The 60,948-nt window shown below is 44.6% G+C and overlaps 2 protein-coding genes across 4 annotated transcripts; one reads left to right on the plus strand and one right to left on the minus strand.

Moving 5' to 3' along the window:
* The first annotated feature begins 24,204 nt into the window (after positions 1-24,204).
* On the plus strand, positions 24,205-52,518 carry MRPS5 (mitochondrial ribosomal protein S5). Of its 3 annotated transcripts, none has more exons than XM_042036692.1 (11): positions 24,205-24,304; positions 26,016-26,153; positions 36,248-36,373; positions 36,651-36,884; positions 39,293-39,327; positions 46,840-46,930; positions 47,629-47,675; positions 48,314-48,371; positions 49,191-49,253; positions 50,385-50,521; positions 51,938-52,518. In XM_042036692.1, the coding sequence occupies exons 1-11, from the start codon at positions 24,238-24,240 to the stop codon at positions 52,160-52,162; spliced, it is 1,221 nt and encodes a 406-aa protein (XP_041892626.1). In that variant the 5' UTR covers positions 24,205-24,237; the 3' UTR covers positions 52,163-52,518. The 3 variants fall into 3 exon arrangements, with proteins under 3 accessions (XP_041892626.1, XP_041892628.1, XP_041892627.1); XM_042036693.1 differs by lacking the exon at positions 24,205-24,304 and adding an exon at positions 24,740-24,869; XM_042036694.1 differs by lacking the exons at positions 46,840-46,930; positions 47,629-47,675.
* A 3,091-nt stretch (positions 52,519-55,609) lies between these two features.
* MAL (mal, T cell differentiation protein) lies at positions 55,610-60,700 on the minus strand. Its single transcript, XM_042036770.1, has 4 exons — positions 60,438-60,700; positions 56,923-57,093; positions 56,643-56,771; positions 55,610-56,422 (listed from the first exon to the last, which is right to left on the minus strand). Exons 1-4 carry the CDS (start codon positions 60,522-60,524, stop codon positions 56,348-56,350), a joined length of 462 nt encoding a protein of 153 aa, XP_041892704.1. The 5' UTR covers positions 60,525-60,700; the 3' UTR covers positions 55,610-56,347.
* Between the last annotated feature and the right edge of the window lie 248 nt (positions 60,701-60,948).

The following is a 60,948-nucleotide window of genomic DNA, read 5'->3' on the forward strand; positions in this document are numbered from 1 at the left end:
GCAAAGCTAGACCAACACCTGTCTGCTTTTTGAATCAGATCCCCAGTTACAAGGTCTTTGCTCAGTGCAGTCAATAAATCCCTTCAGGACAAGACACCTGCATTCTGCTCAACGCAACATGGGGTCTGTGGCCAGAGCAGCAGTCCACAATCTGTGGGGTGAAGAAAGTGCAATTGATTCACAAAAATGGGAAAGCAGCAAAGCAGATTTAGCTGACACCAAAATGTCCTACAGAGTCTATGCTGTTTCACCAGATTGCTCACGGCAGCTCAGAAAATCTTACTCTTGCCTTTTTTAATGCACTATGTTGGACTGTTAATGCAAATTTATATTCTTGTCAACATCCATCTTTTAGTCATTTTTCAGCTAAACTTCATTGGCCAATGTGAAATGTATTTTTAACTTATAGAGACCTCAGTTAAAAACAAAAATAGCAATGGAAATTGTTTCATTTTCTTAACAGCCAGGGAAATAAACATCAATTAGTTGCACCACTCTGCACAGAAGCAATGGGAGAATAAAGAGACATGAGTCCTGCAGCTGAGTGGAAAGCATTTCTTGAAGCAATTTGTAAGGTGAAGTTCATCATAAGTGCTCAGAGGCCAACACTGTGTGTTCCTTAGAAAAATATATGTTGGGCTTTTTCAGTATCGATTGCTATCACTTATTCAGAAGGAAGTTTTTAGTACTTTTAAGGTAAATGCTGATTTTAGACTAATTCCATTTAATTAACCAAATCTGAAATGATGTTTACATTAGCAACTAGCAAAAGAGAGACTCAAATCACTGCCATCATTCCCTGAACTCTCACACAAAGGGCACTTAATAACATATCACTTCCTGAGACAGAAAAGAAAAAAGCATGAAAGGAAAGAAAACCAAAGAAAACCAAGAGGCATCCTGCTGAGATAAGCATCATTCCTCTCAGGCTTGCTTCCTTCTTTCTAGAACAGCAATTCTAATGGTGACCATTAGAATAACCTCCAGTGGTGGTTTAGTTGCCCAGCCTGTTAACAGCAGGGATCAGATCTGCTTCACATCTACATACATGGCAAAGTGGGGAAAATGCTCTGTAAAACACTGCTTACAGCTACTGGTAAAACACAGCCATCATTTTGTGCTGCCAGCACAGGGCTCGTTCAAGAAATAGCTGAGATTTTGTCTGCAAAGTATCTGCTCCCAACAGCTTTAGGAAAAGGAAGGTTCCAAAAGGTATCACTGTGTTCTCTCAAATGTCAGAAGTGCCCAACATAAGCAACTGATATGGAAATAAGAAGTGGAGGGCTAAGCTAAAATAAGGAGGAGGTCAGGGTGCATCCTCAAGCTCTCATGGGATTTAGAAATATTATCAGCTGTTAAGAAGCATCCAGTCCACGCAGCTTTCACAAATGCAAACTAGGTTTTGCAGCCAAGAGCACTTGTGAACACAGCAGCAAGATGACCAGGCAGATGTCAAACTGGAATTGCACCAAGTAAAAGTGAGGCAGGGAACAGTCTCCCTGTATTGGGCAGGCTGAGTAAGCAACTGGGGTTTTCATTTTTCTCATGGACCAAAGTTCTCTTGCAAGGGAGCTCCTGTGGTTGTGCATGTGGGCTGGTGCATGTTTGGGCAGATATTGGAAAGAAGGCAGAAGTGGAAGCACTGAAATCCACATCAAGAGGTGGAAGTAGTTTTGGAGCTGGGTCAAAGTGAATGAAAAGGAAAAAGAGAAAGGCTCTGTGATTGCTGGAGAAGTTGAGAGTAGAGAATGTCGAGAATTAGGCTGTTCTCCTAAATCTCACTGAGATACCCTTTTCCCTGTGGGAAGCCACTGTGATACTTTTAAACAGAGATAAGAGGGCAGGGCCATGGAAACTTGGTGACTTGCAAAGAGATGCCTGGTGGTGGCAGCTGTTTCCTGGGCCTCCTCCTCTCATGATGGCTCTGCTGAATTTAAATTGAGTACAAGCCTGCACCAGGGTCAGGCAAATGAGCAAGGGAACAGATCCCACCATCCTCTCAGAGGCGCCTGGTGTCAGGCACACATTAAAATCAGGAGGTCATTTGCTTTAACATCTGCAGAAGTCTTAACTGGCACTGCTAATTGAATCTGAAGGGGTTTTTTAATTCAGCTAAGCAGATTAGCACAGAGGTTTGCAGGAGAAAGCTGTTGCTTGGCCTTAGCAAGTGAGAGGTGCAGTAAGAACTGGGGTGCAGGTGAGACTGGTGAGTTAGTGGGTGTCCCAAGAACCTCACAGGTTCCCTTGCAGGATTTGAGGTCCAGCATTTGGCTCCTCAGCATTTGTAATTCTCCGTGTGAAGTCTATATCCACATCTGATTCAAACTGCCCATCAGGTTTGTGCCCTGCTACAATTAAAGTGGAAGTTTTAAATCATAGTTCAGACAGGATTTCCAGCCATTTCCAACCTCTCCTAGGGGAAATAACCACAGGAGGTGGCATCCGTAGGGATTTTTGCCCGGGATGAATTGTGGCTCAATAAAATGCATAACAGGAAAAAGCATTAAAAGAAAATGTTTGCCACTGTAAAAATCAAGTACCCATGATTTAGCAGGTAACAGATTTAATGCTGCCTGTGTGAATTTTATTGTACTCTCCCCCACCCCACAGGAGTGGTTGATTGCAATGTCATAAACTGCTTTTCTCTACAGTGCTTATGTCTCTCTTATGGAGGAAATTCGATTTTCTAAGTGCATCATATTTAACTAGAATATGTTGTTAATGTGAATTCCTTCTAAGCAGCCTGGATGGCAAACGCTGAGAATTTGAGAGTGGCTGTGTAGCGTTATTTGGGACACTTGAACTGCAAAGGTTTGTGTGCTGCCTAATTTTCTTTCCATGTAGCAGAACACAGTAATAAGTATTTGCAGTATAGAGGACAGAGTGTTATTGAGAGAGAGAGAGAGAGAGAGGACTAATTCTAGACTGGGGTCCGTTGAAATCAGTGCCTTCAGCAAGGGAATCTGCAAAGGGTAGCCAAAATGTGGCACTGCATCAGGATATTCCATGCACATTTCATGCAGAGCCCACCGCAGGATGGGTGCCCACGAGAGAGGAGGGTCGGGCAGCTGCCAGAGGGGCAGTGCCAGTGCAGGCAGCTGCTTCCATCTCCTGCTCCAAGCCCTGGGGGCACCTGTGCTCCCAAGCCACCAGCACTGGGGTCTCAGAGAGGTGTGGGATGTCAAGGTCAGTGTACTGAAGCACTGAGTAAAGAGGAAATAGAAACTGCTTGAGGGTTACTAAATCTGAAGTTAAAGAATGGCAGCAGGGGCAGCCACAGTCACGAATCTCTCTTTGGACTGGGCCAAAGCACTTAGATCCAAAGCAGTCCCTCTACGTGGGGTGCACTATAAATATCCACTAATTGCCTCTGACATGAAAGAATGGGAACTTGGGATGATCCGTTTGCAAAGGCAAAGAATCCTGTTTGGCTCTGTGGAGAAAGCAGCTGAAAACGCAGAGGAAGGGAAGCTGGTGCTGTTGTCAGTCCCTGCTGTGTGCCTTCCACCCAGCACTGTGAAGTTCCAGGATGGATTGCATCGTCACACCACTGCAAGAGTAGGCCAGGTCCAAGGAGGGCAAATCCTTCAGGTCCCACTTCAAACTGGAGCTGTTTGATGTTAAACTGAAAAGAAAAAAATTTGTGTTAAAAGGAAGATCAAATGACCCCACCACTCTTCTGACAGAGGAGGCAGCACTGTGGAATATTTTTAGGTTTTTGAAATTTAATGGTTTGCACTTCATGATTTTCTGTGGAGAAGAGAGTGAAATGGGGAAAAAAATCTTCCTTAGGCTTTCATTCCCCTGTGTCGTAGCAGGCCTCTTCCCGTCCTTTACATCCCAGAATACAGAATAACATAGGCTGGCTTGGAGAAGCTCAAGTCTGACTCCCTGCTCTGAGCAGGCCCAATCACATGGGTTTGCTCAGGGCCATGCTCAGCTGAGGTTTGAGTATCTGCAGGGATGGCAATCCCACAGTCAGCCTGGTCCCTGTTCCAGCATGTATCATGAAAAATCCATTGCCCTATTAAATAGAGAGTCACAGAAATAAAGATTTTCAACCATGGCATTTTCCCATTAAAATATTGAATCCATATTTTCTCCCATGATGTCAGAATATTAAAAACAAAATGGGGAAATAATAGCAGATGCAATAAAATATTCCAAAATGAAGTGTAAAACATTTTCATTGTGTGCTTTTTGTCAGAACCACACAGTTCTCACAAGGTTTTTCCAGCTTTGACAGAAAAGCATGTTCTTGGGGGTTGTTGCCTGGTCTAAATCTTTCCATTCTGCTCTAACTAGAATTCTGGATAATGTTGCTGTGTGATGGGGTCCTGGCATACAGCCCAGAGCCATCCTCCTCACTTGGGCTCTGGAATAAGAGCTGATGACATGTTTGATTCTTTAACCCCTGTAGTGGCTTCTCTGCCATTGAAAAGTCTCTAACCCAAACACACTGCTCTGGGAATGCCAGGTCTGGGAGACTGCTCCATGAACTCTGGTTTTCTTTGTTTTGGCAGGCACACTTTAATGTGCAGTGCTGCTGTTTGCAGCTCGATATGTCCGTCTGGCACTGCTCTCTTCTTTCATTGTTACACACTTTGATTTTAGTGACTGGAATGAAGTTTTCTGGTTTGCTTTCATTATTTCCAGGTCTTTCAAAAGGTCTTGGTATTGATTAAAAGATGGGTAAACTACTTCAAAGGCTTCTTAAGGACCTAAGCACAGGTTTTAAGCACTCATCTCCTGTCAGCACTGGGGAGTCCTGTGGTGAAACCGCTGTGGTACATCTGAGCCCAATTGTGCAGAGAACTCCTCAGAGGCTGAGGGGAAGGAAGACGCCTCACCCAGGCATTTCGCAGGTTGTTCCTCTATGGGAATGGTTTTTTGATTACATGAAGAGCAAACCACTTGATGTCAAGGACTTTGACCTTCCTTGGGTCACTGATGTGAGCCTGCCCAAAGGTTCTCTTATGCAGGGCAGAAGTATAAATACCATATGAATACAACCATATAAATTCTATATCTCACCATTTATCTTCCCCTAATTTGGCAACCTTCAATACAGCAAGGTGTCAGCTGGAGGAACCCACAGGAAGGGCAGCCTGAGAACTGCTTCTAGAGGCAGGGCAATCTACCAGCCCTCTGCATTCAAAACTCCTGAGCCTTGCCCCTGAAAGCTGGGTTATTTAAATCCTCACACGGATAGAGAGTCCTTCTGTTCTGCCTCCTGGCACTCATTTCACAGTTTCAAGCCTTTTCACTCCATTTCATTAAAGAAGAAGAAAAAGGAGGAGAAGGAGAAAGTGAAGGAGAAGGAGAAGTGAGAAGGAGAATAGCACAAGCTGAGACTCTGGTCCTGCACAGAATCAGTTTATTTCTGCATGTGAATATGTGTACATGTCTGTATGTATACATGCACATATATAAACAAATACGGACATATTGTACATTTGTACATAAATATAGGTACATAAATACATATTTATATAGGCAAATAAATATAGGTAGGTATAAATAAATGAAAATACACACATACACACACACACACATATATATATATGACTTATTTCCAAGAACAACTGTCTATTTTTAAAGCTGGTCTGTTTCCCCAGAGCAGCTCCTGTACAATTCCAGCACCTGACTTTCTGAGCACAGATGTCTGCTTTATAGATGAAGGAGCTGGCTCGACCACAAGTTTTGTCCTGGAGCTGAGAATAAACCTACTTTTCCCAAGTTGCCTTCCAGGGCATTTTTCTGCCACTCAGCTCTGCCTCCTGATGTGCTCTTGCTCTGACTTGAATGAACAATATGATACCAGCATTCCTCTAGCTGGGAAATAGCCATGCTGAGGGCTATCAGACCCTAGATAGTGCAGATAGAGCCACAAGAGCAAACAGATCAAATTTTCCCATCTTTTCTCCTTCATGGCATTGGCATTTGGTCAGGACACAGCATCCTAGGCCATTCCTGTGCACAAGTGTAGTAGAAATATGATGCACACCTTTTACCCACATGGATTTTTCTACCAACAATAAAACAAATGCATCACTCAATGGCTTCACCATTTATTATTGGCCTTTGCAGTTGTTAGTGTTTTTTTCTAATATATGAAAAATAGGTGATCTCTTCAGGTGAGTTGGTCTTTAACTGCTTTCAGCATTTGTTAGACACAAGTCCCTGGAGAGAAAGAGCTCACAAGTGCCAGACTCAGCTGTTCATGCGGTTGGTAACCACGGAAGCTGCAGGTCACCTCCTGTAAACATTTATGTGGCTACACAAATGAGGAGAGTACAAAGTACCAGAAGTCCCGAGTATCTCTAGGAATAAAGGTCACGCCATAGCTATCCTATATTATTCATACAATTTACACCTGAGGTTGAGCTGGTAAAGAAACCTGGTCTGACTGTGAGTGTGGGGGGTGCAGCTGAGAAGGGGCTTCAGTCCCAGCTCAGGTGGTGTGAGAGTGACTCCAGAGTGGCTCCTGGATGGTCAGACAGGGAAGTTTCCTCAACATGAGAATGGCTCCATGGAGCATCCAGCCTCTGACCCACAGCTGGGCTGATGCCAACACTAGATCATGGCTTTGCCTGTGTGTTGGCAGCCTCCATGGCTGGCAGCCCCCATCTCTGTGGAGATCTGGGGCTTGGCTACGCCACCCTCCCAGGAAGGTGCCAAACTAATCATCCCAAATGTAAGAGCTGGCACTTTGGTCAGCTCCTGGTGTCAGAAGAGGTATTTCTCCCCAGCACCTAAGTGGGCAGAGACACTGGAGAGCACACAGGACTGTGGCAAAACTCAGGGTGAGGCTGTGCAAAAGAGGAGGACAAAGCTGATTTTAAACCAGACACATTTCTGTTGCTCTCCCATTCCTCAACACTCGCAAGCATCTAGACATGGCTGTCCAGCATTCCTTGTGGTGCCACAGAAGACTTGAAACAACAGATTCCAAGTCTCCTGAGAGCACCCATGATACTGTGTGACTGTTACTTTTACAACCCAACCCAGACCTCAGTCGGCTTCAGCAACCGAGGGAGAAGTCACACCACTGGTGTTCCAGCACCAGCGTGCACCCAGCAGTCCTCACAGTTCCACCTGCTGCCAGTTCCCAGGAATGATCTGTGTTCCATTCTGGATGGCACAGCTGCTCTCTTGACTTGCTGCATATCTGCCATTCCTTGACTTGTGCTCTGCTGCTTCTTCTGGCACTTCCACATATGTTCTCTCTTACAAGAAACTGTCGAGTTCCCTTTGCAAACCTCTTCAGGCCTGGAACATTTTACTTACTTGGACAAGACAGCTCTTCTCTTACTAAAAAATAAAAAAACCAAACCCAGGAGAGTCAGAGACAGTTAAATTAGCTCATGAATCCAACTGGCCTGCAGAAATCTACATGAATGATGTTCCTACACACTGTCACTAGCCAGCTCCTCTCTGCTGTGACACTTGTTGGTGTCTGTTGCATACCTGGAGGAAAATTTCTATGAGTCACAGGCAGAGCAAAGGAAACAAGACTTCTGCACTGGGCATGAGAGGTGAGAACAACTTGCTGTTCCTTTCTGGAGCTGCTGTGCTCTTTGTCACTTCAGGAGTGCCATGGAAATCCAAGTCCTGGACTTGTACCGGTTGGTGGTCAGGGGGAAATCCAGACTTCTCTTGGTTTTTCTCTGTGCTCTTGCCTGCTGTAGTAACAGTGCTGGAAGAAAGCAGAAGATGAAGAACTCCCAGACGAGATGAAGCTCTCCCAGCACCACTTCAAAGGTGTCTGTTGTGAACTTTGGAGCCCTGCACTGTGCAGGTAGCTGCTGGTTCACACTGCACTAAGGGATGCACAGCCACTCTGCCTGTCCCTGGCTCTTCTGCTCTCCATAGGACTGATCAGGGACACATTCTCATTCTTAATCTTCTTTCAGGTCATAAGGTTAGTTCTGCCCTGACAAAGATTCGGCTGGCCTCAGTTTTTGCCGGTTTGTTTCTTTCTCCAATCCATCTCTCCTTTTTTGAAAAAAAAAGACAAGTAAAATCAGGTTGTTATGGAGGGAAACTGTTCCCAGAAGGCGAAATGCTTCAATAAGAGAAAAAAGGGAGAGAAAAATACTGTTCTCATTAGCCTGGCAGTAGCCAGGAAGAGCTGCAAGTCTCCTGGGAGTTCTTGTTACTGAAGATCAAAGAGGCTCAGAGAAGAATTGCCTGGTTTGGAAAAAATGCCCAGAAAGCTCTTAGCTCCATCCACAAGCCACTTCCCATCCAGCAACTCAGCCAGTTAAATATCTTGTGAGCCTCCTTCAAAGCAGTACTCTAAAAACTGCAGAGTGTAAAGTGTGATTTTATGGCCCCATGTATATTCACAAATATGTTTATGCCCTGAGCGGGTTGTAATTCTGAGGGCTCTTGCAAGGCAGGGACAGAAGCATCCAGGGAAACAACGAAGTAGGCTGGGAGCATCCGCAGCATTTACCCACACGAGAGCTGTAGAAACCTGAGCAGAGAGTCATTAAGCAGAATGACCCCATAACAAGAACGTTCATCAAGAGAAGGAGCCAATGGGCCTGGCCACTATTGCTGAGCAAGTTAAGGCAAGGTCTCCCCGGCACACAGGTGCTTATTTCTTTTCCAGCATAATTCTGCAATAAAAGCTCTCTTTCCCCTAGGCATTAGTGGCAGATGACAAGCCATAAGCGTAATTGCACAGCTAAGATATTGCTCTTGCTGCAGCTAATGGTTTCTTTCCTCAAAAAATGATACTGGCAAGAATGTTTGCACTCGGTCCTTGAAGTACTCTGAAAATCGGAAAAGACTGAAGCGTTTCCTGAGCTCAAAATAGAATAATTTATTCACAAATTATATTCAGAACATTGGTACTTTATTCTGAATGAGGCAACAAATAGAAGGCAGACCAAGTACCCACCAGCCTGATCAAGTGCTTAGCAGAAAGTGCTTCTGACTGTATTTGTAATGCATGGCAGTCACTACATCGCTACAGTCAAAATATTTGACTTTGTTTATAGATGTCAAAAACATCGCTGAAATTTATCTTTCCCAAGTGACTGTGCTTCTTCCAAGCAAAGATAAACAAATGCTCCTCGCAGTGCTCTCAGATCTCTAAGTGCTTCAGTCTGTCTCAACTCATCACGATACCGAAAGTCACTTTGAGGCAGCAGGAGACTCCTGGGGCAAGTTCTCAGAAAAGTACTGCCAGCATGCTGCCCTTTTCCACCTGACAGCCAGACCCACAAATGAGATGCAGCTCACTGCAGGTTGTACTTGGGTAGGAGTTACAACTCTTGGCTTGGAGAGCTGCTGAAGTGACCCGAGGCACAGACAGGAGACACCTGTGCTGTCTCAGGGAAGGTGTGCCTCGCACTGGGATGTACCACAGGCTGCTGTCTTCCTTGGACCTGAGTAATCAACTGGTTGTTTGCTAATTGCAGTAGGTCAGCTGGGGGCTGGGGAGCTGTGTCTTAACTGGGGCATTCCTCATGGAAGGGATGTAGGCCTGCTGGAGAGAGTCCCAGGGAAAGTGTGAGGTGGTTCCAGGTCTGAGACCTGGGAAGTGTAAGCTGTGACAGGAAGTGAAAAGAAGAGGTTGGATTTATTTAACCTGTCCTGGAAATTGCCTTCTCTGTCACCAGAAGAACTGGGCTTGCAGCCTGCCCAGGCGGCTGCACACTGGTGATAAGCATAAATATTTAACATTTCATATTAATGAAACAGACTCCCGTGTGCTCTAAAGATAATAGTTGGCGAGCTGTCACTCGGAACATTTTAGGTGTGAACAGCTGCATTTTCCCCTGCAGCAATTTTCCTCAGTGAGAATTGTGATATTATTAAAGTTTGCCCAGAAAGCCTTTCAGCAGCTCATTAAACACAGCTGTGTATTCTATGTAGCATTAAAGCAATTCACTTAGTAATTAACTAAATGTATGATAAGACATTTTAACTAATATTGCTTTCCTCATGCGAGTGGTTTTCATTCATCTCAATCCAGTCCCCTCCCAGCTGATAGCATGGCAGGGGGGGATTGGGGGGGATTGACTTCCAGACAAGGTGGGGGCATGTTGCCTGTGAAGCCTCTGCATGGCCCTGGCAGACTTCTCCATCTGAGCATGTCAGGTCCTTCTCCAAAGCAACCATCTGCTCTGGACTTGCCAGCCTTCTCCCTCCTGTCTCCATCCTACTCCTCCCAAACAGCAATCTTGGGATTTCTCCACTTTTTGCTCTCCCCTTTTGGACTTCTGTGTTTCTCCTCCTGTGTCCATAGGTACCACACAGTTTCTCACTTTGTGCTGATGCTGCTTCTCTCCTCATCAAGGGCCGTTTGCAGCACTGTGGGTTGACCCTTGTTCCACAGTGGCTCTTCCAGGTACCTTTATTCCCTGGAGCTGTTGGATGGCAGAGCCAGAGCTGCTCTCAGCTGCACAAAGGCCTCAGGTTCAGGGCAGTTTTGTTTTGCCAAGGCTTCTACATACTGGCCACCCTGGGACCTGTTGTTCCCCTGAGCTTCAGCAGTGGGGAGCAGCAGGTCTGCTGCAAGGAGGTAGCTCTGGGATGGTCTCTGACCAGTCCAGCAGCTGGCAGGTGGTCCACAAGGATGTGAAGCCATGGACTGTGGGATAGGCAAGGCCATTTCTGCAGCTAGGTTTTTGTTGTGCAGCCAGACCTCAGGTGATCCCTCTGCTCAGTACATGGGAAAATACGGGGTAAATTCAGGAACATGATGTATACACAGAGTTTGAATCCTTGTCCTAGACGAGGAAAAAAAATAGGATTCAGCATTATCTGCAGAGCACTAAAGCCATAATTTCATTTCTGTTATTCATAAATGGTGATATGATTTTGTTTTCCGTAACAATTAATTTACCATAGGGCATCCACTGAAAAAATGAGGTACTTTGTTACACCACAATGTCCAACATTCCTAAAGATATATGGGACACTCCCTAAATTTAAAATGGACTCACACCCCAACCTCAAGACACATTGCTTTGTAACCAGAGAATGGAAGTTAATTGGCATAAATCTTATTTTGGAATACTTTGGCCTTGTCCCAGAGCCACTCAGACAGTTTTGTTTTGTTCACTTCCACCAGTGCATGATGTTTGTAAGGGAGATGGAAAACTCCTGGATCAATCCACTTTTCCTTACAAATAGTTTGCCAGAGACTGGAACCTCTTTGCCTTGTTAGTACGACACAACCTGCAAAGCTCAGTGTTAGACAGAAAACAGAGCAAGATGAGGAACTTGCCTTATCTTCTGAGCATTTACTGTAAATTCCCTTCCAGGCTTCCCTCCCCGGGTTACAGAATAGTTTTTCGTGTTGGTGATGAGCTGTAATGGGACCCCACAAGAGGTCCCCATTGTCACTACTTAACGTGCTGCTGAGCAGGAAGCTGGGAAAATGCTGGTCATTTTCTGTTCAGGCACTCACAGCACCAGGCTGGCAGAGAAGTACCAGAGACATCACACTCTGAGTCGAAGTCTGACACCCACAAGTGAACAGGGCATTCACAGGATTCTCACTAGCAGCCTTCTTCTGTGACACAGCTTATTTAATTTTGATGATGTCAGCTGGGAGCAGTTAAACTGGACATATTAATAAACATATTTTTTCTTTTTCTTGCATGGTCCCCAAGGTATTGTTTTTCCCTCTTGCTTAATGGTGCTGTGTAACTATGGAAACCTCCAAACTCTCTTCATTCAAGTTTGCAGGGGGCAGGGGAAAGCAGGGGCAGAGAAAATGAAGAAGAGATATTTCTTTGGCAGATTTCTTACAGCTCCTAGACCCCACAAAAACAAGACACGGGTTCTTTTAGGGGAAGGTATTGCTCTTGTTCTGTGAAATCTAATGATAATTTGAACAGAGAGAAATTTTCCATCTCGGTCTTTATGTCCTGGATTTTTCCACTTATCTGGCTAAACTCCGGGTTCAATTGCCTGGATGCTTCCTAACTCACCATCCAGGCAGGAAGGAAACAGAGGGAAGAGAATCAGGAAAGCCATGGAGAATTGTAGAGGCTCCTACAGCCTCACAGGTAGACTCAATGCAGAGAAACAGGAATCAGTTTCCTGCTCATCCTCTTAGCCAGTGCATCCCTTTGCACATTCCTGTCTTCATCCCAAGGTTAGAGCTTTTGGTCTTGCCCCGCCCTGGGAGAGTGCCAACAGTGGGGACTGTGCAGTCCCTGCCTGCTCCTGGGGCAAAGGGGGTGGTGGGAGAAGGTGAGGGCAGGGGGAGTTTGCCCCTGAAGGACTTACCAGTGGTGCATGGAGAAAAGCCTCCTTTGGTTCAGGAGTCAAATGCTGCAGGTGTTGGTGAGACCAGAAGTAAAGCATCCTGAGAGTACCCCAGAGTGCAGGACATTAACACTTCGCACCCTGGTGAGTGTCATCAGATGTAGCAAAAATAATGGAGCCACACAGAGGAGATGAGGGAACGTGGATGAGATTAATAATTGAGGTTTTCTTTTGCTGAGGGGTGAGAGGCTTGCATGGCAAGTGCAGGCTCTCTGGGAGCACAGGGAAGGCCTGTACAGCCCTTGTGCCAGACGTGAGTCAGCTCAGCTGCACACCCTGAGTGGGCGAAGTGACACAAAAAAGCCCCAAGGCAGGCTCAGTGAGGGTGTTACTCCCTGCTTACCCTGAAGCATTTACATCCCTCAGCAGCTGGTCCAAGTCAGTCTCACGTAGTTGCTGAGACATCCACAGCTTAAAAAAAAACCCCTGAAGCAAAATGGGGAACCTCTGGAGGCTGACAAGGATCTTACACTGAGTATTTGCTGGTTTGGGGCAGGAACCTGTTCCCATTTGTTAAGGCAGGGATCACTCCAGGAGCTTTCCGAGCTGTATGAGGACAGGTCTAGGCAGATGGATGCCCTGGAGATCCTCTAGTAAGGAGGGATTAAACTCCAGCGAAGGGGCTGATGTTACCATTGGACTTGTTCAGAATTCTATGATTCTATGTTGATTTCAAAACATCATAATGAGATGCAGTATCTGAAATCCTCACAAAACCACAGAGATGCCCTTACCTTTTGCTGGCTTTGGCTGCAGTTTCTTCCTGTGGCAATAGCCTCCATTTCATCGGCTAGTTCAAAGGATTTCGGGAGTGGAACAGGATGGTCTGTTTTCCTTACGATGCTTGCACTGCCCATCCCTTCCAGTTCATGCGTCTCCTCGTGTTTTTCTGGGCTTTCATCAGCATTACAAGTGCTCTGCAGTTCTGCATGAGAGGCCTACAGTTCAGGAACTTCTTGTGAACCTGTTACAGGTCAACACTTGCCTTTCTCACAATGCCTGCAGCAGGTTTTTGCTAGTAGCTTGGATAACTCAGTTTTCTACTCCTCATTGTTCGTGGCTGGCCTGATGACTAAACCAGTCTTTAAAATGTATTCTTTTCAGGATTTAAACAGAGCAATGGTTTGCTTTATCAGCAGCGTTTGGGTTTTTTTTATTTCACTCTGATGATACAGCAGAAAGTCCACTAGGTTTGAAGCTAGCAATACATCTAAGTAACCCTTGGAGTCTTTAAGTTTCTAAGTCTCCAGCATTAACATATTTTTGTGTGTTACTTTCTGTGGAGCAATGGATGTCTATGACTGCCTCATTCAGAGGAAGAAAAAGAAGATTCTTGAAGCAATTTTCAATATACATTTTTTATTGATGACCAATAGGGTTGGGACACCTGGTTCCTTATAAGACCTTTGAAACCTCCATAATCAATCCTGATCTTCACCTTCTGGTAATATTTGCCAGGGAAAAGCTCAGTCTAAGGGTTTATCCTCTCCCACCCTGATAGGGAACAGATATTTCTCTGTGTGCCTTTCATTCACATGCTGAAGACAACGTATCAGACAAAGAAAAAAAGAGAAGAAAAAAACCCCCACGTTGCTCTTGGCTTCTAAAAAGCAAAAGACCCTCAGCTCATTTCCCTTGACACAGAATTGCTGTTTTCTGAAGTCAGGTGTTTAGCTTCATGCCCTTGCAAGGATATATACAAAAACCAGTATTTTTGCAATGGCCATCCAGAGGGAAAGAACAGAACCCCAGTTTGCTTTTGTAGCATGACCCTGTAATGACAAGAACTTTTTTTGCATGGAGGTGGTTTCTTCTGGGGGTCTTTTCAAATGGCCTGAAGATAAAGACTCAACAGATTTCTCTGCATGGATTTGCTATTGCTTGGAAATGGGATCTTTGAGGACACAATGTGCCTTCACCAAGAAAGACCTCTGTTCTTTGCTAAATGACATTGTCACCCCATGGGTCAGCTGGCCTAAAGACCAAACTTTCTTGTCAGGGTTTGTGCTGCCCTTCACACCCTGAAGCTCCCAAAATGTTAGCTTCAGTTAATGGTCTTGAACTACTCCATGGCACTCAGGGATTCTTTCCTTGTGAAATGGAGGGGTTTGCACACCCTGAGTGGTTTCGAAGGCCTGCACAGACTGGATATATTGCATTTGATTCAGTTATTAGTAACTGAGTTCTTCTCTCTGAGGCTGAAGTATCCTTTGTTGGCAAACCTGGTTTTTCCCAAGGCAGGAGGAGGAAGGGGAAGCAGTGTGGTCAGTGTAACCTGTGGGGTTAATGAGGCCATGCCATTTCTCACCAGTGCTAGTAACATTCCATAGGGTGTGTTCTGGAGCAGAACACCCCAAACACAGTGCTAAAAATAATCTCTTTCAATTGCTTACAAGTGCTCAAGCAACTTTCTATGCAGTATTTTAACAACTATTCACTGCACGTAATTTAAGTTTCATTGCTTCACTGGGGGGGGGGGAGGGGGGACAGGGAGAAGATACTGTAAGTAGTTATTTTATTACTGGCTATAAACACTGGCAAAACCCAGTAACTGAAGTTGGAGTTCCAGTGAAATTTCTCAGCATAGAAACTAAATCTCCTTTTTAGGAGACCATCTTTCTTTGGGCTTCCAAAAATTCTTGTTTTAATTTTTTCCCAAAGCCCAGTAAAAATGAAAGGTTTCTGCCTTGTTCTTTGCTTCTTTTATGGGCAAGAGAACATTGGCCTCAGTAATGATGTGCTCCTATGGGCATCCTTCCAGATGTGCCCTTGGGAGTTGCTACTGTTGTTCATGCAGCTGCCTGGACATCATTGTCCACTACAGGGCTGGACATCAGCCTGACCTTTGGGCCCTCAACAGTGGGTTGGACTGTTCATAGGTCAGGATCTGTCACATGAATGCTAAGGAGCAGAAGAGGACTTGACTTCAGGAAAATCTAGTGTCTCAGTTTGCTTTGGTTTCCTTTCCTTCAGCATGTTACCTCAGGCTTCTGCTGAGATCTTCATTTGCTGATGAAATATTTCAACAGCTTCTTTAGAAGGATGCCAAGCAAGCAGAAAATCAAAGCATGCATTATGTATGTGAAGATACTAGTTCTCAATTTTTGTACAATTGCTTAGATCAAATCTTGACAGGATGTGGCTGTGAAGTTGTTCCACTGATTTCCAGTCAACCTGTAATTGCCTGGAGATCTCAGCCTGTGAAAACACATCACAGCATCAGCCAGGGTCCCTCCAGGGGTAGCCTCGTGGTGTGGGTAAACCAGTATTGGAGATAAAAAGTGGAAAACACAGATAAGTAGGGAGCAATAAAAAGAAGGAGGAATGTACCAGCAGACTGTGTTAGAAATGATGCAGCTTTCTGTCCCTGCTGTGAATCCTCCCCAGCCCCTTTCAGGTGCCTCATGGAAGCCTGCTCTCACCAGCCTCCCCTCCCAGAGCCTGCTGCCAGGCTTTTTGACAGCCCTCATAGAATCATTTGAGTTGATAAGCACCTTTTAAAGGTCACCTAGTCCAATCCCCCTGCAATCAGCAGGGACCTCTTCAAATAGACCAGTTTGCTGAGAGCCCCATCCAACCTGGCCTTGAATGGTTCCAGGGGCAGGGCATCTACCACCTCTCTGGGCAAGCTGTTCCAGTGTTTGACCACCATCGTTGTAAAATACTTCTTCCTTATATCTAATTCAAATCGACCCTTCTTCAGCTTGGAGCCATCATCCATGGTTGCATTTGATTGTGGAGATGTAAGTGCGCCTTGTGCACCCCTGGGCTGTGACTAAAATCCCTGGGGACATGAGTTCAGTTCACTGCCAATTAATAACAGAGTAGGACAATGAGGAACAAAGACAAAGTTAATAAACACCTTGCCCCACACCTCTTCCTTCTTCCATGGGCTGAATTTCATTCCCAATTTTTTACCTTCTTTCCTGCAAATAATGCCAGGGGATGGAAATGGGGGTTGTGGTCAGTTCATAACACAGAGCTGTACTTAGACCTTGCGCTACCTTAACACAACTAACTGTGATACCTGGCAGAAGCAGAGTGACTCAGGAGCTGCAAGTTGCCCTGAACCTGCAGCAGGGGATGCTCAGTTTCATGTAGAAGTTACCACTGAACTGGTGCCCACTGCTGTATTGTGGGCACAGGTCATCATCTAACTTTGAATTCTGTACAGAGCAAGCTGGGCTTTCAATAGGACTGCAAACAGCAGATTTTACACGAGTGTTTCATGAGGACAATAATCACAGCTTCCTCAGTAAACCACATGTCTTAGGAAGTTTGAAAGCACCTAACACAACACACTGAGTGATTATGATTACAGAGATCACTGAATTACAGAATCACAGAATAGTTTGAGTTGGAAGTGACATTTAAAGGCCACCTAGTCTGCAATAATCAGGGACATCTTCAACTAGATCAGGTTGCTGAGAGCCCCATCCAACCTGACCTTGAATGTTTCCAGGGATGGGGGACCTCTCTGGGCAACCTGTTACAGCATTTTATCATTCTCATTTAAAAAAATTGTATCTTATATCTGGCCTAAATCTACCGTCTTTTAGTTTTAAACCATTATCCCCTGCTCTATTTCAAGAGGCTCCACTAAAAAGTTTGCCCCTGTCTTTCTTCTAAGACTCCTTTAAGTGTTGAAAGGCCAAAATAAAGTCTCCTTGGAGCCCATTCCCTGCTCCAGGCTGAACAACCCCAGCTCTCCCAGCCTTTCCTCACAGACAGAGTAGCTTTTCACATCCTCTTTGGCAGTGTGCTCATGCTTACCTACCACACCGAAGAGAGAAAGGGCTGAGATTCCCCCTCAGTATGCTGGGATATCTGAGGCAGAGAGTTCAGACCTGTCTGACAGCTACCCTGCCTTTGTTCGTTCTGTATTTCAAACCCTGACATAAAATAGCTTAGCTGCCCTGGCCCAGGTCACCTCCACCAGCTCATAGGATTGGCAGACAGGGAATTTCTCTTTTTTTTTTTAAGTTTTTTTGAATGTTGCATTAATTTTAAATTTCTTTAATCTCCGATTTGTTAGGGAGGGAAAAAAGAAAATCTCATCACCTCTCTTCTAGAGATGTAGTTTAAAGAGATGACAGTATGCTTTAATTTTTTTAAAGTCCTCTCAAGCAAAATGGACATTCATTGTGTGCCTGAAAGCATCTATTTTCTGAGCCATAACTTCTAACCTCTGTTATTCACAATGTACCCTTTGACTTCTTGACATTCTCTAGAGATGTCCCAGTCCCTGGTAACACGTCACCCTTATTAGGACTGATTTCTACGGACCTTGAGTGACTTCTGGGAAAACACTGGGTTCCTCCTTAGGAAGACAAGGCAGGCTGGTTCTTACTGTTGCTGGGAGAGAAGCAGTCCCCCAGCACTCCAGCCTCTTAATTTTGTGCTACTACTGTGGGCAACCAACACAAGACTTGACTTTTTGCTTGGTTCTTCACTACATTTGCTATCTCATTGATAAGCCTTTGGTCCATAAATGGAGCTGGGTGTTGCTCAGACATCATACAGATAGGAAGCAAGTGAATGTAAGGTGCTGGGCTGCCAGGACAGTCCTGGACAGCAGTCCAAAAGATGGTGAACTTTGTGGCAGGATCATCCTTGCCACCAGCACAGGAAAGAGGCAAACCCGAGTAAGTGCAGAACTCTTTAAACTCTCTTTTCCTGCCAGTTCTGACTCACCTGAGTTCCCAGCACTGACTGCTGGAGCTTGTTTAACAACCTAAGAATATGCAAGAGAGAGGTGTCCTGAGGGTCCTGTCGTCATTGCAAAAACTGAGATACTGCAGGTCAATAAATAACCTGTTGGTCTGGCAGCATTAAACCACATAAAAGATCCTTATGGGGTGACTCCGTGACAAACACTGCTCTTACTTCTCCCAGTACAGTGCTTCTAGAGAAGGAAGACAAAGACCCCGAGTAGTCAAAGGAGAAATTCCAATTTAGACCCTATAGGTTTAGTGGTGGTAGTGAGTGCCTTGGTCCGGTACAGAGTTTCTGCCTTCCTCTGGGGTAACTGGTATCTTTCAGGGTGACCAGTATCAAAATTGCCTGTTCTGTTCTTTGTTTTCTACACTCATGCTTCAGACAGAGGCAGGGATCTGAGCCCACCAGCAACAGCTTGCAGCTTTATTTCCTGCTGCCATGTGACAGTGGCCCTGGCAAGAAGCCTTTGGAAGAGGAGGTTTGCAGATATAAGTGTCCAGCTTAACTGCAGCAGCTGCTCCTGTAGGATTCCTCCCTGCACCCTCTATTTCACATCAGATTTGGGGAAGTCCAGTGTAGAATACCTGTAGTGAAGCCTGGTGTGACAGACCCCCTCTGATTTCCTGCTCTTGGAATGTGCTCATGCCAGCACAATAGTGATAATAGGACCTGTGCTGACACCCTGGATTGGTCTGTTGTGCTATCACTGCCACAGCAAGTGTCTGTGTCTCCCAGCCATGCTGCCAGTGTGGAGCTCAGCAGGAGCTTTTGGAGCCAGTGTCCACCTAAGTGCCAGCAGCTGCTTTTTGGGGACAGCAGCCTTCTGCTTAGCAAATGATGTGTGTGAGACAGGTGGAGTATGGTTGGTTCCTGCCAGCAATGTGAAGGAGAACAACATGAATAATGTGCAGAGCAGATCAGTTCCTTTTTTAACTACTCCTGTGTCTCTGGCTGCTGCCGTACAGAAACCAACTATGATGCATTTGGTGCCAGGTAACAATAATATTTAGATCTCAGAGGAAATGTGCAGCAGAGCAGGAGTCAGATGAATGTTATCCTGGCTGGGCCTGACAGATCTTGCTTTGTTTATTGCTCTGTATAACTGATTGACTTTTCCTGATTGCACAGCCTTCAAACCAGGTTAACTGTTACGAATGACTTATTTTCCTGTGTGACTCTCAGCACAAGCAGCAGTTGCAAGGCCCAAGCTGACCAGCTGTGTATCAAAAGTGGAGGAGTGACCAGGCAGAGCACCCAGCACGTGCTTTACATGTGAATGTTGGTATCATTTTTATTGGGAAGAAGCAGCAAGGGTTTCACCTGGTGCCACATCACACGGTGTTGTTAAGTGCAGCATCACTACAGCAGCTACAACTCTGTCGTGCATATCCCTGATAATGGAGACACCTGGGATTCACGTGTCACTGCCACCTCCATGAAATTGATGCTTATGCCCAAATAATAAGAAAAATCAGGTACCCAGAACTCCTGAAGAAAACAAGCGATCAGACAAATGTGAGACAAATGGACTGAAAATAGAGGGGAAGATACAGAGAGGAGGAGAAACCATACTGACCAGGGCAGGAATCTTTCTGACCTCAAATCAATGAGCAGGTGTATTATTAAACACCCTGAAGATTTCAAATTCCTGAAAGCTGCCTGGTTTCAGCAGTTGCACAGCACCTCTAGATTAGCAAAGATTTGTACTGTCTTTCCCACTCGCCGTGGCATCTGATCTTTGGTCCCAGAGATACACTCCATAGCAACTCTTGTTGGCTGGGGTTAAACCATGACACAAACACAGGCAGGAACAGCAAGGGTAGCATTTGCAAAGGGAATTTTCATTTTGCTGCCACAAAACAAAGGAGTGACCACCTGAGAGATGGTGTGTCAGTCACTGCTGCCTGGCTGAGGAGAAGCAGGTTTTTGGCAGAAACCCTAAAAACACTGGTAGTAAAGGCATCTGCACCCTGGCAAGTGTAATGCATGGCCTCATGGATACTGTTGATGGCCTTGGTCTGGCATCTTTCATGACACCTTGTTGAAACAGGATTCTTGACGGTGCTCATCAGTCCCCAAGATGTACAAAAGCAAACTGTTAAAGTGCAGGTTTCCATGGAGAACCTATTATGCTCTTTCCCTGCATAGCTGAAGTTGCTACCAAGGAGGAGCCAAAGCAGTGCAATGCATTTGTTTGATATTGCTTTTGCAATGGGAAAACGTACACCGGGGAGTGACTTTAAAACATTCGAGATTTACAGGCAATAAGCCAGGCAAAAAACCCCCAGTGTTTTATGTTATCAGTTGTTAAAAATTATCAGTCTTGCAGAAACAAATTAACTAGATTGAGACTTTGCTATTATTCAGAGATGGGAAAACCCTGATCAAAATCACATCTCCTCTGAAATTTTTGTCTGCTGGCATTAGAGTGCACAATTCTTCCTTTATTGGAGCAGGAAGCCTGCCCTTGTATGGTCCTTTATCAGCCTGCATTGTGTCCCTCCCTGTGGCAGCACTGTGCACAAATCTATGACTAATCCTGATCTAAATCAGTTATAAGATATGATGGATTTTTTTCTCTGCCCTGAGACAGCAAAGAAATAGCTGTTAACATCACTTTGCTGAAAGTATTCCAGTGCAGGACAAACCTGATAGGTGTCTCACAGGAGTGCAGTGGGATACAAAAAGCAGGTTTTGCTCCAAGATGATTTAGCCTTTTGGAAAGTCTTTTCTTAAAACGTAGCTCCATTTGTTTAGAGGGGGTGGGAGGAAAATAAGTGTAATAACTCTAAAGAAGGAGGAAATTCATCCTCTTTGAGTTGAATCTTTAAGCTGAACTTCAGGAACCGGCTTTCAGGACTGTACATTTAATCTGTGCAGCATTCTGAGAGGCTGGTTAGCACACAAAGCAATTCCCATTGGCACAAGGCAAGAAAACTCAGCCCTGCTCACACTGCTGGCACTGAGCAGCTGTCCCGGTGTAACAAGGTACAGTCACTAAACAGTCACTTCACTGCCTGGGTGACAAAATTGTACAAGGCAAATTCCTTCTCTTCGGTAAATGGTGCGCAGAAAGCGGCATTTCCATTACATCACCCAGTGCATAAATATAAAAGAGGGTTTAATTCTCTACATGACACAATTACTTCCAAAAGGAAGAGCTGGAAATAAATACCTCAGTGAACAAATCTGCAGGAATTTATGAGAGACTAATTGGTTTTCTCCTCGGTGACACTGTCAGGGTCACGTCCTGACACATGCGATACCTAAACGCTGTGAGAATGGGCATATTTAAAGTGCCAGAGGATAAGATAAAAACCCTGTTTAAAAGATTATGTCTTGCATCAATTTTCTGCCAGCAGCTGGTCTGCCAGAACACTACAGGAAATTCTTCTTTACAGCTTCTGGGTGTATTTTTGTTCCATAAGGTACAAAGCAATCATTGTGTTGCATGCTGAATGTATGACAAATACTGAAGACGTTGTAGGTTGTGTGCTTCTGCTCACTAATGCAAATGAGGCAATTTGTTATTGCTGTAGGCTTTAATACTGAAACCAGTGCATCAGGAAGGAGATTGCTAATGCAGGACACAAACACGCCTGTGTTGTACAAGACAGTATTTAGACCAACAACTCCACTGCCTTTGCTGCACAGAAAGGAGGAAAATAAGAAGGAAAAAAGTTGCTGTGAAGCCTCTCCAGGAAAATTTTCCCTGTCCTAGACACTGTTCTGAAAGAGCAAGACTTCATTCCCTAGCATTCTGCCTTCTCATCCTTGGTAGGGCAATGGCTCACAGCCACAGTGGCAGGCACTGTGCAGAGACAGCTCCCAGCCCAGGGGGACTGCACCCAAGGGGACAAGGTGTGTGCAGCAGGCTGAACTGCCAGGCCGCCTTCCTTCCCCTGCTGGGAGTGACTTTAGGGTCCTGAGCAGCTTCTAAAGCATGTTTAGACTCTCACAGGTCTAGGGGACTGGATGAGATCCATCCTAGGATGATGAGGGAGCTGGTGGAAGGGCTCACTCTCCATCATTTACCATCAGTCCTGGCTGACCACGGACTGGAGGAGGCTGGAGGTTGGACAATGTGTCACCCATCCACAGGAAAGGTTGGAAGCAGGATGTGGGGAACTCCAGGCCTGTCAGCCTGACCTCAGTGCCCAGAAAGGTTATGCAGTAGAGCTTGAGTGTGATCACAGCACCCATACAGGACAGCCAGGGGATCAGACCCAGCCAGGATGGGTTTGGGAAAGGCAGGTCCTGCCTGACCAACCTGGTCTCCTTTTATGACCAGGTGACCCACCTAGTGGATGAGGAAAAGACTTCGATGTGTCCACCTGGATTTCAGCAAAGCCTTTGGCACCATCTCCCACAGAATTCTCTGGGAAAAGCTGCAGCCCACGGCTTGGACAGGTTCACTCTTTGCTGGGTTAAGACCTGGCTGGATGGCTGGGCCCAGAGAGTGGTGCACAATGGTGCTGCATCCAGCAGATCACCTGTGGTGTCCCCCAGGATCAATGCTGGCCCCAGTCCTGTTTAATGTCTTTGCTGATGATCTGGATGAAGGGATCGAGTGCACCCTCAGTAAACTCATGGATGATACCAAGTCAGGTGGGAGTGTTGATCTGCTGCAGGGCAGGAAGGCTCTGCAGAGGGACCTGGACAGGCTGGGTCCATGGACCAAGGCCATCTCTATGAGGTTCAAGAAGGGGAAGTGCTGGGTCCTGCACTTTGGCCACAACAACCCCAGGCAGTGCTGCAGGCTGGAGACAGAATGGCTGGAAGGTGGCCCAGCAGAAAAGGAGCTGGGGGTGTTGGTTGACAGCAGCTGAACATGAGCCAGCTGTGCCCAGGGGGCCAAGAAGGCCAATGGCACCTGGCCTGTATCAGCAGTAGTGTGGCCAGCAGGACCAGGGCAGTGATTCTTCCTCTGTACTCGGCACTGCTGAGGCCTCACCTCGAGTGCTGTGTCCAGTTCTGGGCCCCTCAGTTCAGGCAGGACACCGAGGTGCTGGAATGGGTCCAGAGAAGGGCAATGGAGCTGGTGAAGGGTCTGGAGCACAAGTCCTGTGAGGAGCAGCTCAGGGAGCTGGGGGTGTTTAACCTGGAGAAAGGAGGCTCAGGGGAGACCTTATCACTCTCTACAACTCCCTGACAGCAGGGTGTGTCCAGGTGCGGGTCAGGCTCTTCTCCCAGTGCTGGTTACTGGTGGGTAAATTGTCTCCTTAAGGTTTAGGGCTGGGCATGTTTCAGAGATCTGACCCAGGGGGAGGTTAACCAGGCTTGGGAAGAAGGATGTACCACTGATGGTGAACACAGAGAATGCAGAATTTATGGGCCCCAAGGACATTCAGCAGAAGTCCCAAGATAAGGCAGAGGCTAATAAAGACCGCCCAGTGACTGTGCTGAGTCAGCTCTGCCTGGGTAAAAGGTAATTCTGGCAGGGGCAGATCACAACCTCCAGCTGAGAACCCACCTCAGACCAAGAGAAAGCCTGAGCATGCAGACTAACAGCGTGAGAAGAGAGAGAACCATTAGGCAATAGTAGAATACTAATTAGTAAGAGAACTACGTAACTTGTAGCCAATGAGCACGAATTCCTTTGTTTGCTGAAATGTATAAATAGTAAAAAGTTTTGGTAGTTGGTGTTCTTGATTGGTGGAATACCACAGAGGACCCAAGCTTGCGCAACTCTGAAATAAATAATCAATGTCTCTCTCGGGTGTGTACTTACTGGCTTGTTCACCTACTTTTGTGGATAAAAGTAGCACTGTAATCAGAGCAAAACCCTAAACACTTCCCTAATGCCAATATTTATTCCAAGCATCGCAGGATGAAGCACTAACAACTTTAATAGTGTAATTCAAACTATGAGACACCAATGGTGCTGGAAAAGAAGTACCTAAAAAGAGTCTCTCCTAGAAGAGAGACTTCAGCGTCCACAGAACACAGCCCCGGACCGAGCCCGGCCCTGCAGGGTGCTGGGGACCTGCCAAGGGCTTTCCCCTTGCGGCTGTTCACCTCCTGCCTGCCTGTGGGATTGTTAATGGTGCAGGAAGCAGCCGGGGCAGGAAGGGTCAGCAAAGGCTTCAGCTGCGTGCCAGCCGCAGCTTTTGCCTCTCGGCCTTAGTTTATCCCGAGCCATTCCCTCGCTAAGTGCGCTTTGGCATCAGGCAGCGCGCGGGGCACCTCAGTACGGTGGCCGGGAGGGGGCGCGGGCCCGTCATGGCGGCGGCGGTGGTGGCGGCCGGCCGGGCGTGTGCCCGCGGTGCGCTCCGAGCGGCCTGGCGAGGTGATGGGGCAGCGCGGGGGGGCCGGGGGAGCCTCCGCGGGGAGGGCGGCGGTCACCGGCCCGGGCAGGAGCCGCGGGAGGCGGGGGGTTTCCCCGCAGGGCGAGGGGAGCGCGCTGAGTGTGCACACCCGGACATCCATCCATGTGCGCATCCATACATCCATGTGCGCATCCATACGTCCGCGTGTGCGTGCACGGCAGCACGGGCGAGGAGTTTGCAGTGTCTCTGCTGCCTTCCTATGGATCTGAGGTGTGACCTGGTGAGAGCAGCCCCTGGTGCTCCCTTGCTCCGGGGTTTCACCGTAGGGTTGCTGCGGGATCAGGGAAATGAGGAGCATTGCCGTGATCCCCAGGCGGCTGGTCCTTGGCAGAGTGGGGGTCTGTACATCCGTGAATTTGAGTTTTATGAGCCCTTGCAGTGATTTTCCCTCCATTTTGTTAATTCCAGCGTAGGAAAAGTGCTTTGGGGTGTGTTGAACTCAGCTGCACCTGTGACACTTTGCAGTGGCTGCTGTGGCACAGCATTAAATGGCCAGTGGTGAACTCCAGACCAGCACACAGCCAGGTGGGGGCTGCTTGTGCGTGGATCAGAACATTCCACAGCTGCACACATTCCCGTGGCAGTTCTATCACTCTGGCTCCTACAAGAGCCGCATAACAATTCAGTTTTGTATCTCAGCAATGCCAACGGGACTTTCTAAACGAGTGTCAGGTTTTCTGAAAGCTTGCATTTTGCCAAGTAGTGTCACCCTAGTTGCTCTTGCATGTGTTATTCTTCTCCAGGACAGGAAATGTGATAAATACTGGATAAAATAAACATGTGCTTCAGATCATAAGTGGAGTTTAGGTGTGCAGATCTTACTCATCCTTACAGGGTGGTGGGCAGGGCAGCTGTGCCTTTGGATCAGTCGCCCTTATCCCATCAGAGTAACTTAAGTAACATCTGCCTTGAGATGATGAAGTGGCATCGTTACTCAAATTATAGTTTTCTTCCCATTCTTTCTCCTCGTTGTGAACATTTTTTAGTCAATAGGAATCCAAGTTTGTTTTCTCTAATTTTTCTGTAATTTTTCTTAAATTAAAATTTTCTGGTTTTTAATCCTCTTCAGTCACTTTTCAAAACTCAGCTGTATTATTTTTTTCCCAGCAGAGGTCAAAGTATACTTATAAGGAAGGGAAAACATTTTTGTCTTCTACAGTCCTCTAAAAGCTTTCTTGCCTTTCTTTCTTAAACAAAATCTAAGTAGTTAATGAATTTTGGGTCTCTTCTCATCCTCAGGGCAATCTATAATGAAGTGATGCCAAACTGTGATTAAAGCCTGAACATTAAGAGGGGCTTGAAAACAGGCCAGTGGAGTTTCCTTAGTGGAGGGAAGCATTTTCGCACTCTAGTCACAAATATATCCCAAAAAAACCCCAACCATTTCTTGCAGGTAAACCAGGAAAAATCAAAGGCTGCAACAGCTTCTTAATAATTAATAATTAAAATCACTCTATCAGCAATATGCTCGAAGCCTTCTAGCCTTCTTCTCTTTGTGGCATTTTCTGTTGCAGTGTTTTCCCTCCCACGTTCTGCTTTGCACTTCAAGACAAAAGGTTCTGATTCCCTTTGAAAATCACTGGTTTTTCTCCTGGTGTGTATATTTGCAGGGAATACCGTGTTAAGAAGGATTTGTGCAGTATATAAACACCTGTCTGTCTTTGTTCCCAGGGTTTGCTTCTGTGCCAGTGAAAGGGGGTTGCAGTTCCTACTCTAGCCTGGCATGGGCTTTCCAGACACGGTGTTCCCTCTCTGCCCCCTGGACTGGGACAGTCGAGCAGTGCAGGAAAAGCAGTTTCTTCAATACATGTAAGTCTTGAGTTGGATAAAAATTATTAACTGTAGTAAACAGAAGAGGAAAGGAAAATACTGCTTTGGAGAGATACAGTCTTGAAAATCAGTGTATCCTGACTTTTTTGTATCTCCTGAGATTTCAGTTGCAGCTATAGGTGTTGACAGAAGTGCATGCACAAAACCAGTTTATTATCTTGTAATAGCAAACAAGGGTTTGCTTTTTGTCACAGTGAATCCATCTAATATATGTCACTGGATGGGAGGGGGAAGCATCTTCCCCCTCTGTTTCCTTTCTCCTTTATTGAGAGTATAAATTGTGTGTTTATCATCTGAATTATTTCTGAGCCACAGGCAAGGCGTGCTGTTCAAGCTGTGCTGCCTCAGAAATGAAATTACTGAAATGCAAGAACGTGTTACACAGAAGCTGCTGGTGGCATCCTGCAGATTGTCTGGTCGGGTGCAGTGTTTTCCTCCAGTCCTCAAAGGAATTATACCCGTGCTTAACATAACTGAGGAATGATGGCTGCTTAAATGCACACTCAGGACTGTGAGCTGAGGTAACTGAGGGGCTTTTTCACCTGCTTTGTGGTTCCTTATCCTATCCCACAGGGGAAGAGAAGACATGGTAAGGACAAAATCTCTGGCAGGGATAACTGCAGCAATGGGAGAGTCAAAGTTTGATTGTTTGTAATCCATAGAATTTAAGAGCTCTGCAAAATCAGGTTTTCAGAACTGGTGGTCTGTTCCTATTCTCAACATCTGAGTGACAGAATGTGTTTGTTTTCTCTACATCTGCTAAAGACGGGGTTAAACAGTCAGGCTGCGCTTGCTTCTCATCTTATCCAGTAAATTTTGACCATTGACTGATTCCAAGTAATTGAGGGTAGAGCGGTCTCCAAAGACTAGGCAAAGGCTGCAGTGTGAACTGCAGGCTCTGCATGGAAAAGGCTTTCTAAGGACGCCACCTGCAGGAAAAACTCATTTAGGGAAGCAGCAACAGGATCAGAATATGTAAGAAGCCACGCACTGTTGTTATTTTGTTTATCTTAAATTTAACGTGTAGCACCACAAGTGATTGCAATGTGATTGCAATTTGTAGGTTAGATTGTTTCATTAATTAGGTTTGTATTCATATTCTCAAGCTCTAGATGAGCTCTGTTTTACCAGGAACTTTCCCAGATGTCTGATTAAATGACTGAATTAAAAATATTTGCTGGGATGGCATCTGTGTTGTTTAGTAAAATGTTATATATTTAGGCAAACTACCTAAAACTATGGGCTTATTTAATAAGATGTAACAACCTGGAAAAAATAAAGTGTACCTCCTTTATGTCTTCAGCAGAGACAGTAGCCGTGAGATTCAGAAGACTCAGGGTTTTGTGTATCAAAGTACAATTATTCTAAGAACAGTTTCTCTTACAGAAATAAAAAGTAAAATCTTCAGAATTCAGATGAAGTGGATACAAACAGTATAAATCACTCAAATCCTTAGCAGGACAGTTGCTTGAGAAGTGGTAACATTTAAAATGCAGATATGACCATTTAATGTGAAATAGTTGTCAAGTGAGATGTCAGCCAAGTGACGGGGTTTGTGACTGAGAAAGGTGACTGGATTTTTCTAGCTCGTTTGTGAATGCTTAATTATCTTCCATCATACCTTGGATAATATTACTATGCCCTTGTTAGTAGGGTCATCTATACCTTCAACATCTTTTTAATCGTTTAACTGGTTTAAATAGAAGGAATTAATTTAAATCAGAGGAATTGCAATTATCCTAGGCAGTCTCTGATCCTTACCCAGATAGTTGTCTCCTGCAACTCTGACACAAAAGCATACACAGGGATTTATTCTTGTCCTATGACATATTTCAGTGAGTTTTTAATGAAGTAATGTAAAATTATCTTCTCATTCCAGGCTAATTCTTTCCCCTTTCCACCCTCCTGACCATGGGAAGCAGTTCAGGTTTCATTTACTGGTTTGGCTGTCTCCCAGCCTTAGGAGTTGTCTTTGACCCCAAAGGCGTCCAAATCAGCATGGTTTTCTCAACATCTGTTATGTATCCAAGTGCACGTGAGAATGAAGAGTTTTTATTTGATACTGGGACTATATAAAAATTACACTGTCCTACTCACACTGTGAATTCCATTAGCTACCCTTGGGAGCCAGTCATGGAATCATGGAATGGCTTGGCTAGGAAGGGACCTTAAAGAGCATCTCGTTCCAAAGCCACTTCTGTGGCCAGGGACACCTTCCACTGCTCCTTGAGGCTGCTCTTTAATTACATTTTATATCATGGTTTTGTAGACTTATGTGAGTTTTCTTTGGGTTAAACTGTTCATTTTGACAGCCATGTCTAACTCGATGATCAGAATTAAAAAACACTTGTTTCAATTTACAAAGAATTTTTCTTGAAGTATGAACGCTCCAGATAAATAATGACAGAGTTGTCTCTTGTCATTACCAGTGGTATCACAAGAAGAGTTTTGATGTTTCAGCATTAAGGATGTAAAGAGTCAAAACTGTTCAACTGCTGTTTTAAATTTTTTTTCCTTTTCCAAGAGAGTTGTCTGTGTATTGAAGAATAGTTGGTTAATTGTGTTTAGTCAGGAAAAAGGGGAGTGAATATAAAATGTCATATAGTTAATTGTACTTAGAGGGGCATTCTGTTGGGTTTTGATTTGTTATGATGCAGTATTACTTTTCAAAGGCATTCAGCCCCTGATTTTCATTTTGTTTTGAGGAACTGAACTGAGCCAAAGGTGTTTAGTTTGCAGACCTCACTGGAATCTCCCTTCTCCATATCCATCTGGTGACACTGAGGCATGATAGTTATTAAAAATTAAAGCTTTAATAATCAAAGCAACCTTCAAAAGATAGTAGCATTTACAACAACATATATTAGCTACATTTAAGGTCCTTGGTTTTTAATAAAACATTATAAAGAAAACAAAATACAGTTTCTCAGATGCTGGGCTTGTAGCTGGATTTATTCAGGGTTTGAATTGGGACTGACAATCAACCTGACAGTCCCACATCCTCAGCTTCTGCTGACACTGTGACAAATTGCCAGTTTTAGAAAATGTGAAATTCTAATCTAAGTGCACTGTGAAAGTGTGCTCAGGGTTTGCAGTTAAGTAGAGTTATTCCCTGTGTGTGTATAGCAGTATGAATGCATCTTTTGGAATATTTTCCAGGTCTGAGGTTTTGTTGTACTATCAAGATGCAACAGATTTGTTTCTGGATTTTGAGGAAAATGCCCAAAACTTCCCCATGCTGCTATCTTGTGGGAAAAAATAATTAGACTATAGATGTCTTTTTCTGCCAACAAATTTGCAGACACACCTAAACAAAATTTTTATGCTATCCACATAATGGGAGCTTTTGCGTTTTTTAACAATGTTATTAAATTGCTATGAATAGGTAGTAGCTCCAAGAGCTTCAGACTTGTATTAACATAACCGGAGGGCAGAAAATTTGGCAGTTGATGAGGGTTTTTTCCTGTTTCACTCCTGTGGAAACCCATCTAGCAGTGAGAAGTAGAACTGAGCTTAAATTTTCAGTGGAAACATTTCAGATATGTGCAGTTTTAACTTTCAGTCTGTGAACTTTTACCTAAAACTGTTTTATATCTGTCCTGAGGTACTAATCTCTTAAATGGCCTCATGTTCATTTTTATGGTGTTGCAGTAGTCCTTGTCTTAGTGAGACGTTTTCAGTGTCCAGATTCTTGCAGTTCTGCTGCTGGATACCCCAGTTAATGCTGTGTGACTCAGTAGTGGCTGTCTAGACTGAATGCTTCACAGTCTTCAGTACTTCCCAGGTTTCTATAAAGGCCCTGCAGAGCTCACAGATAATAAATACCCTTGGAAGATGGCATCTGAAGAGGGTGAAGGCAGAATTGCAAACAGGAGCATGCATTTTGCTTAAGCAGCCCCTTTTTTTTAAGGCCTCACTGGGAAGGTGGAGGTTTTTGTCTTCTTGTTATCTTTCAGCAGAGCTCAGTATCAGATATGCATCATACACTTCTATTTAAAAAGGCTGAGAGGGCTCTTTTGAGAAAGGGTCTCTTTCTTCGAAGAAAACAATGTTTTCAGTGTGGTGACTTAAGACACTTGAGAATAATCTGGCACTATATGTCATTTCTTATGGATCCTATAGATCCATGCTTTTCTGCTTGTGGACCAGGGTTAGATGGGGAGTCAAGACACTGATGTCACATGGTGGCAGACAGTTGAATTTCAGAGGTGAAGTGGCAAGAGCAGTTCTCATTTGGGATGAACACACTGATTTTGATGAGGCTGCTGTAGAATCTCACGTGTTATAAGTAATCCCTCTGGTATTAGCATGCCATTATTCCACTTTTCTCTCATTAATAAATCTCTTTGTATTATCATCTGCAGAATATTCCCTTTTGAATCGTGGAGGAGAGGATTCAACCTAGAGGAGTTAAACATTTTCCATAAGTAACTTTAAAAAGCCTGAGTAGGTCTTGGAATTAAAGACTTCCACTTTTAAAACTAAGGGGAAAATATATTAGAAGCATAACTTGTCAAGGATAACAGATGGTATGAACTGAGTTGACAGTTTTTGAACATTATATGAGTTCAGCTGAAGATGACGAAGGTGTATAAAGTCAAACTCCATCTTTGTTTTGGATGGTTCACTGCTGTTGTTTTGGAAGTAGGTTTTTAATATAATTGTGAGAATTACTCCAGCCACTCAAAAGAACTGAGCTTGAAGTTGAATGTTAATGCATGCAATTGGAAGTGACATCTAAATGATTTGAGTCATGTTCAGCCACTGCAATGAGTTGTGGGTTTTGCTCTTAAGGCAGCTGCTCTGTGTGTGGTTTTTCCTAGGACCTTTACCCTAAATGCCTTGTAGTTAAGGATACGGTTATTAGGCACATTTTGTAACATGGTGGAGAGAGAATATAAGACGTCATAAGGCCTAGATTTAAAAATACAGCTGAGCACTCCTTTTCCTGACCTAAGCTACTTAAATAGCAGTTCTTTGCCAAATCCTGGTTGGAGTGGTTCATGTAGCCTGTTCTGTGCCAGCCTCTGTCCTAGGAATCTTTTAAGTATGGATGCAAAAGGAGCTAGAAGCAGAATGTTGTTTTTTTGGAATGGTTTTTGTGAAAAAACAGAGAGATGTATATTCATGCAGAAAATGGGAGACCAAGGTTGAAATCCTTCAAATCAGGAAGTGTATGGGTCTCCAGTTTCCAGATGAGTGTGTTAAACTTCTGGATTAAGTTATTTAAGTTAAAGACCTGCATCCAAGAAGAAATGTCTCATTGTGGTCATTAAGCAGCTGTGTAGGGTCTGTGTAATTTATCATTAAATTTGTAATAGAATATGTAAGCAGCACATTCTCTGCTCTTTCATATTTCATATGCATGAAGCATTTTTTTCTAAATGCTGTTTTTGTTTGGAGATGGTGGCAAGTCCATTGGTGTCTGGAGAAGGAATGGGGTTGAAATACACCTTGTAAGATTTCATCTCTTAATAAAAGTGTGTATTCCAAGCTGAAACCTGGAAGAGAATGTTAGTGATTGAAAAGACCTTACCTTAAGGTAATACAGCTGCACAAATGTGATGGTATTAGTGGACGACAGAGCACTGAAAGAAGCATGTTTATTATAACAAGTTCTTTAGTGTTTTTATTGTGTCAATAGTAATGTTTTGTATCTCTGCTGCTGTGCTGCTACAGGCTGTTTGTCACCAAAAACCTTAGGAAAAGATTCCTTGTATTTGAAAGAAGTGAGCCTGCTTAGCTGTTTTACAAAATTGATTCTTTCTTCTCCTTTTACTCCCTTCAGTTTTCCAACTTACTGCTCTTTGTCTTTCTTTGTGTGCTCAGCAAGCTGTGAACTCATCTTGCAGGAGACAGAGAAATCTGATTTTAATCTCAGTTAATGAGTATCTAGGGTACTGTTTTCTGATGGGGGTTACAGGAAGTCTTTTAATACTTGTGGTTTACTGAGGTGTGGCCTAATATTCGTCTTATAAATACCTGTCTCATTTCTGATACTCAGGGATAATATAAAAAGACACAATCCCAAATCCTTTCCAGAATATTAAAAAATATCTTTTGTGTAGATTCAGCAAAATGGAGTGATGTCACACAGATGTACCTCTGGTGGTTGTTAGTGATCAGCTTGCATAAAGCATGCTTTCAGCTCAATTCAGTAGTGGATCTTTTCCTAGTCTATAAAATAAAATCTTATAGATGACACTTTCCCCCCCACTCAGTAGCTATGTGCTTTTTGGTAACTTACTAAAAATGTGTAGTGGCTTTATTTTAAGTGGTTCTATTTTAGCTCTTGAGGAATGCATGCAACACCCCATTTTACAAAGGCAAAGTAAAATAAGCCCGTAAATCACGAAGAGACTACATATCTGCTGTAGTGCCTTCATTCCATAATATCTCTACAAGTGTGAAAAGCAGTACAGTGATCCTCCTTTCTGTTTGGAGTTACTTCCTCCAATTCAAGACGTTTCTCCTGCCTGTGTATGTGCTCATTAATCACTTTGGTGCTTTGCTGCCAAGTCAGATTGACCTTTCTTACATGCAGATTTTTATTTTCTCCAGTGGTGTGTTGTCTGTCTGTCATAAGCAATGTCCCCACCACTGTAATCTTCCTGATGACAGCCTATCCCTTTCATATTCCATTCTTGTCACTTCATCTTAAAATCAGCGTGATACCTCCATCTTATAAAGAACTCAGCTCTGCAGCTTGCAGGCTTCTGATGTGTTTCATTAAATGCAGCTGCTTTCCAAACACATGATGCTATTATTATAGGCTGATTAGATGAACTGCACTTTGGGACCAAATGTGATGTTTTCATCTGGTTCTAATTTTGTCAGAATTTGTGCAGTGCTTGAGGCCAAAGCTTGACTCGGCCTGACCTCTTCTTCATGGATCTGTTGGCATTGAATGGTCTCCTTTGGTGCAAGACAATGTCCTTACTCTGTGACCTTTGCTACTTTCCTCTATTGGAATTAAAGTGATCTGATTGTAGATATATTTGGAGTGCAGCTCAAAGTGCAGGATTTTTTTGGAGTGTATTACAAGCTCCAGATCTGCTCTTAACTGCTTGTTGCTGCCCCTCTACAGCCTCCTTTGTAGCTGTTAGGACCCTTTGTGAGGTCACCCAAACTGCAGATTCAGGGACTGTTCCAGCTAAAAAATAGCCTTGCAGAAAAAAATGTAAGTACCTTTATTGTAATTCCATGTTTCCAGGCTAGCAGGATTATAATCTGTAAAAAGGAATTGCTAGTTACACAGTGTTTTCTGAATAAGCTAAGAAGCTTAACAGGATTGATGATCAGCCTTGCACCTAATGGAGCAGCCACATAGTTCACTTAAGAGCATGAATTTACTGAATCATGCATTACCTACTTACTTTAATTTTTTTTTTCCCCTGAAAAAAATTTTGGTAAGGAGGTAATGCATTTTTATGTAAGTTTTTATTGGTTTTGGTGGGGTTTTTTGTTGTTTTTTTCCCCGCCCCCACATTTAGCTCACAGCTACATGCATCAGTGTGTTGTAATCAGCTGGAAGGTATTTTAGTGGATGACAGTTCAGACACTGGTTTCAAGCCATTTGATACAGCTGCTGTTTGTGGGATTTTTTTTTTTTAAACTCCTAAATCTCTGGACATTGGGGTTCACTTTAATGTCTAGAAAAAAGCATGTAATTTCAGACAAAAATTTCTTTTTTACAGGGACTAAAGCCTACCCAGGAGCAACTTCAGTTCTTGCCTCACAGCATATAAGAAGTGTGATAAACTTTGCTGTTATCCATGGGGATTTCTACTTGTCTATAGTACAGAGATTTCCACTTGTCTGCAAAAGAACCAAAATTCCTGTTACGTGTTTTGCTTTGTTGTAGTGTTCATATACCTTGTTTTTTGGGTATGTAGTGACTTTGGAGGCCACTCTGCTCTTGGCTGTCTTAAGGTAATACTATTTTGTACTCCCTGGACTTGCAGAGTTGTGTGTCCTTGCTTTCCAGTGTGCTGAGCTTTGATTGCTGGATTCAGGATTCTCAAAAAGGAATCAGTTAAGCTTCCTGCTTTGGGAAAGATATTTGTGTGAATAGGTGTATGTGTCAAACTCTTGGAAGAACCACCTTGGCGCCTTAAACAAAGAATACAAAAATAAACCTGGGCACTAAGTGGTACCTCTGGGCATCCTGGATAGTTTCTGTCCCTCGCTGTGTTGTCAGCATGGCAGAGCTGCCCCAGTTCCAAAGCATTTGCCAGTCTGTGCGGCAGGATCTCTCATGTGCATTAATCTGAAAAGAATGGATTGCTGATGGGAAGTGGTAGTGATTCTATGGTTATTTTAATTCCCTTGGTTAAAAGTGTTTACTGACTTTTTTTGTCTATTTTAAATAAACAAAATTTTCAGTTTCTAGTCAGAGAACACAAGATTTACACTGCCATAGTAACATTGCCCCTGGGTCAAGCACATAATAACATTAATCTGCAAGCAGAACAATGGTGATGCTTCTGTATTCTGGCCAGAGAGATGGGCAGGGAAGAACCTCCTGAAGTTCAGCAAGGGCAAGTGCAGGGTCCTGCACCTGGGGAGGAACAGCCCCAGGCACCGGCACAGGCTGGGGGTGACCTGCTGGGAAGCAGCTCTGGGAAGGAGGACCTGGGGGTGCTGGTGCACAACAAGCTGTCCATGGGCCAGCAGTGCCCTTGTGGCCCAGTCCCAATGGCATCCTGGGCTGCATTAGGAAGAGCACTGCCAGCTGGTCAGGGAGGTGATCCTGCCCCTCTACCCAGCCCTGGTGAGGCACATCTGGAGTGCTGTGTCCAGTTCTGGGCTCCTCAGGACAAGAGAGACAAGGAGCTCCTGGAGAGGGTCCAGCAGAGGGTGGCAAACGATGAAGGGACTGGAGCCCCTCCCTTCTGAGGAAAGGCTGAGGGAGCTGGGCCTGTTCAGGCTGGAGAAGAGACACTGAGAGGGAACCTCATCCGTGTGTGTCAGTGTCTGCAGGGAGGGCTCAGAGGATGGACCAGGCTCTGCTCGGCGGTGCCGGGCAATGGGACAAGAGGCAGCGGGCAGGAACTGAGGCACGGGAAGTTCCACCTGACCATGAGGAAGAGGTTCCTCACTGAGCAGTGCCCGAGCACTGGGACAGATTGCCCAGAGAGGCTGTGGAGCCTCCCTCACTGGGGTTATTCAAGAGCCATTTGGACACCATCCTGTGCCATGTGCTCTGCGATGACTCTGCTTGAGCAGGGAGGTTGGACCAGATGACCCACGGTGGTCTCTTCCAACCTGACCCACCCTGGGATTCTGGGAAATATTGTCTATGGTGTCTTTTCACATAATCACTTTCTTTTTGGTGTAGGTTTTTTTTGCCTAAGCTGCCGTGGTATCCTCTATTGCCGTCAGTGGTTTGCAGTGAATGGTGGTTTGCAGTTAACTATTGAATAGGTGTTTCCTATGTCTTGCTCTCCTGTGCTGGGTGAGGCACCAAGGCAATGCTTGAAGCACCACAGCCACTGCCTGAGGAGGCCTGACAGAGCCAGAGCTCTGATGATGCTGTTAAAAGTGTTTTGCATTCCTTCCTCCTTACATTCCTTCCCACTTACACAAGCAGTAAGGGGGACGTATTTTCAGAACATGTGAACAGCAGCAGGTTTATGTTTTGGTTAACATTTTGTGTTTTGTGGCCTTTTAAAGCAGGCCTTTTTAGGGGTGATTCAAGTTGACTGCCACTGATCAGTGTCCTTGGATAAGTGCTTCAAGGTATTGCTGCTCTGAGTTACGAAATTAATGCCTTACTTGTTAGGAATATTTATCTTTAAATCGATTTTGAAAAACCGTGTTAAAAACAGGCACTTGGCTGTGTGCCTCTCTCAGTGCAGTAATGAGGAGTAGAGGCACATCTTTGCACCAAATACATATGCACAGAGTAGGAAATTACTTTCTTGGCAAGGCAGTAATCCTACAGTTTAAATTCCAGCAAAGCAAAGATCAAGCAAGTTTCAAGTTTGGGGTTATTTTTTGTTCAGCTTCAGTTTCCAGTGTAATCTGTACTTGAACATTACTTATGGGAGTTGGGTTTTTTTTTATTTCAGTGACAGCTGATCAGCTGTGGAAAGGAGCTTTGGCAGAGACTGGCGTGGGAGTAAAGAAAGGAAGAGGAAAGAAAAGGAAGAAAAAGCTAAGGAAGAATCTCAATAGAGGCCAGGAGATTGGTGAAGGTAGATTCACATATAGAAAGCTGATGGTTTTGTGTATAGTGTTTCTTGATTTCATAAGTGGACAATTTTTTTTTCCTTTCTGTGATGTCAGAACTGCTTGTGATATTTTTGTCTTTAAACAAAAAAATCTTGACATGATTATTTAATGTTGGTTTTGCTTTTTCAGATATAAATTCTGCATCATACAGTGCATTTGAAATATAAGAGAATTTTCCATTTTGTTGCATTTTGCGTCCTAATTTGGAACAAAGCATAATTTTTCTCTGTTATTTTTAAGGACCTTCTGGTTTCCTCTGGCCTGGTCTTAATGCTCCTGTGTTGCAAACTGGGAAAGTCCAGGAAGTTGCCCAGCGAAAAAAAGAAGAACGAGAGAGAATTCAATCTGAAATTATTCATCAGAGAGATACATGGGAGAAGAAAAGGAAAATAAAAATTAAGAGGGAGGGAGGATGGAGTGGAAAGTGTTGGGGAGGTATCCTTCTGGATCCTCCTGACCCTGGTCCTAATGGAGGTAAGAAAACCAGTTATCTTCTTCCTCTCCCTTAGCTTTTCTGAGGGCGGGCTTGGAGAAAGCGAGATCCAGACTTTTTCTGTGACTGAAAATTGGTTTTATACTTCTCTGTTCCATGCCCACACACAAGCCAGCTAAATCAAAGAGCAGGTACTGCTAACAACAGTGAAATTTGTTAAAACATTGCTTAATTTCCTGTAGCTGTTAGACTGTTCTGTTACAGACTGTATGATTTTATGTGATATTACAGAGTACTGTGTTATGTCACAGACTGTTCCAGGAGTCTTGAAGGATGGAAATGTTTTTCTGTGTCCAGCATCAATTGTCTTGAGTATGAAATATAGTCATGGCTTTTTTATAGTTTCTTAAAGGATTCTGTGGGATAAATCAGTCTTGTTTTTAATTCTAGTTCAAATAATGAAATAGGGTTAAAGATTATGTAGTTTGAATGTAGATTTTAGAAGCTGCAATAAATACCATAGTAATGATAATAACTATAAAATTACTTATTTATTTCCTAAGTAGTTCAGTATAGTGAAACCAGAGGTCCTATATGTAGAGCAGAGAGGTGACTTCTTTTACAATGCTGTTATTCAGACCACTAGAAATTCTATAGTAGCTTTTATATTTAGAAGCCTAATCTTTTTCAACTAGTTAAACATGAAAAAGACATGTCAACTCCTGTTGGGCTGAGTTTTTATTGTGAAACTCTGCTTATTGGCATCTTTCAGTACACTTCTGTAGTAAGAGGGGCTATGAAAGACAGGTGGTATTTTCTAGCACTGCTTGCATTTCATTTTATTACCTTAAGAGCAAATATTCCATGGAAGGCAGTGATGCGACAGTGCACTTGGCCAGCTATCATTGAATCTGTCAAGGTAAAACCAGGAGATTTGAGAGATTAATTGTTCCAAATTCCCCATAAGTCAGTGGTGGAACGTGGAGCAAGTCAAGAAAATGCCATGGTTCTAGTTCCATGCTGTGGACACAAGACTGTGTTGAGTTTATACCACTAAAAGAAGTGACAGCTGTTGTAAACAATGTTTATGCATTTGTTAACTTTACCTTCTGGTGTTTTCCTTGATTATGCTTTTGGCTGGTGCTGTTGATGTAGATTACTTGCATTAAAGTTGGCTGTGTGGAGGCTGTTCTAGTAAGGTCAAGTTCTGCCAAAAAGAGGAAAGGGCACTGCAATCAAAATAGGAAAATGAAGCTGTCAGCTTGTATTATGAATGTGTTTGAGAAAAAGCAGCTTCTGATTAGCATGCACTGATTTCCTTTTAATCTGTTAAAAATGTTGGGGATTTTCAGGCCCCCGTAGTTCTTCCAGCATCTTTTTATTCAGAGGATTAATGATTTTGCAGGGGAATGGGGACATTCACTGTATGCAAAGTCAAGGTGATAGGAAGAACAGACCTGAAACTGCCAAACCCAATGAATCCTTTTGGCCTGAGACTGTGGCATGACTGGATTCCCTGGTGTCACTTACTGTGCTAGCTAGGAGTAGAGAAAGAGCAGTATTTTCCACTTATAGAATTCCTTTTCTCCCGAGTTTACAGTGTTTCTTTAGCAACTGAAGAGCTTCAGAGGGAGCAGAGGGTGCCTGTTGGGATTTGTATCCTTGCTGTGAGCTAGAAATCTGCTTTGTGTAGACTGACAGATCTCTAAACTGTGCCAAGATGATTGTGTTTATAACCATCTTGGAGGTTGTGTGTAAATGATAAAGCAATGCTTGGTGAAGGACTGAGGCCCCAGTTCTACACCATTCCATGGTTTTAAGCTTTTCTCCAGAATCTCACTGTAACTACACCAAATAATGGTCTTCTGTGTTACACTGAAATGCTTGTGTTCATGGAATACGTTGGAAAAGCAAGAGTTTGTAAGGGCTAAATGATGCATAGTTATTTGAAGTGGTTGTGTATTGTTTTGTTTCATGCTCCCCCTCCCCTTTCTGGAATTTCACAAAAGTGTGGATCAAGAAGTACTTGCAGTATCATAGAATCAAAGAACAGGTTGAGTCGGAAGGGACTTTTTACAGGTCATCTAGTCCAAACCCCAAATTTCTTGGAATCCCTGTTGGTTGTACAATATTCTGAAGAATATTGGATAATACTTTAGTCATAATGGAAGTTGACCCATCTGGTGATTTTAATGATTTACAGCTTTTGCTTTGTATGTATGAAATTTGAGGTTTATTTGCAATTTTAGAGCAGTGTTTAGGGAAGAACACAGTTCACATTGCTGATTCAAATTGTTCTTGTCTTACCTTTTCTATGTGTTGCTGAGACTGCTTTATAAATTACAGTTCCATAGAGGTTGTGTCCTTCTTAAGTGGCACCCACTACAGGAGGATGTGCTGGTAAAGAAGTAACACAAGGAAATGTAACATCCTGTTCTTCTCCCAACAGAAACTTACGAAGATTTTGAAGCAAGAGTCATCGAGGTAAGCATTGCAAACCTTCTCAGGGACTTAAAAAAATTATCACTACTTTATATTGACCATGCAATTATTTAGCAAGTCTTTACTAAGTCAGTATTACAGCAGCAGGAATGAGTCTGGTTTTCTATTTCAGCTGCATGACTTGTACAAGCATAACCTGTGAGAAAGTGAATTACTTTGTCTATTTAATCGAGAGAGGAGGGTTATAAGAAACATTTTTCTTAACAAAATAGCCTGATTCACAACAGCTCCTTGTCTGAAGGTTAAAAGAATAATCAGGCAAGTCAGAGGCTGAGCTACCTGACAGCTCTACTCCAGAAAAGCATCTGAGGCTTCTCTCCTGTCCTGATAAATGTGCAAATGGGTTCCTTTGCCCTTGATTATCTTTCTGCATTTTGCTGAGATGACCATCAGCTGGAATTCTATCCAGTGGCTTGAATGTTTTCTAGGTTAATCCAGATCTTTGCTCATGGCAGTGGGTTTTAGTATCTTCTGAGACATGGAAAATGATGCTGTATTGTAATCTCAGTCTGGGTAATTAAAAGTCATGAGTTGGTTTCTATATTTTTTTTTAAGTCGTGCAGAGTGGAAAGATATAAACTGTTTTAGATGTCTGCTGTAAAAAGGATAAAAAGCAATGGATATAAATAAAAAGCAAGGTAAATTTAGACATAAAAAATGACTTGCAAATGGAAATTTGAATACTGGAATGGATTGGGAGTATATGGGATGTCTGTCATTGGAGCTTTTTAAAAACAAGTTAGATAATCTGTCAGAAGGGATGGGGAGACAAAATCTGTGACCTGTTAACCCATTTTCTTATCTCAGTGGGTTTTTGGAGTGAACTGGGCCACACTCTGGGCTTTGACTGATACAGCAAAGACCCTTTGGAACACTTGGCCTTTAGCTGAGTCTGTGTCTGAAGGCCATTTGCAACGATTGAATTGCACGGGAACTGCTCCTAAAAGAAGTGATTTTTGTTGCCCAGCCCTGCAGATGGCAGTGCCTTCTGTCACCTGAAGGGGCACATTGCAGAGCAGTGAATGTTGGTCTGCTGCTGTGCCGTGTCACAGCTGACTGTCACTTTGGATGCTACAGCAGGGGAGCTTGTCCTTCTGTGCTGGCAGAATTATTTACAAACAGCAAAGTTGAGTTGCTCTGCGGCGGTTCTGTGTGCTGTAGAAATCTGTCTCAATGATTTACTACATTTGATCAATAAAAAAGCTTTTAGAAGCAGGCTGGGGCCCTGCTGGTATGTGAGATTGCCACACATGTGAACAGAGAAAGCGGAATGCTTTTACAGAAAAATAGCAGCAGCAGCAGCAAAACATTCTATATTCAAAGTCAGCAGTGAGCTCAAGATAATTGAGTCTTAAAAGTTTCTGATAACAAGTATGAGTTTTGAAGTAAATAGATCATTTTAGCATTTCTGGCTTAAATAGGTGAGAGACATGCTGCTATTTCTGTGTGTGCTTTCCATTATCTTTAGCTTCACCACAGTACAGGAGATTAAAATAATGTTTGCTGGGAAGTTGTGCTTCACAGCAAGAAACTCCGAGCCATTTTTAAAGGACTGCCTTATGAACAGAGGTACAATAGGTCCTTTCTGGTGTGATTATGCTACTGAAAAGGCTGCACTCTCTTGCTAAAAAAAAGGGCTTATTAAAGTGTTTTCTTATAATGGAAAAACAGAAAAGCTGGAATTTGATTTCTCCTGACTGTAAAATAGAGTATAGGCAAGCTCAGATTTTCATGTAAACTAGAACTAAAATTGTCATAGAGAACTTGGGTTACCTGTTTCTTATTTTCCCTGCCAGCCTAAGGCACATTTCCTGTTCTGCTCATATCTTGCACATAAGAACAATCTCTTTAAATAGAGCTGGTGGTAATGCTTAACTGGTGTCTAACATAATATAATCACAGTGGTAATTAACATTTACAGGTGTAGCTGATGTGTGCCATTATTATTTTCACTGGAAGGCTTTCTTTCATGTGTCATCCACCCTGAGATGAATTTTTCTGTCATGTTTCTCCAAAATGAACATGGTAACAGCAAAAAAAAGTAGCCTACATGACATCCTGTGCTGTGATAGTAATTGCCTTGTAGTGCAATTACAATTAGGAAGTGAGACCTAGTGCTCAGTAAGGCCTGAAGGCACAGAACATGAGGTCAGTGGCCCTTTGAGCCTCTAATGTAGGGGAGCTTTCCAAGGGAGAAGATAAAGTTATAAATAATGCCCTTTTCAAAAAACAGATCTCCAAGGGGTTTTGTCCAACACTGAAATTGCCTGCTACCAGCTGTGAAAACTGGGCTTGGTGATCACTTACTGGTTTGTTCATGCTTTTTTGTTTCCATTGCCTGTTTCTGCTGAAGGCAACTTGAAGAATTTTGTGCAAGCACAGCTCCATTTTAGGAGGGTCAATGCAACCTTTCCAGTGTCAGAATAGCTCTCTTTTTAAGCCAGATAGTGAAAGTATGGTACTATCATTTTTTAAAAAACAAAGAAACAGAAAAACTCAGTGATTTGTGTCTGAGTGTTAAACTACAGAATGCAAAATAGCACTAGGTGTGTTTCTCTCAGTCCATTTGGATCACTCAGATTTGCAGATCAACATAACCTGTAAATTAAAGTTCATTTTGTGAGCTTGCTAAGCAGGAAAACAAGCACTCAGTCCTTTTATGTACTTTTTTGTACTCAGTCCTTTTGTACTAATCTAGCACAGAAATTCACTAGTTCATCATTTAATTAATGAGGTTTCTAACTCAAAAGTTCTCTAGTTCATAACGTGTAGCTCTCACACCTGTGAGGAAAATAGGTGCTGAACCAACAGAGTGTTCATCCTTCCTCCTCTGTCGTGGTGCAGGTGTGGTACTGGGAAACACCTCTGTCATTTATGTCATCCAGCTTGGAAGTGTGGTCTGTGCCACTGCCATGAGTTAGGGGACTCTGAAGAACTGCCAGAAACAGAATATAAAAGGATGGTGGCTGCAGGGGACAGAAAGCTCTGGGTGGCAGTGGCTGCATAATGGCTTTTATTCCTTCCTGGACATCTTGTTTGCCCTGTTGCTCTCACTTTGACATGAGGAAGCTGCTCCCAGCCTCTTCTTCTTGACTCATCTTGGTAGACTTGCTACTTGTGACAAAAAGAATATTCTTTAATGCACAGCCTAAACCCTTCGTTTCTTTTTATAAGTCCTTGGAAATTGTTTCCTAGCTATTGTTTCTGCAAAGGGTGCAATAAAAAAAGGCTTGTGAAAAAGAAATGCTGCATGAAATGAGAGTGTCTGAGATTCATCGTTCGACAGCCTTGACTGAAAAATTATGTGGTATAAAGGATACTCTCTGAGTAACAATTTACTTCTAATGAGATGTTGCCTCAAAAGTACTTTAAGGGTATTTGTAGGCTCTAGATTTTGCTTTTAGAACTACAGGGAAGTTTTCTGTTCCCTGGATGATACTGACGGTGTCTTTAGACTGACAATGAAAATTTCGGATAGTTTTTAAGATGGCACCTGAAGTCACCTCTCAAAGGAAAAAATGAGAGGTCAGAGCTGTGCACTGTTTCTGATACTCTTGGAGTTCTCAAAGATTTTGGCCTGCCCTAAAAGTAGAGTATAGGAATGCTACCTTCAACTGGTTCCATTTAATGAATAGTTAATGATTTTTATCTCTTACCTGTCAGCCTGTATGGAAGAAATAACTGGCATTTGGAACACCCAGAAGCTTTTAAGTGATTTTTAATTGGGCATAATTACCCATCATCCTTTGAAAAGGAAACAAAGCCATTTCAGATACAGAGTGACTTTGAGATACACTATTGGGGGGTCAATCCAAAGGATCTGTACTCAGGTGGGAGCTGTAGTATGAGAGAGGAGAGGGAGGAACAGGGCGCGGTTATTAGTGCTGCTTGTGTTCGTGTGAGCGCTGTTCATTTCTGTTTGTGTGGACTTGCAGGGCTCAGTGTGGGATTGCATTCCCATCCTTCTGTAAGGGTACATGGATGGGGAGAGTATCTCCTCCTTTGAGGGTGCAAGGTTAAGGACCATTTCAGTGTAAACGTTGCAGCTGGGAGATGTTCTGCAGTTGTGGTACAAATCTGCTCTGCCCTTGGTGCACAGAAGGCTGACAGGGACATGATGTAGCTAACACGGGCTTGGGGTTTGTTTACAAGTTTATTACTCAGGTCTTCCAGGTAACTGGATTCCCAAACCTTTTAGCTGTGCCCCTGAGCCTCTCTAGGCTCACTTGCGTGGAAGTGATTTTCTTCCAGCACTGCAGCCTGCGCTCATTTTATCTTGTTTCCTCTTGTACCTCGGAGAAGTACTGGGACCAGAGGTCCTTACAGCATGAGGGGATCAGCCTGTGCAGACACTCTTCTCTGCATAACAGCAGCAAAAGAGTAGCAGTGTCAAGAGTGTGGCCTAGAGGTGGCAGGTTCCCAGAAATCATGACTAGAATAGGATTTCTAGAAAGGAGGGATTTCCAAGAGCAATCCAGTTGGCCAGTCATTCATTCTGCTTTTACAAAAACAAAACCTCCAAGGAAGTGTTGGATTTTGACCCTTTTTCTAACCAAGTGACTTACTTCCACATTGTCATTTCTCCTCTTAAGAAATGTTTGAGGTGGTTTCATTTTGGTTTTGAGGTGCTCAGAACTCTTCCCTCAGTTCTAGAAAGCAAGGTGAGTTTGCAGTATCACCACTGGACAATGGAAGCAAGGAGATGGTTAATTTGAGGTACATTGTGATTTAGGTTGAGCATGTGTTGCATCTGCCTTCAAAATTTAAAAATTGGCTTTCAATCTAACTTGAGTGGCAATCTGATACCTAGGGGTGGTTGTGTCTTGGTTTCAGTCACTTTTCAGAGACTGGGCTGTCTTAAGAATGGCACATTGTTCATTTTGTGTTAGTTAATTCCAGTGCAGTTGGATGATGGATTTGAGCATCCTGCTCTGTTTCCCAGGGTGGGAGGGAAGCATTGCTGAGCACACTCCAGAAGAGTACTGCTTCCTTGGATCTAAGGAGGCATGGGGCTGTGTTATGGAGGATCTAAGGATGGTATTCTGCAGCTGTGACTGCCTGGGTACATTAACAAGCTTGAAAGGCCCTCACAGCGTTTCAGGAGATGCAATAGCCTTGACTGTGATGGGGGCTGAACACATTTTCCTACAGAGCTGCTCAGAAAGAACCAATCAGTGCAGTTTGAGGAAGGCTTCTGGAGAAGCTCCTTGCATGTGTCCTTATTGCCACATTCTGGAAAGGGAGTGGAATAATCCACGAGGAGGTTTCTACAAACATCACATCCTTTATTTTTGACGTGCTGACTCTATTTTCGTACAGGTACCTGCTGAGATTGGCAACAGAAGATAAAAGTATGTGCAAAGCAAAAATAGTATTCTCTTGATGCTCCTGGAGAGATGACTCTGCTTCACTCTCTTTTCTTCCATTATCATTTTGCATTTTCTGTAAATAGCCCGTTTCCACAGGCACTTTCATCTTATGGGCCGTGGCTTTCTCGCTTGTTCTTGTAAGCAATGAGTTTGCAGAAAGAAAAATAACTTGGAATAAGCAATTGGCAAGGCTGATATTTCTTCAAAGTGCTCTCTAGAATGTGTGTGCACCTTGAATTAAACAGCATCTTTGTTTTAATGAAAGCAAGGTGAAATTTTTCAAACCCTAACCATAATCTGTACCTAGTGAAGGCACTGGAATTTGGGGAGGGGGTGTTGGGTTTGGGGGCTGTATTTTTTTTGTTGGTTTTTTGGATTTCTTATGGTGAATTTTAGTAAGAATGTTTAAACCATGACCAAGTATTTTCTAATAATCTACTTTCAGATGCATAACGCTACAGCCAGAGTAGCTTACTGAAGAATTACATGTAGGGAAAAGGACTTTTATATATGCTCTATATTATCTTTTTATACTTAATATATATTTCATTTTATACTTAATATATATTTCATGCAGCATATAAACTATACGTCTATGTTTAAATAACATATAGCTCAATATATAAACATAGACAAGGGAACTAGAGCAGATGGATCTCAGATTGTTGTCCCAAAATCAGGTTCTCTCACTCAGTGTGCAAGAAGCCAATCCACACAGAGTCAGGCTATTTGATTTATTTATAGTTCTGCTCCAAAAGGGGTGCTGTGGGTAAAGCTAGCATACTGAAAGCCAAAAATACAAGCATATTTATAGTTTGATTATTTGCAGTTCTACATAATGAATCTACATCACTGCTTGGCTGAGCTGCTCCTTGCTTAGCTGTCTCTCACCTGGATTTAAGGGTACAGCACATTCTAAATTCATGTTCAGTGTTAGGGGTCTCCACTCAGAGTCAGGTAGCCTCAGCTTCAGGGGTGTGGTTTTCACATCAAAATGAGCCAAGGTCACCAAAGGACACAATCTGAAGTATTTCTAAAGCCCAGCAGTCCGAAGCTGGTTTGGGCTGACATGTAACCAGTCTCTTCCCTTTATCTCATCATTTTAGTGACTTTTTACCACATTCTGCATTCTTCAGGTCAAGTTATTCTCCCTTTTCCCAGAACATGCTCTCCCTCCCACCTGTACACCTGTCTCTTGTCCACATCAGGATATATTAGACCATATAAGGTGGGGACTGTAGAGCAGTGACTTGCTTATAGAATCATGGAATCATACATAATATTATTATATTATAATATCATAATATTCTGAGCTGGAAAGGGCCCACGAGGATCATCAAGTCCAATGCCTGGCCGTGCACAGGGCACCCCAAGGCTCACACCCTGTTCCTGAGAGCATTGTCCAAACACTGCTTGAGCTCTGCCAGGCTTGGTGCTGTGACCAGTGCCCTGGGGAGCCTGTTCCAGTGCCCAGCCACCGTCTGGGTGAAAAACCTTTTCCTGATATCCAACCTCAACCTCCCGTGACACAGCTTCAGGCCATTTCCTTCTTCTTCCCCTCTCTTAAATGAGATCCTCTTTTCAGCAGCTGTCATCCCTGTAACAAGACTGCCTTCTGCAGTGTGCAAGTAGATTTCAATCCTAGATTTTAATTCATGTAAAGCAACAACAGACCTTGAGCAATTCCTGGGAGTGATACTAAAATATGTTAAAATATGAGGAGGGCACTTCAATATTAGTATCACCTTCCAGTTTTTTCCCCATGCTTTTTCATCATGCTTGAAATCACACACAGAGCTGGCAGCATTAGAGCATTATCTGTTGTGCAGCTAAACACAGCAGAGGGGTTACTTCCATGGAAGTGCACTGAGGTAACTTTTTCTCTGAGTGGGGATTTTTAACAACCTTTATGTATTTAATGCCTTGAAGCCAGTGTCCCACTGCAGATGATACCCATTGACAAAGACAGTATAGATATTTTAAGTGTATACTACAGACCTCTAATACCTTTTTTGGCAAATTTGACTCTCTTAAAAAAAAAAAGAAAAAGGAAGAAAAACTAACAAAACCCAAACCGTTTGGACTGTGCAATAACAAGAAGCTTTGTGTTGTTTTTTTCCTTCAGGTGAGAAATGTGTTTTGTATGAAGGCAAAGGAAGGCAGAAAAAAATCAATACGTGCCTTAGTGGTTGTTGGAAATGGTAAAGGGGCTGCAGGTATGTGCATTTATTGCATGTGCAAGGTAACATCTGATTGATGATGGGATATTTTGTGGGAGCTCAAATAAGACAGCTGCATTCATGGTCAACCAGAGTTTTGCAGAACCTGGCTTATGTGAAAGATTCAAGGCCTTGTGTGTTCCTCCAGCTGAATTTTGCTTGCACTTTGGTGTGGAGGAGAATTTGTACAGAGAGGAAGGTGTGATTCTCTTGCAGAAAGATGTGTTACTCTGAAAACAACCTCTTCCTACCTCTTCTTTGGAAAGTTTCTTCATGAAACATGTTCTCACTGTAATCCATATGTCCTAAATGATTGACCTGAAGATGTCCCAGGCTTTTTTTCTTCATTTCCTCCTTTATTTTTAAACAGAGTGAACTATTTTTTTTGTCTGAAGCAGTCACCACTATTCACCTGTTTGAAACAAAGTTTGGTCAAACACACAAAAACAACTTAAGCCTTTTTTTTTCCTTTGACAACAAGCAGTTGGCATCCAGATGTTGGCTGTTCATAACTCCTGAACTGTTTGTCTCTGTGATTTTTGCTGAACCACTTTCTGGGTGTGATCTGTGCAGTGGAGTGGAAATTTAAATGCTAAACGTGGCTGTGAATTTCTCTGGTTTTTTCCCCTTTTCTTTCTGAAGATCATCTGCACTATCTGTTTCTCAGCAATAAAATGCCTCTCTTTGTCTTGCAGGTTTTGCAGTAGGGAAGGCAGGTGACAGGATGAATGCTTTAAGGAAAGTATGTGCACTGAATATTTTTTGCTTGATGACAATGACAATTCGTACCTGATAATCAGTGTAATTTGTAGTCCTTGCAAAGAAGTGAGCCCATGTGTTTGCTTTGTCTGTCTTGATACAGATAATCATAGAACTATTTAGGTTAGAAAAGCCCTTTAGGATAGTCCAGCCCAGCTGGTGATCCAACACTGCCAAGCACCAGCAGCCCGTGTCCCTCAGTGCCCTGCCTGCACATCTTTCACACACCTCCAGCCATGGTGACTGAGCCACTTCACTGGCACCTGTTCCAGTGCTTGATAACCCTTTCAGGGGAGAAATTTTTCCCATCTAAACCTCCACTGGCATGGTTTGAGGCAATTTCCTCTCATCCTACCACTTGATATTTGGAAAAAGAGACCAACCCCCACCTCACTAAAATCTCAGGTGTCCATAGGGAGCAGTAAAGTAAAGCTCTCCCCTGAGCTTCCTCTTCTCCAGACTAAACATTTTCATTTCCATGGAGTTTAGATGTGGCAAATCTGTTTTCCTGAGTTGTTTTTTCCTTTCTTTTTTTATATCTAATTAACTGAATAATGATCAATTGCAGATGCTTAGCAGAAAAATTCAAGGAGAAAAATGTTCTCTGCTCTTATTCCCTAGGCAAAGAATAAAGCAATAAGCTCCTTACACTTTATAGAGATGTATCAGAACCACACAAGTAAGTATTTTTCTTTCAGTGGAAGCACTGAATATACCAGCAAGAACTGGTTGCAACTACTTGCAAAGCATAAAAAAAAGTTTAATAAAATTTGTCTGATCTGATGCATTGTATTACAATTCTGGCCAACCTGGTCTAGTTGAAGGTGTCCCTGCTCATTTTGGAGGGGTTGGACCAGCTGGCCTTAAAAAGGTCCCTTCCAACCCAAACAATTCCATGGTTCTGTGCTTAAAATTTGGATACTTCATAGTATTTCAGGCTCTTAATAGTAAGATTAGGTCTTTCCTGGCACAGTTTGAGTTAAGGGAGTCAAATACTGTAAGGGCAGTTTTCTTTACAGTGAACTCCTGTGTTTTTCCCCCTTCTGTGTCAGAGGAGAGGATTCCCTGTTGACTCAATCCATGTATGCTGACCCAGCAGACAGGGAGAAGCTGGGCTGGAGAGTCAATCTGATGTTTCCTGGTAGTTTTTTGTTAGTACTCTGTATGGAAAATCCAGGAATGCTGATGCATTTTAACCTGAATCTCAGGTTAAAAGCCGAATTATTAAGAAATATGAGTTAAATTATATCCTGTGAGCTCAGTTCAAAACTAAATGAGGCTCATTGGAGACACATCTACCTATTTTTCAATAGTAACATGGTATTCACAGATGTTTCAACACTCATAATCTATTCTAGAAATGTACCTAGATTCATCTTCTTTAAAGAAGTCAGGAGGGAGTAAAATCAGCTTCACAGTTCAGAAAAAGAAAGGTACTAGCTAAAGCTTTTCTAGAAGGAGGAATTGACCTGTAATGCCTTTTTTTCCCCCTCTCCAGTTTACCACGACATTTCTGTGAAATTTAAAAGGACAAAAATCCGCATGAAGAAGCAAAACAAAGGTAATTAAAGGTGCCTGGAAATGTTGAATTTTTAATAATTACTGACTGGTATTTATTTGATGAAGTTAAACTTCTGTAGTGTCTAGTCTGCCATGTTCTAAGTGTTGAAAACGATCAGTCATTTTTCTTTAGAAATGCCTACTGTTGCTGACATGGCTTTGCTCTTGCAAATTGGGATTTGTCCCTTTTACACTGGTGGGAGCTCTCTCACTCTTCCTAAGTGTAGTTCCATCAGTTCTGAATTACCCAGCTGTGGACCCTGGTCCTGCTCCAGCCCCTGCTGGGTTTGTGCAGAGCTATAAATTCTCACACGCCTCCCAGTCCAGGTCTCCGATTCTCTACAGCTGTGCTGGTTGTGAAGTCAGTTTCATCTTCCTGCAAGTGGCACCTGTAGTTTCCTGATAGCTCATCAGTTAGTGGGGGTGTTTCTTTCTTTTCCGTGTCTCTTGGGGGTTTTTTCAGATCTGTGTCTCTGTATATTTTGTTTCTGTTTTCCCATTTCCCCCTCAGTTTCCTAACTGACAAGGTCTCCAATCAGATAACCTCACTAGAATAAACATTCTGGCCCTTTTCTGCTGCTTTCCAGCCATTTGGCCCCCAGGATGTATTTTTTTTTTTGTCTCCTTTACTTGGCAGCAGCAAGACTGTCCTGCAGTTTTTAAAGATCACCAGAGCTAAGCCACGTAAAACAAACCTCACTGGAGCAAAATTAGACTCCTCAAAAAAATAAATCCTCCATTAAAACCTGGCAAGTCTTAAGAAACCATTTGCAATTAATGCCAATGTACTACAGTTACACATTGGAGCTGATACAATCTCCATCTCTGTGATGGAGATGGATGCAGATGACACACAAACTTTTGTTGTGTTTGTGGATTTTAAAATATGTTTGTCTCTCCTTCACTCTGTGCCACTAAAATTATGACAAGTGTAATTCATTCCAGTTGCTGGGCCAGGAAAAGGGAAGTGATGCCTCTGCACAGCTCCTGGAGCCATTTTTAACATCTAATGTGTTCTAACCTGCTGGGTAACAAAAAATAGCAAAGAAGACATCTCAGTGCTCTCTTCTGAGTAAGTTGTGGGCTTACAAATGACCACACAATGCTGATTTACGGGGTTTTTTTTCCCCAGGGTATGGTCTCCATTGCCACCGAGCCATTATCACCATCTGCAGGCTAATTGGCATTAAGGACATGTATGCCAAGGTCACTGGATCCAAAAACTTGATTAACATCACCAGAGCTCTCTTTAGAGGCTTGACCCTACAGGTGGGTGCACTCCCAGTGTCCATTAGGTGTGGGGACAGAAAGGGTGGATGTTGTAATAGTTTGTGGGCAAACGGTTTCTATTCCAGGCTTAAAATGAACTAATCTTACAAAGAGCAAACACAATCAGCAAGGGGATAATTCCTCAGTGGTTTTATGGAGCTGTCCAGTCAGGAACAGCTGTGTGTAACTCTGCCTCTTCCACAGCCAGGTGTCTGCAGGGGATATCTGAATTCCTGGGCTTTCCTTTGGTGTGGTTTTGGTGACCACTGAAAAATCCTGGGCAGAGGGAATTGTGGGCTGGCTTCAGTTGCTGCTGCTTGTTTGTGTTCTAAGTTCTCATTGTCCCAGGACTGAAGCCCCAGCTGCTTCTGTTGCTGCTGTAATTGAGATCTCTGAGGTCAGTCAGGGAGGTGGTGGTGTTTCCTCCACCTCTGAGTGCTCACAGTGGAGATGTCTCTGTCTGAGCCAGCTGCCTGCAGTTGATGGAAAAGCTCCAACATGCAGCATTTCATCCTGCTTCCTTTGAACACCAGCCTCAGGATGAGTCAGCTCTCTGGAAATTCCTGGTTTTCTCATTTGTTTGCAGTTTTGGTGACTGCCAAGATTTAGCTGCTTCCATTCCCAATACAGCCCTGCAGAGCTGTAGCTGTCAAATCTGTCACCCTGTCCTGGCCAGCTTTATCAGTTCAGCCTCAGGAGGTGAGGGAGTTGTGATCCTCTTTGCCTGATGAGAGTCACAGATCTCACAGCTTTGCAATACCTGAGGGCAATCAGACTTGAGGAAGTCTGGCATTATGTTTTCTGTGCATTTTCTCTGAGCACCTTCCACAGAAAGAACAGAAGAGCCTGCTGTATAAATCATTGCTTTGAGAGTTATGCACTTGATATGTTTTCTTGACTGCTCTGAATGGGAAAAATTTCCTGTCAGCTGTAAACATCTATTCTGTAAAATCTGAGTGTTATCAAAACACCTTGTAGGCAAGGAAGAGATGTAGTTGAAAATAATGTTACATTCATATCTTTATATTAGCTAATACCACCTGGCAGGGCAGTAGCAGGCACTTGTCTGTTATCAAAGCAGAATTTATATCCACATAAAGACATAAAAGTGTTCCTGCACGGCACCAACACGCCAACAGGCATGTTTATGAGCAGGCTATGTCTTTCCAGAAGCAAGTTCCTCTGGGATGACATCGTAGTGCTGATTAGTATATCTGAGGTCTGGCTGTATGAGTTTTTGCCCATGAAGATGAGCCTGACAAATCATTTCATTGGCACAGTGCTTGAACTGTTTATTAGGAAAATGCTTTTTGGGGTGTTTTAGTCCCTACCCCATACACCATGTAGATTTTGGCCTGAAGTAAAGCCACAGTGTGCATCATTGTTTTGATTGTCTTTTCCCTGCCCTGCTCCCAGGAGACTCACCAGCAGCTGGCAAACCAGAAGAGCCTCTACGTGGTGGAGTTCCGGGAGGAGCAGGGCCCTCTGCCCATCGTGGTGGCCCTGCCCGAGGGGGCTGTCCGGGAGGATCCTGAGCCTGAGGATGAGGTTCCAAACACGAAGCTGGAGTGGAGGGAGGTGAAAGAAGCCCAGGGAATGCTGAAATCTCCCTGGGCAAGTGTCAGACGGGCAGCATGTTAACAGCTTTGGTCCCTCTGTGTCTCCAGCTCAGAGGTGCAGCTGGCAAAGCCCAGCACAGACAGGGTGTCTAGGCTTGGTTTTCAGGGGAGAGCAGCAGGAGCTCTCTCGTGCCATCCATGTCACTGCTGCCATCCAGGAACACTGTTTGGTTTCCCACAATTCTCCTGACCACTGTCCAAGTGGAAATGTTCAGATGGAAAGAGTCAGTGAACGTGTCTTTGGCTTCACGCATGCATTTACTCCATTCCAGAAGATGGCTTTTAATCAAGAGCTCCCATGTTTCTTTCACAAGTTCTGGGGTAACTGTTGAAAATACAAGATTGTGAAAGCAATAAAGAATCATCAGAGTGGGTTTAGTTTGGGTTTGTTTGGGTCCATTTTTTTTTGCGAAGTGCTGGTGTCTGGGATATCCTGAAGCAAGCAGCAGCAGTGGGAGTTCATGTGCACTCCCAAGGCTCAGGGGTTAAATTCTGTGCCTCCCAATCTGTGAGTGTCTGTCATGGCATTTCCCCAAATGCCAAAAGGTGCTTGGGCCACCTCTTTATGGGAGAAAATACCTTAGAAATCCTTCAAGACCAGCCTGGGAATTTGCATTTGAAGTTCTGATGTTAAAGACATGTAGGAGCAATGTTTTGCATTTATTTCAACACAGTTTTCTAAAGACAGCAGTTGTGTATACACAGACAGGCAGGGTGAATTTAATTGAGTTTTATCTCACTCTTGCAATGAAAATTCTAACTCCAAGGCCATGCCTGCTGAGCAGTGGAATGAAGGCTTTTTTCCTCTTCACCAGTCTGAATATACCTTCAATAGGATGGCCAAGTGTTCAGGTTGCAAACTTCCTTGTCAGCAGCACATCAAGCTGCTGTTGGGGAATGTGTGCTCACATTCAGCTTGCATCCCTGCTGTTGGGCTTAGGTCCCTACATAAAATAATCTTTTGTGGCTTTACCGTTCCCACAAGTTTGTTTCTATTAACCAAGGTGCTTGTGTAGATGTTTTACCCAGCACACAGACTGCTCATCACTCACAGACAGCTGACTGTAAAATGAGAAACTCCTGCATTTTCCATGGAGCTGGCCACAGTTTTCTGTTAAAAATCAAATTCTTCTCCTGCAGTTCAGGAGAAGATGGAAGTTCTCCCAACTCACTGCACTGCTGGAGGCAAGGTATCCAATATGCAAATATTTGGGGAGCAGTTAACATGGTGGTTAAACCACTGAGTCAGGCAAGAGCAACCAAGATTACAATCTGGGCATAGTTAATGAATATGCCTGCAAACTTGTTTTTAATAGGAACTGAGGCTTTGCCTGCCTTCAAGTGCATAGATTGGTTTAACTAGCATGTAATTGCCTGCTCTCTAGAGCAGATGCCTGCAGCCCTCCTTGTCCTGCTGAGGAAGCTGGAGAAGAGCAGAGATGGGAACTCCAGTTACACAACCAGATGAAATCTGGTGGTGGCTGCAGGGGCACAAGAGGCCCAGTGTTTTCAGCAGTGTGAATGGGACTTGTAAATGCTCTGAAAAAAAGCCTGATTTGTGGCTTTTTAAATGGTCTGCTCCATCCAGTTACATCTGCAAGGGAGTCCCCGGGATGGGGAGGTACCAGTCTGAGGGGATCTGGGAATTCCTGAGCCAAGTGCAGGACCTGGGGTGGAGCAGCCCTGTATCTTGGGCAGGCTGGGAACAGCTCTGCGGGCAGGGACTGCAGTGCTTGTGGTCAACACACTGCAAGGGCCAGCCTTCCCACATGCTGGGGAGCCATTCCCTTGGTGCCATGGAAGTGTCCCCAAGGGAGAGGCTTGCTAGCCTGCAGTGTCCATCACGCCCAATGTTTCCAGCAGTGACAGCAAATTCTCAGGCCAGTGCTGCCCTCAGGGCTCTCTGTGGGGAAGAAATCTCCCAGGTCCTGGAAGATTCTCTGAGCTCTGGGCAGCATCTTTCCCTTCCGGAAGCGTTGGGGGTGTGCCATTTTCCAGACAGCTCCCTTGGGCTGCCCAGCTTCCAGGGCATGTCCGTCTCCAGGGCTGTGTTGACAGGACAGGAAAGCTGGGCATGATGAAGCTCTCTTTGTGTCCTTTTCTTTCCACCATGCAGGGAAGGTGCACCTTGGTGCAATGCAGCAGCCACCCCTCGCTGTGTCACTGTCCCGTGCTGGGGCCCTGCAGCCCTGTGCCAGGCAGGGACACCCCTCATCCTGCTCAGCTGCGTGGGGTTGAACTTGGGATCACACCAGGAGGGTATCAAAGTTCCAGCACTTCCTGTCAGTTCATTCCTGACCCTCTGGTGGGGGGGCCCCTCCGATCTGCCCAGCCCTCCCCAGGCAAAGGCTCAGCCCAGGTGACACTGGGGCCACAGAGCCTCCCTCAGTGCCCCTCCCGGGCAGTCCTGAGCCCATGGACACTCCCATGCCAGCAGCACCCGGCTGTTTTTCCCCAGTGCTGGCTTCCAGCAAGGCTGGGCTGATGCTGTGCAGGAGGCTCTCAGCAAACAGGGTGGGGACAGAAGGACACAGAGGGGGACTGGTGCAGACTGGTGTGAACTGGTGTGTGGCGGGCAAAGCAAGGCAGAAGGAATGAGATTGGAGCCATGCCAAACATGGGCCGTAAATGTGATGGCCACAAGGCACAGGGACAGGGATGTGAGGGGACAGGCAGCACTGCTGGGTGGTGCACCTGGGTGCAGGAGGAACAGAGACAACTCATCCCAGGGTTAGGACTGCAGATCCCTGCCTCTGTTAACACACCCAAGCAGAAAGGCAGCTTTGTGTTCCACTGTCACATTCAGGGGCGTTAATAGAACCTGGGCACCAACACCCCCACACACACCCCACGATGATGGGATGATGAAACCAGTTTAAACAGGTGGATGTTGAACTTCAGAGCCCTGTGCCATTGTCCAAAGTGGCTCTCAGTTCCCTCCCTGCTCTGAAAAGGGGTTTCTCTTTCCACCTCTGTTGCAACCAGTTTGCTGTTGTCACAGTAACACAAGCAAAACAAGTCGGGCTGGTTTTCAGTGAGGATAAAAAAGCCATAAATGTGTTCTTTAGTTTGCAATTAAAAAGCTCCAAGCCAAACCCATGGTCACAGGTCAAAAGTTCCCTCGTATATGAAGCAACCAAGGGCCCTCCAAGTCAACTTTCTTTACCTCTTGTTTTCTAGTTCTTGTTGTTATCCAGGAACTTCAGACTTAACATGGAAGCATTTTTTACCCCACAAGCTGGAAGGGATAATTTAGTACCACTGTTTATTAGGCACCTGTAGCATGTGGAAACATCCCTTCCTGGGTCTAAACCCCATTTAAATTAATTCCTTGTCATGGTTTAACCCCAGCTGGCAACTGATCTCCACAGAGCCACTCACTCAGCCCTGTCAGGGTGCAGTGCTCCTGGCGCTGTGTCCAGGTGCAGCAGAGGGAAAAAGAGCAGCAAGAACTCACCCATTCTCAAAGTCACAGCAAACCCATCTTTATTAGTGACATCATGGAAGTGTATGAGAGAGTAGCCATTCACCAAAAGCAGGAGCTGATTGCCTCTGCTCATTGAGGATTCGATTCTGATCACCCATAGAATTCTCCTGCAGCCTGCACCCCTTCCAGGCCATGTTTTGGGGGGGACCAAAGGAAGTGGTAATTCCTGGCATTGTGGTTGTGCCTCAGAATTGAGCAGTGCCCTTCAGGAGCTGCGATGATCCACATTGCTCCTGAGCCGAGTTAAATATTGTCCCCACTGCCCATCACAAGTCAGAGAAGGCATTTTCAGAAACTGCATGAGAATATTAATTTGTACAGGGGGTCTAGGGAGGGAAACAGCCTGAAATGGGCAAATGACACAGTTCCACACTCGTGCTCCTTAGTGCTGGTTGTTCACGTTTCCCCTGATACCAGTAACAACTCTGGACACATAAAGGTACAGTCCAGGGAGATTTTAGCCCTTTGAACCCCACTATACTATGTTTTTAAAGCTGGATGGTTTTTTTTCATTTGGGCCCCAGCATCAAACTGTACCTAGCCTGTAAGAGACTGAAGGGAAACAGATTGTGCCAGGATATTTCTTTCTCTGGCAGGCTCCTTGTCTTTGTCACCAAGATCCCACATAAAAAGCTGCTTGTTTATAGGATATACTTTAAAAAACAAAACCCACACCCAGCCTGGAGATGGCAGTCATCGTTCCTGGGGTTGTTCAGGCTCTCAGGATGATTTCCATCTCAGGAGTGAGAACACCTTGTGGATCACGTAAACCAGGGTGGCCACGAATGCAAATACCTGTGATGGAAAAACACACCAGGCAGTCAGTTTTCTGTTGCACGGTGCCATTCCAGCACTGAGCACACCCCTCCTGACGTGTCCTATTTCTCACACATTTGGGGGACTGCGACTGGTTTCTCTCCCCCCTCCCCAAATTGTTGATGCAAATAAGGATTTGCACTTGAGGCCACTCCAGAGCCACCTCCTGGCGTTCCTTGCCCTCCTGCCAGGCACTCACCACAGCAGCAATGTTCTCCCTGTACTCCTTGTCTGACAAGGGGCTCTGGCCAAGAGCGTAGGTCAGGAAGGCTTCCAGCACCGCGGCGCTGAGGTAGAACAGCGCTGCTGTCTCCTGGCAGATGACATCCTAAGGAACAGGGATCACACAGTCACCTCCGGGGGGGTCACACTGCCCGTACAGCCATCCCCAGCCTGCAGTTTGGAGTGCAGCAGCAGCACCCGGCTCTGCAGGGCACGGCCAGGCAGGGGAGGCCCTGGGGTTTGTCACAGGCACGTACCAAGGTGACCCAACAGCTGCTGCCGCCGCCGTGAACCCCGCAGAAGTAGAGGCACAGGAGGGAGATGGACATGACGAAGCAGAACACGGAGACAAACATCACCCAGCCCTGCAGCATGGGCTGTGGGACCTTCGAGGATGCCACCAGGATCCACACAAGACCCCCAAAGATCTGCAAGTCAAAGTGGGGGGCAGGGTGAGCATGGGATAAAATGACTTATTCAGAGCAGAGACAAAAGCCAGGCACACGTCTGGCACTGGCATTGCACGTGGCAAAAGCCCTTGAGTTCTTTCCAGCCTCCACTTGGAACTAGACATTTGGCTGGGACCATCTGCCACTGATCCTGACCCAAAAAACTCCTCACTGTAGCCCTGCCTCCTGGTGCCACTGCCACTCACACCCTCCCTGCATCAGTGTGCTCAGGAGGCTGGGTCAGACCCTTCTGAGGGCTGCTTTTAATGAACAGGGAGGCTGGTTTAGGACAGGTGTGTTTGCTTCACACCCAGCGTGTCAGATCCCTGCCAGGAGCAGTGTCAAACCCAGCTCACCTGCACAAACAGCACAGACACCTGCCCTTGCAGAGGCCACATGCAAATACCACCCTGAGAGACCAGGCTGAGGAGAGGTTTGACTGTCTGGGTAGGGAAAATAAGCCTGGGGCTCCCAGCTCCTTCTTGGGAAGGGGAGCTGCTCCAGCAGCTTTGTGTCTTGTGTTGCTGCTCCAGCTCTTTGTGCCATCCTTCACTGGCTACACCAGAGCTGTGCCTGGTCCCAGCTGCTGGTGTGGGAGAAGGTGGGACCTTCTCAGCCAGGCTTGGGAGTTTGCCATGGATTTCCTGGTGGGACACAGGGACAGCTATGTCTAGGCTGCAACCCTTCACCAGCAGACTCCTGCACAAGAGGATGGGAGCATGGTGTTCAGTGCTGTGGAATGTCTGGAGTGCAACTGCGCTCAGTAGCTTTTCTGTGCCACAAATCAGCCCAGTTGTTTCTTGGAGCAGTGCAAAGTTTAGTCCGTGCAGCATCCTGTGGTGAGGAGCTCCTCAGCTGAACCCACGCTGTGTGGACCAGTGCTGCTGTGGGGGCCTCTCCCTCACCACCAGCCAGTCTGGGATTCAGACACAGGTCCAGAGGTAGGAGAGCCTTGCTGACTCTAAGGTCATTCTGATCCTTGTACAGCCAGTGTATCCCAGTCAGCATCCAAGTGCCAGCTCATTCTCATTGTGGCATTTCCACTTCCTTCCAGGCATTTTGCAAGTGGAAAGAAAGTTTCTGATTTATGATAACTCCGAAAATGTTACATCATTTGTGTCACCCCACAGCTGCAGGAAAGTTCATTGGTGTCATTATGTAAATTGACACGCTACATCAATTATGTCGTTGAGATGTGGCAAATGCCTGAGTGAAAATAGGTCTTCCACAGTGCTGCTGTTCTGGTGCCTCTTGTAACAACCACAGACTGACACCTGAACACTAATCCAGTCCTTTTATTCACTCATGTGCTGACACAATGAGTGTGTTGCAGCTAAAAATCCCAGGGAAAAGCCTTATGGCTGCTCCATTAAAATCAAGCACGAATTATGGTGAGATACAAGGTTGGGGGAAGAATTACCACAGCTCTCTTCCTACCACTCACCATCTCTCCTTCCTGCAGGTTACTCACTCAGAAAAGTCTGCTTGACATGGTTTGATTATTGACTTTGGTTTTATGCTGCATACACATAAAAAGGAAGGAAGGATTGAGAGGCTTTCAATAACTCACAGCAGGATGCGGACAGCAGTCGAAGAAAAAAAGTTATCTTTTAAATCGCCTTTTACAAAGCAAACATATCTGCTTTCAGCTTGTTTCAGCTTTTCCACATGGGTCTGGGTATCCATGTGTGCAGAAAGTGCTTCAAATTAAAAAGATTACAAGAACTAAACTGAGCCTCACAGATCAAAAATGGTAGTTCTCAATCATCCCATGCAGATGTGGCAATCATCTGAGCTGCAGGTAGAATCTTCTGAAAATTTCACAACTCTCTTACTATTTAAAATGCCAATTTTGTTGTTTTGTTTGGTTTCGTTGCTACCATCCTGGCCCATGGTAGGCAACCTGAGATTTCACTAAGGAATGAGAAACTCTTTGTCCCTCTGAATGCTGTGATTCAAGGCAGCCACCTCCTTTGTACACAGCAGAGGTCATACAACGGCACAGCCCAGAGTCTTCTTGGAGATGGAGAAATCCAGCCATGCAGCATTCCTCCTTCCTTCATTCCTTCGGGATGCACATTTCCAGATCTTAGCCAAACCAAAGGATAGGGTGCTCATTTCAGCAAGCTGCCCTGCCAAATCCCCTGGAGACAGGGATTGCAAACAAACAGTTCAAGAGGAATAAGCACGCTGAGGCCAACAGCGGGCTCAGCACCAGGACTAACACGACTCATGGCAGGGGTGACTGGCAAGTGTCTGCCCAGCCAAAACCTCCACAGAGACTTAAATATCCTCCTTCCTGTAGCTGCAGGAAACCTCAACCTTGCTTTCAGGCAGAGTCCAATTGGCATGAGCACAACTGGAGGGGCTGAAGCAAAGCCTTTCTCTACATCCTCTTTGCTGTGTTGTTACTACCAGGAGAGTGAAGGAAATGCCATAAATCCCAGGAGTGTGGACCAAGCTGGGTGACAGGAAAGGATTTAGTGCCAGATGACAAAGCTGAAGTTTTTAGCATGGAATAATCTGAATGTCATCCTACAGTGTTCAGCCAGAGCTTTCAATGCTGGACCAAAGTCCTCAGAATTTGGAAAAAATCCTCCCAAGCTCTTGTGGGAAGAGCAGGTTTCATGAGTGGGGCAGAGGACCCCGGGAAAAGGTTCAAGTTGAGACTTTGTATCTTTTAGCCCTTGCTCACAGCAACCGCTTCTGACCACGCACCAAATCCATTAAGAGTCTGATCTCCTCCTGCTCAATGAAGTTACAATGTGGAAAGAAGTTCCAAGGTGTTTGCTCACCCTTTGCTCACCGTTTCCTCACCCCCACGCCCAGGTCCAGCGCTCTCTCCGCACGGGCGGCTCGGGAATGCTGCGCTCGAGCGGCACAGCCGCGGCCAACCGGGCTCTGCTGCTGCAGACAATTCCCACAGCTCGCCCCAATCCCCTGCTCTAAGCAGGCAGCTCATCCTCTGCCTGTTCTATCAGCTAAAATCATCTTCCAGTTAATTAACCAGCTCAATTTGGCAGCCGACTTTAAACCCACCAGCAATCCCTCCCATTTTTTTTAGGCAGGAAATTACAATAGTTTTTCAAAGGCACCAGAAAAATCCCATTGCAGACTAAAGGGGAGGTTCAGAGCCTCAGGCCCTGTGGTTTTCTCCAATGAGGAGTTGCCCCCTGCCCCTTGTGGCTCAGGGACCTGGCGTGGGTCCTGATCCACGTGTTTGGGGACAAGTATCACCCCTCAGACACTTGCAGCATGAGCTGTGCTGGGTGCTGGTGGGACCAGCAGCCGCGGCCCTCCCCCAGGGAAAAGTCAGCACTCACGATTTCAGGGATGAAGAGCACATCTGGGAAGGTCCTCAGGACCGCCAGGCCGCTGGGCAAAGAGCTGGTGGTGGTTGAGGAGGACATTGGAAGCCTCTGGCACGGTGATGATCAGCCGCTCTGCACCTCACTGCTAAATGCAGCCTCCTTACCCCTCCGTCTCTCTGTTCCTCTTTTCCTCCCCTTCCTGCTCTCGTTTCTCCCTCCTTTTCTCCCCTTCCTGCTCTGGTGCTTTTCCCCCCTGCTTCCTGCTGACAGATGAAGACAGCTATGAGTGGCACAGGTGTGGCCAAACCCTGTGACCTGGAGTCACATGGGAGGTGTTCGGGAGATGCAGGAGCAGCCCCTGGGCTGTCCCTGCACAGGCTGAGCGTGCCAGGCAGGTCCCTGGGCAGGGGCGAGTGGCACTGCAGTCACAGCTGAGGGCAGCAGGGGACACCTGTGCCCATCCACCTGGACAGCCTCGTGTCCCCTTTTACATGCACAGTGAGCCAGAGTGGTCCCGCACACC

The sequence above is a fragment of the Corvus kubaryi genome, unplaced genomic scaffold (assembly GCF_017639235.1).
Source record: "Corvus kubaryi isolate FWS band 111438036 unplaced genomic scaffold, C.kubaryi_AGA036_p1.0 37386, whole genome shotgun sequence".
Taxonomy (NCBI): domain Eukaryota; kingdom Metazoa; phylum Chordata; class Aves; order Passeriformes; family Corvidae; genus Corvus; species Corvus kubaryi.

Excerpts from the sequence above, each read along its gene's own strand:
- MRPS5 (XM_042036692.1), top strand. The coding sequence starts at position 24,238 with ATGGCGGCGGCGGTGGTGGCGGCCGGCCGGGCGTGTGCCCGCGGTGCG. Across the intron at positions 48,372-49,190 it reads GATGTATCAGAACCACACAA|TTTACCACGACATTTCTGTG; the intron begins GTAAGTATTTTT and ends CCCCCTCTCCAG. Across the intron at positions 50,522-51,937 it reads TTAGAGGCTTGACCCTACAG|GAGACTCACCAGCAGCTGGC; the intron begins GTGGGTGCACTC and ends CCCTGCTCCCAG.
- MAL (XM_042036770.1), bottom strand. The coding sequence starts at position 60,524 with ATGTCCTCCTCAACCACCACCAGCTCTTTGCCCAGCGGCCTGGCGGTC. Across the intron at positions 57,094-60,437 it reads TGCTCTTCATCCCTGAAATC|ATCTTTGGGGGTCTTGTGTG; the intron begins GTGAGTGCTGAC and ends TTTGACTTGCAG. Across the intron at positions 56,772-56,922 it reads GCAGCTGTTGGGTCACCTTG|GATGTCATCTGCCAGGAGAC; the intron begins GTACGTGCCTGT and ends CCTGTTCCTTAG.